The sequence below is a fragment of the Crinia signifera genome, chromosome 9, assembly GCF_055691185.1.
Source record: "Crinia signifera chromosome 9, ASM5569118v1, whole genome shotgun sequence".
NCBI lineage: Eukaryota > Metazoa > Chordata > Amphibia > Anura > Myobatrachidae > Crinia > Crinia signifera.
The window spans coordinates 145079203-145150501 of NC_139225.1; the positions used below are offsets into that span (position 1 = coordinate 145079203).

Sequence of the window (71299 nt, forward strand, 5' to 3'; positions counted from 1 at the left end):
GTTTCCCGCTCCGGCGTCTGACTGATGACGTCACAGCGCTGGTAGACGCTACGGGACGCGCGAAGGATCCCAGTGCACAAAGAGTTGCTTAGCAACTAGCATCAACAACATGGCCGCCGGCATCCCGGTGACCATAACACTGAATGAAACAAGAAAAAGAAACAACATTAATAGTGAAAAAAGGATAGATAACAATCTTACACATAAAAACACAGTCAATGCCTCCCTAATGTTGCGCTCAGGCACAATTATAATAAGACTAGCGACTTCCGTAACTTCCTGTACTATGTCGACTTTTCATGTAGACAGTAGCTGAAATGGATACTTGATTATTGGCAATATATTATAAACAGATTATATATTACATATCACAGACTGCTCATAAAGCACCAATTCATAAAAAACATGAAAGCCCTAAGTGCTCATTGAGCCCTTTTGGGCTCAAAGTATCCAGAATAAAGATCCATCAGCTCTCCATCTGGAGAAGCCGAAGGGATCTATCACCACCCCTTTTCAGGGGGGGAACATGGTCGATGATCTTGTAACGGAGCATCGCCATGTTGTGACGGGCTTCAACGAAGTGTCGGGCCACAGGCTGATCACTGTGGCCCGAATTAATGGCTGATTTAATCGCAGAGCGGTGGGCCGCCGCTCTTTCCTTGAATGACCTTTCGGTCTTACCCACATAGTGTTGCCCACAAGGACAACTGATAAGATATACCACGAACTTCGTTTGACAACTGACTCTGTGATGGATCTTATATTTCTTACCAGAGAAGGGGTGATAAAAAAATTCCCCTGGTGTCATGAATGAACATGTGGTACACCCACTACAACGAAAGCACCCTGTTTTGGCCTTACCCCAAAATGCTGTACTTTTCTGGGGGGGTGGAAAAGAGACTTCATTTTTGACCACATAGTCTCTGATACTTTTACCCTTCGTGTATGAGTGCATAAGTGACTTGTTACTCAATGAGTGTAATGAAGGATCTGAAGTTAGCAGCGGCCAGTGTTTTTTAGCTATTTTGCTCAATGCAGGGCTGGCTGGATGATAAGAATTAACCCATATCAATTTATCTGCTACTGTCCTAGTTGCACTTTTGGATTTTAATGCCTCCTCACGGGGAAGCTTAGTCACTTTCTCTCTGGTATTCATAAGCAATTCTTGATCGTATCCCCTGTTGCTGAATTTTGTGACCATGTTATTTAGACTGGTCTCCAACTCAGCTGGTTCACTGACAATCCTCCGAACCCGGAGCATTTGGGAAAAGGGAAGCCCTTTCTTAAGGGGTACTGGGTGGAAACTGGAACCTAACAAAATGTTGTTCCTGTCAGTTGGCTTGCTGTATAAAGCCGTCTCAATCTTCCCTTCCACAATTTTGATGTGAATATCTAAATAATGTATGGAATGAACATCCATGATGTAAGTGAACTTAATGGGGGAACAAGTAGCATTATGACTGTCAATCAAACCTCTTAGATTGTCACTGTCACCTACCCAGAACACCAGGAGATCGTCTATGTACCGTGTGTACAATAGCAACGACCCCCTGGTGACTGGGTTATTGGTAAACAGCGCCTGCTCAACAATAAACATATAGGAGTTTGCAAACGATGGGGCCACAGAGGACCCCATCGCGCATCCCCTCAATTGGAGGAAAAATTTGTTATTGAACATAAAATAATTACGCTTTAGCGTCAATTCTAAGAGTTGCAAAAAAAGACCGACCTCTGGACCCGTGTACAGGGGATTTTCAGTGATAAGTAATCTGACCGCTTCCAAGCCTGCAGCGTGTGGTATACACGTATACAGACTTGTTACGTCTATTGTACATAGAGTACAATCTGGAGGGACAGAATTAATCAAACTCAATTTCTTTAAAAGACACTGTAGATATATATATATATATCCTGATGAATGTAAACTCTCAGAACGTCATCAGGAAGTTACTGTGCAACAAATAAATAGTGTCTTCCCCTTGTGAGTCCTACCCGGCGTCTGTTGCTGCCCTCAGCCCCACCCCCTCCTTGGGCAGTCCCAGGATTCTGTTTCGGGCAGAAGTGACGTCAGCATAGCTGCAGCAACGCTATAAACAAACACAAACCGGAAGTGGAATCCTGCGACCGGCGATGGATGAAGTGGAGCTGCCGGCGATATGGCTGTGACAGACGCCTAGGAGACATCATATGGGTAAGACACTATTTATTTCACTTGCATTAGTTGCACAGTATCCTGATGAAGGGTGAACTCCCCGAACTGTTGATGTCACTTTAAATACATGTTTTTCACGAGTGTCACCTCTTTCCTTGAAGCCACAAATCCCCTTATCGCTGCTGTGGCTGACTCCCCCTCCTAGCAGGACCATAAATGTCACACTTTCTTTATTTTAAACATAATTTCCATAACATACATATATAAATATATGTATGCATGTATGTAAGGTCCTGTGTGTGTGTGTGGGGGGGGGGGCATCAATATTTATCTTGCCTCCGGGCAACTGGAACAAACTTACGCCACTGCCTTGATTCACTGCATCCCCCGCACCCCTCCCACAATTCACGGCACCCCTAAGCCCCTCTTTAGTCCCTCGTATACTCACACACCCCTATCACTACCCAGCTTCCTGCTCTCCTGAACCGTAACTTCCACCACTGGGGAGTCGCTGACGCTGTTTTGCCCACATACCCCTATCATGCCTCATAGCCCAGCCTCCTGCTCTCATGCATCCTAACTCCCACCCAGTAGGAGGAGACACTGACTAAGGGCCACCATCCTGTACTCCTGTACTGCCACGCTGGACCCTCACCCACTGCCAGAAGCTGCACAGTATCTCCCACCCTCCTCTTTAGTCCCCCTTATGCCCACACACCCCTATCACTACCCAGCCTCCTGTTTTCCTGTGTCGTGACCTCCACCAGTGGGGAGCCGCTGACTCAAAAACACCCTACTATACTATTGCACACACACACAACCCCCCCACACCCACAAATGTCACTGTACCCTCCACACTATCAATGTACATCTTACTCTGTATCCGCTTTTTAATTAAACAAAATAATACACACCCCCTTCCAAATCATATGTTCTCTATTTAACACATTTCACCTATAACTCAAGTTGCAATACAGGCCATCTTTCATACAATTCTAACCATCTTTCTCATATACAAATGTTCACAAATTAAGGGGGCGCAGCCCCTTACGACGGTGGGAAGAGCGCGCGATGAATCACCTAGTATATATATGTGTGTATGTATGTCTTCCATCTACATTATTTTTATGAATGTCCTTGCAACTTAACTGTGGTCCCTTCCCTTCTCCTTCTATAGTGAATATGGAGCAAAAATAATTATTTAGATGATCTGCACTTGCCTTGTCTCCCTCCTCCAAATTCTCAGTATCTGTCCGAAGTCTTATTATCCTCCATTTGATTTTCTCCTTTCACTTATATACCATATATACTCGAGTATAAGCCTAGTTTTTCAGAACATTTTTTATGCTGAAAAAGCCCCCCTCGGCTTATACTCGAGTGAGGGTCCCACTTGAGTCAATAAGTTTTCCCAGTTTTTTTGTTGTAAAATTAGGTGCCTCGGTTTATATTTGGGTCGACTTATACTCGAGTATATACAGTACTTAAAAAAAGTTTTGCTTCCTTTATCTTGTGACTGAGACACTTTCTCCTCAGCTTGTGCCTTGGCACGCCTGATCACTTTCTTAGCCTCCTTGCGTCTGGCAAGATACACTTCTTTGTCGTTATTATTTTGAGTCTGCTTTTATGTCCATCTTTTTTGCTTTTACACTAGTTGATACCTCTTTAGTAAACCACACTGGCTTCCTTTTCCTGGTACTTTTCTTAACCCTTTTGATACAAAGATCCGTTGCCTTTAGTATTGCACTTTTTAATTTTTTCCACCTCTCCTGCACTCCTTTTAAGTTCCTCCAATCCGCTAATGAGTCGCTTAAACATCTCCCCATTTTTGCAAAGTCAGCCTTCCTAAAATCCAACACCTTAGTTTTTGTGTGACTGGAGTTGGATTCTGCCTTGATACTAAACCATACTGCTTGATGATCACTGGATCCTATATTCTCACCCACATATATGTCTGATATCCTGTCACCATTTGTGAGTATTAAATCTAATATTGAGTCTTTGCGAGTAGGCTCCCTCACCAATTGCTTGAGAGATGCTCCCTGTAGGGAATTTAGAAATTTGCCACTTGTAGATGATCTTGCAAAAGACTCCTCCCAATTCACATCAGGTAGATTAAAGTCTCCCATGATTATGACCTCTCCCTTTAAAGGCATTTTAGTGACATCAAGCAATAGGCTCCTGTACAATAACTGCCCCTGGCCTGGTTGCCTATAGATTACCCCACTGCGAAAAGTGTCCTTCTCCCCATTTCTATGGTCACCCAAAGGGCCTCAGTTTTTTCTTCAATGTTTTGTATTAAAGTAGCATTTATGCTTTTCTTTACATACATTGCTACCCCTCCTCCGATTCTTCCCATTCTGTCCTTCCTAAATAAATTGCATCCTGGTATAGCTATGTCCCAGTCATGATTCTCAATACACCATGTCTCTGTAATAGCCACAATGTCTAGGTCATCGTATATATATATGTGTGTGTGTGTGCGAAAAAGGTGAGAAAGAGCGCCTCCTAGTGCAATAGGTTCTTTTCAGTTCAATGCCCTTCACCATGTGGGAAATAAGCACCCCAAAAAATTAAGGTGTACCATAATTGATGGTATCCTGCCACTGTAATATCAGCCCATGTTCAATATCCCAGGAGTGGCCAATGTGACCAGGTATCCTCAGATTTCCCTGTGTCGCTCGCTTTTAGGACTCCGATGATAGCCCATAACTGATATCATTGGAGTCCTAAAAGCGAGGGACACAGGGAAATCTGAGGATACCGTAGACCTAGACACTGTCAACCTAATGCTTGTGTCGACCTGTCGACCTAAACTCATGTCGACCTAGACCCATGTCGACCTAATGGTGTCGACCAACATACTGTGTAGACCAAAAGATCCCAACCCCAGAGATTAGCGAGCCCTTCTGAAATCATTCGCTGGTCAGCAACCATCAAATGATATCAGGCACCCACGCAAGGCTGCAATTGCTTGTATATGCAAATCATCCATTCGCCGCACTGTGGATAAAAGATGCGAATAGCGGGGGTGGGGGCAGACAGCACTAGAAGGCTCGCACAGCTGTGAAATCACAATGTTTTGCGAGCCTACCAGAATGAGGGCCAATGTGCTTTCTGTTCCTAGTCACTTGTGTGTATATTGGCAAGAAATGTACACGCCAAGTACACACTGTTCTTCTACTTGTGATCAGTATGAGAGTCGATGGTTTGTGCGCACCAATCAGATAATTATTATATTGTATGGATGTATAGCTCTGTAACCCCGCTGGTTAATATATAACTATACCTGAAGGTAAATGCATTGCAAGTCATTCCCAGTGAAAAACCTTTTGACCTCATTACGTTAATAATATAGGGAAAATTAGACAACATAAGAAGTCTTCCTGTAGAGATGACCATCGGCTGTGAGTGACAGTGTAGTTAATAATTGTCAGGAACAGAGAACAAGGGTCTATGAGTGGGAAATAAATAAACAAAGGGAGCAAGGTTCTGAGAGATAAAAGGTCAGGGAAATGCACAAGGAGACCAGAGAGCCATCAGCGGTAGAGACCGGAGAGCCACCCAGTGAGAGACCGGAGATCCACCAAGGTAGAGACCGGAGAGTCACCCACGGAGAGACCAGAAAGCCACCCAGGTAGAGACCAGCCGCCGTGGTAGAGCTGTCTGACAGAGACCATCACAGAAATGATCGGCAATGCTTGGCGTTACCTGCTGTATCTGTACGGCCTGGTCATCAACTCCCTTTCCACCTGTAACAGTGGTGATCATCTATCAGTAGCGCTCATCAACAGGACAGAGGTAAACTATATACACCTAGGAGTACATTTACTGAAGCTTCTAAGGGGAGTGTGTATCAAAACTTGAAGAGAGATAAAGTACCAGCCAATTAGCTTCTAGCTGTGGGAGAGCTGGATCAAATTTTGGAGACCTATGAAGTGGGGAGAAATCAAGCACCAATCAAACGGCTTGTAACTGCCATGCATAAAAAATTACAGGAGCTGATTGGTTGGTGCTCTAGTAAATAAACCCCCTAGTGCAAAAGTGAGATGGGTTGCCACCATTTTCTGGGAGTGCCGAGATTTCCTGGCCTCTTTGTAAGGGACTGCAACACTGACCGAAGGTGACGCAGGGGATCATGGGACGCAGCATGGATCACTAATACAAGCAGTAGGCATCTACTCTCAGATGCCTCCTCCTGCATTAACGACATTAGTGCAATGCCTCCTCCAACTCATCTGAACCAGGCCCAATTTGTAGGTGGTCAAGATCAGGTCAAGATGTAGTAATTGATGATGATAACATTGCCCTGAAATATTGAACCTCTTGTATTTCGCTTTTCGTGACTGCGCCACTTTTCAAACTAAATGTATTCCTTATAATGGATGCTGTTGTTGCGATAGAATAATTAAAAACATAGGTACAAATCAAACTAAAGACTATGGCACTGATCAACCGGGCACATCGACTACTGTCAACATCAGTGCATGCATATCAGTGGCCATAGAGGGACAATGGCCCTTATTCTGATTGAGTCGAATGGCTGCGTGTTCGGTCGGACGGCCGATGTATTGAGTTTGCGCATGTGCAGAGGCGTTTCTGCGCATGTGCGAACGCCGCGCACGTCCAAATACGGCGTGAATTCCGTACATAAAACGATCGGTTGGAACAATCCGAGCAGGGGGTGGAGAGGGGTGTGAAGGGCTGTTTGGGCTCATTACCATATGCGTACGCCCCGTGTTTCATGGGGGTTCTCATAAAAACGCTTGGCGTAGTATGGTAATCCAGCCGTGATGCACGTTTGGGGGGCGGACAGCTGACATAGCCGGATGCCAGCTACCCGCCCATATCCCTGCTTTCGCACTGAGAAATGTCCGAGTGATCTGGAGCACTCGGAGCTGTCTGACCGCTCGGTCCATCATTCGATGGTCGGTGGCCATCGGAGGATGGGGGAGGTTCCCACAGATGGGGTAGTAGTTCACATGAAACATCCACTCGCGGTCTGTTCGCTCGGTGTCTTACCGCATTCGGGCGGTGTGAGCGATCTGTACGGTAGGCGGGGCTAAGAACACTCTGTAGCCGTTCGAAAATACGCATCCATCAGAGTCAACTAGAATAAGGGCCAATATGAGGCCCTAGACATTTGAGAATGTGGGAGTCTGAAGGAACGGTAGAAGAACCTTATAACGACCCTGGAAATGAATGTACACACTGTTTCTTTATTTATATATACTGTATGCTAAAGTTGGTCTCTAGTATAGGCTGCATCTAACATTGAAATAATATAAATAAGTGATCATGAAAAGGCTAAACATACCATAAAAAATGAATATGCAAACATAATGAACAATAAGTACTAGTAGTAAACAGACCAGCACTAAACACACATTCTCCCACTTCATGGTAAGGCTCCTACCTCTTCTCCCTGGCACCTGCTCTCTGGTCCAATGCACTGATTGAGGACTCAGATGCACACACACACACATAGTAAACTTGTTAGAAGAAGTTGCTAACACTGGACATGTGTAGTAGCTCCCATGACGTGGAGGCAGCTGTAGTAATCATATTATATACCAGTGCTATTGTTGTCATAATTTGAGCCACTTGCTATGGGTGCCGGACGACTCACCGACAGTCGGGATTCCGTCAGTTATTACCCCGAAGTCGGAATCCCGACTGCTCCCTCGTGGGGGTCCAAGACCCCCATAGAGGGAAAATAAAATAGGTGGCGAGTGCAGCGAGCCACTGTGCCCGCAAGGGGCTTTGTTGCGCCCCCCCCCCCTCGCTGTGCAGTCGGGATTCCGACGTCGGGCTAATGACTGTTGGAATCCCGACTGTCGGTGTGTTATACCACACCCCTTACTATGGGGGGGAGGGGTTCCGGGCAACTACAAACTGTCCTTGCATTTGCCTATGTCCATGGTCCAATATTTCTAGGTCCTAGAGAGCTAATGGTGCTATACAGTGATATTTCATTGTTTGACATGAAGGCCTATGAAGATGTATGTACTAAAGTCCTGGCAGTTCCCTTTGCAGTACATGGGGAACTGGCATTTCTTGGCGGCTTCAGCAAAACCTGGAACAAACGCGCTGGAGATCTTCAAGGTGATGGATAATGCCCAGTTCACTGTCCAAGCGGGTCTGGAGGAGGAGAAGCTGGAGTTCAGAGCATCCATCAGAGTGTGAGGACGGCTGTATGTCTCTGTCTCCCGCTCACTGCTTTCTCTCTGCTCCTCACTATATGACTCCGAGGGGTGTATTTACTAAAGTGTGGGTTTACAAAAGTGGACATTTTGCCCATCTCGTCCAATCAGTTTCTACTTATCATTGGTCTAGCACAGGCATGTCCAACCAGCGGCCCTCCAGATGTTGTGAAACTACACATCCCAGCATGCCTTGCCATAGTATTGCTATTAGGGAATGCTAAAACTATTGCAAGGTATGCTGGTATGTGTAGTTTCACAACAGCTGGAGGGCTACAGGTTGGACATGCCTGGTCTAGCACCTTCCAGAAGATAAAAGCCAGAATCTGATTGGTTGCTTTAGGCACTTTGGTAAATATACCTGTGAGTCCCCAATCCTATGCGTACAGATGGAGCGCCTCTCAGCCAGCGTTGGGGCTCACCAGATTGCCCCCCCTCCCTGGCGAGATGGCGCTCCATCTGACTGCACACACGCACGTGCGTCCCAGTTTCTGGGCGATGGGGGATGCAAACCCTGCCCATCTCCACTTCTGGGAGACAGGCAGGGTTAGGGGGGGAGTGGGGAGGTGGGATCGGGCGGTGGGGACTGGCGGTGAAGTGGCTGGGACCGGTGGGGAGCTCCGTAGTAAGGGGACGCACGTGCGTCTCATGCGCACGCGTTCCCTTCCGGCAGCTGGTGATCTGACCACCAGCTACTGCAAGAATGAAGGGCGCTCCATCTGTACCTGGCAGACTGCATCACTTCTGTGTCCCTGCTCATCCTCTCACTCCCGTCCCATTCTTGTTGAATATGTCTCCATGCATTCCATTAGTGAAAATGTGTTTCCATTATTAGCCTAAACTTCCAGTAATTCCTTGCAATATCATGCAAACATGAATCTAGAGACCACTGTCACCAAGATGGATCAAGAAACTTTGTTGAAACCATTAGTGTTTTTTTAGGCCTATGGGTACAGCAAAAGGTGCCCCTTTCATGTTTAGGCATATTGGGTGAGATTTAATAGGATGAGAGATTCAGAAAGTGAGAGATTTGGTAAGAAATCTCCAGTTTTTTTAAAGCGGCAATCATTTACACTGCAAAATCAAATCTGGTTTTGCAGTGTAAATGATTTTCGCTTTAAAAAAACTGGAGATTTCTTACCAAATCTCTCACTTTCTGAATCTCTCATCCTATTAAATCTCACCCTTTGTATTTCCAGTGGTGTATGGATAATGGTTGTGTGTGGTGCACATGGGCCCCTGACTCCCAGGGGGACCCACACCACACCCATTTTGTTAATACTGACCCTCTAAAGTCCCGCACTGAAGGCAGCAGCGCTTCACATGTGCTGTACTGACTGAGCTCTCTAGTGATGCGACTCTATTGCACTGCAGCCAGCAGAGAGTAGGGCATCTGAACAGAGGAGGCTGCACGTTGGTCTCTTCCTCTCTTAAAGCGCCACAGTGTCTATTCCATGCAAGTCCTCCCATCATCAGTAGAAGATTTCAAAGTGGACTTCATTAAGGGGCCCATTTATTATTGTAAAATGTGATCCTAGCACTGGGATGTGTCATTAAATAAGCGCAGGGACAGGGCTCCAAACCGAGCCCATCCCTGCAATGCACTCAGCCGGAAGCCAGGGGGTCTGCACCGACCCCGCTGTCTGCACTGCCTGCAGCAGTGCGGTGTGTAACCCATAGACTACAATGGGCTATCGCCATCTCAGAATGGCGATAGCCCAGAGATGCGAATTGCTGGTGCCCGATATGAATACATCTGGCAGCTTCGCATCTCCCATAGAAACCAATGCAGCTGGCGGCGATGCAGGGGTCCCCCTTTGGTACATTCAGGGGATACTTAATATTTGCGCATAATTATACCCAAATATTGTTTGATAAATGCGGCCCTTTGTTTGCTCCTCTGTTCTAAGGCTCTCACTAGGAATAAAGCAAAACCAGACAGGGGTCTGGTAAGTACCCCCCTGCCCCCCCAACCCTAACCCTAACCCTTCCTTCCCACCACCTAACCCAAACTCTCCCCATTAATGCCTAACCTTCCTACCCCACACTCTAACCCTCCCTCCCTGTAGCCTAAACCTAACACCGCCCCATGCTCCCTAACACACCCTCCCCACCGGCTAACCATAACCTGCCCTTGCATACTTACCATTGGGATGCCAGCAATTGGGACTCCTGCGTCGACATCTTTAGCAATGTCGGTATTCTGGGACCACAAGTCGGGATTCCATCATCGGTATTTAGACTGCCGGGATACTGATTGCGTCCCTGCCTGCGTGTTGCGTACAGGGGCCGCTCTGTGATATGTGACTAGTGTACCACTGTATACCACTGTATACCTCCACTCTTACCACATCATCTACTGACTCTGCTTCCTCTCTACTTGCCTTCAGGAAAGACGGCTCTTGTGTTCCGCGGAAGTGGATTTACCTTCTGACTGAGGACAGCATGGAGCTGAGGACAGAGGGTGAGAGAGGGGAAATGTCTGGAGGGACACAAGTAGATCGTTCGAGGGGGTGACAAGGGGATACGGTCGACAATAATTAGGTTGTCAGTCTATAGGTTATCCACTATTGGTCGACAGTCCAAAAATCAACACATGAAACCGGTCAACATGCATTAGGTTGACATGATCAAAAGGTCGACACAAGCAATATGCCGACATGCAGGGCCGGTGCAAGGCACCGGAGCACCCCAGGAAAGTCGGGGTCGGGGTGCCCCGGTGCCGGGGGCGGTCAGGGGTGTCCGTGCGGCAGTGGTACCTGCGGTCAGGGGTGTCCGTGCGGCAGTCTAACCTGCGGTCAGGGGTGTCCTGCGCCGCCGCGCGCATAGCGCTAGTTATTTTCTATTCACTGCAGGGACCCCACCGGCCGCAGCCAGCTTTATACACATGACGGCGCCGCAGGTACCACTGCCGCACGGACACCCCTGACCGCAGGTACCACTGCCACACGGACACCCCTGACCGCAGGTACCACTGCCGCACGGACACCCCTGACCGCAGGTACCACTGCCACACGGACACCCCTGACCGCTCCAGCAAGTTTTTTCCACAGCTCGCTGGGGGTGAGGGGCGAACTGCCGCCCTCCAGGTGCCGGCGCCCTAGGCAAATGCCTAGAGCTGCCTAGTGGTGGCGCCGGCCCTGCCGACATGAGTTGTTGTTTTTTTATTCAAAAAAAGCTGTTTTTTTTTCACAATTTTCTATACAAGTGGGCATAGAGTTAGATTATAATAGTGTGCTGAGTGTGGCGTGGCATCGTGCCCGAAGCATGGCGAGCAAAGCTACTTATGTCAATATAGAGACCAAAAATAAAAAACTCATGTGGAACTTTTTCATGTCGGGTATGGGCCATTGGGTCGAACCTATTTAGGTCGACATGCATTGGGTTGACCACTGAGAGGAGTATTACGATTACTCCTCTCAGCTAAGTACAGCGTCACACTCACAATGGGCGGGATGCACTATCCTCCGCCGGCAGTTACTGCCCCGCTCTCTCCCTTACCCGGCTGCTGACTGCTGCTGCGGGTGGGCTCTGCCTCCTCCTCCGTGCACTGTACAACCTCTTTCGGGTGCAGGGAGGAGGAGGCGGAGCCCACCCGCAGCTGCAGCAGCCAGGAGGGAGGGGAAGCCTGCTGGGGACCCACTCATCCTCCGCCGGCTACTTCGCAACGGCCAGCTCTTATTGCAAGAGCTGGCCGTTGCTGTACTAATCCCATATGTTAGAGCATATGCGATTAGTTTTGTTGAAGTAGCCGGCAAGGGGGGCGTTAGTGCATCCCGTCCTGGTGAGTATGACCCTGTACTTAGCTGAGAGGAGGTCACTGGTCCGGGCAGCACAGCAATGCGCTGCCCGGACACGGGTGAATGGTGGTCGGTGCTGGGCGGCGTGGGTCCAAGCGGGGCGGCGGGGGTCTGTGTGGGGCAGCGCTGGGTCGCGTTAAGAAGCCCATAGGCATCTATGGGCTGGCAATACCCACCATAGCGAAAACCCAAGGTGCGGGTTTTTCTGTATATCAAAATGCGGTAAAACCCCGATAACAGGGTTTTGCGTGAGAGCATCCCCCCCAATATGTGCCCGGTTATCGTCTGAAAATGTCACAGGTAACAAGATCTGATGCATGAACTGTTTCATGTCCGCAGGACACCCAGACAGACTGACTGAGCTGTTCTCCTGCCGCTGCCCAGAGTGCGTTGTCCTGAAGGAGAGAGATAATAGCACCACCAGGCTCCTGTTGTACTGTAAGTACTGTATACGGGGAGACATCCTCCCTGTCCTCCCTGCTGTATTCATGCCTCTTCATTACATCGTGGCTGATCCACTGGGAAATAAAATATATAACCCAACGCAAGCGGCATCCAACATGCCAAACACAAGAAGACAAAAACCGGAGCGGATCGCCTCGGTCAGCTACACGCGCTGCGTTGGTTTCCACGGCAATGGAGTGTTCTCACTGCCAGAGCTGAGATCAGCCTCCAGCTGCTGAGCGTGAGGGCAGGTAGTCTGTGAGGCTGTAGGGCAGGCCTGGCCCACCTGTGGCTCTCCAGATGTTGGGAAACTACACATCCCAGCACGCTTTGCCACAGTTCTAGCATTCTATAATAGGAAAACTGTTGCAAGGTATGCTGGGACTTGTAGTTTCACAACAGATGGAGAGCCACATGTTGGCCAGGCCTGCTGTAGGGTATATTTACTAAAGTGCAGGCTTTCCAATGTGGAGCTGGCCTGTTGCCCATAGCAACCAGCCAGATTATGGCCTTTATCTTCTAGAAGGTGATAGGTAAATGATGCGTATAAGGTGGTTGAGAGTGTGTGAGCCCAGCGATATCGGTTATAATCCAAAAATATATATTTATAGCTTATATGTTAGTCAAATTATTTCTATAGTCCAAAGTCACCAGAAAATAATGTATAGGTCCATGCCTCCCAACTTTTGAGTTGTCCTAGTCGGGACTCCTGCGTGTGCTCATGGCGCGAGCCCAAAATCTGGGTATCTCGCATCCAAGAGGCCACACCCCATTTTGACTGCTATGGGGGCATGGCCAGCACCTCTGGAAGCTGCTGGCCACACCCCCAGCCCCTCTGTCCTTGGGAATAGATGCGGGCAGGTATGTATGGGAGTTGGGAGGTACAGTGTGTGTGTGTGTGTGTGTACATTTGCCTCTAATACTAGCCGGTGCCTCACCAGACTGTTACCCCACTACACCTCACTGAGTTGGCCAACATGCTAGGATGCTGGGTGAGAAGCAAAGAAGGGAATAACCAAAAGTCCTGGGGCCAGTACTAAGCTTGAAAAGTGATAAAATAGAGAGTGATAAATCACCAGCCAATCGGCTCCTAACTGGCACCGTACACGCTGTGTTAGAAAAATGACAGTTATGAGCTGATTGGTTGATGGTTTATCACTCTCCATTTTATCACTTTTTTAAGGCTTAGTACATCTCCCCCAGGTGAGGTTGGCACCAGAGTATGAGAGTTCATGTAAACTGTTGCTCGAAAACTGATGAATGGGTGAGAGTAATCTCTAATATCTCACACCCAAATTTACTTCCAGAGCTTTGCTCCCAGAATCTAGCGCCACCTAGGAGCCAGATCTCGGGCAAAATCAAGCAAAGTCATTACCATCCTGGATGGAGCTCACCAGACTCCACTATGGTTCATTGACACCCTTCCATAGCTGCTGGGGGGACTTTGATCACTGCCCCTCTCCTGTATAGGCTACCAAGACCTTAAAATGCTACCGCTCCCCCCTCTTATCACTGATTACCTGTTTTCTCTTTCCTCAGCGCGCTCACAGCAACTGGAAGTCGCGTGCATGAAGGAGTTCAAGCAGAAATCCAGCTGTGAAGGCTACAAGGATATTTTACAGATTCCCCAAAAGCTAGGTGAGTGTGTGTGTGTAAGGAACGGCGGCAAAGTGACATCATATGCATGGTGGTAGAGCAGGCATTGTGAGTAATAAATGATGCTGTGCATTGTGGGTGACCTACACATAATCTAAATAGCATTACGCAATCTGTGGTTCTATATCTATTGTGGAACTAGAAGTACGGACATACATTCCAAATGGAAGACTGTCCCTGTCCAAATGGGAAAAAGAATGGTAGGGGAAGGCAACCAGGTTGGCAGATCAGGGGGCATGGCAGGGGACAGGGGGCGTGATGGGGAAAAATTGATGTGATTCTGTGCGAATCCCGCACTAATGGTTGACAGGGCTTAGGCTGACACAAGCATTAGGTCTACAATGGGAAGGAAAGCAGTCTAAAGGTCAACATTTTCACATTTCTTTGTGCCGAGATAAGTCGACATGGATACCGTATCAGTGTACAGCATCCCCTCGCATGGCTCGTTGCGCTTGGCACACTATACTATTTTTCCTCCACGCCCTAGTGGATGGTAGGGTTCTTGAAATTTTTTTTAAAACTCTTGACCTTTTGACTGTCGACCTAATGCTGAAGTGTTGAACCTCCGACCTTGTCAACCTTTAGTGGTTGACCAAATGTACAGTATATTGTCCTTCAGAGTGTCCACCTAGCGACTGCATCCGGCTGTACATGTGTGTGTGTGTGTGTGTGCGTGCGTGGCTGTAGGCGGGATTAGGCCCCCTTGCACACGCTCCTATATTTGGAGTGCGGTGACACGTTCGGAGCACTGTGAAACCCTCACTACACACTATACAGTCAGCGCTGACGTCTAGGAATAGCCAGGAGCCCCTGACTCAGATTTCGCCCACTGTACAAGGATACATGCCACCGGGTGGTTTGCTGTTAATTGCGCATATTAAACTATGTTACTTGATAATTGTTTTTTTTTTTTATCCTTGACTTTAATTTTTTACTTTGATGCGTTTGATGTTTTTTTCCCCGCTGCCTTGAAAAACATACAATAGGTATTTAATGGTATACACCTAAAATATAAGTGACGCAATAGAGGAACACAAGGGTCAGGACACTGCACTGACAACGTGTTACATGAAATGTTTCCTAAGAACGGAACAAGTGATTGCTCCAAAAATAGTTCCCAGCACTCAGACAATCCGTCAGCGCAGTCTCAGCCGCCCCATAAACATATCTGCACAGTGTCAGCTGTAGTCTCAAGTGCTTCTGTTGTAGTTGCAGAAAGCTGGCACCACCTCACGCTTTATGTCAATGGAAAAATGTTCCTGCTGCACAAAGCGATGAAAACTCCCATGGCGCATGCGTTACGCAGAATGTTCTGACAAATGTGCAGCTGCGATCAGAGGCATCACTAGTCTCTCGGCAACTGGCACAGCGAAGGTGGGAAAAGAGGGTGTGGTCTTGTCAGGAGGGGTCATGACTTCGTCGGGAGGGGGCGTGGTCTGGCGGCCCGACTCCCATTACCGCTACTCCGAAGGGTCTGGGAGTTGCGGGCTGCCTCCCCCTGGAGAGTGCTGTGGCTGCAAGTGCTGGATCCTGCACAAGACAGGAGCCAGGTGCTGCACATTATATGACATTGCAGCACGTGGCACCTATCACTCGCAGTGTGTGCGAAGAAGCATTGGATGCTGGTTAGGGGGAGGGGGGTTTGCAAATTATTTGAAAGGATGTGCAATGAAGCCCATATGCTTTTATTGGGTGGCCAGGGGCATTCAGGAGTCTTGACCACCTTTACAGGGGGCCAGAAGGGGGACCCACATTTTCAGGTGCCTCCTGGCCATTCTGTGAGGGTAGGCAGGCACACATGCATAAGGTAAAAGGTAGAGAGCATTATGTCCTTCCATGTTGGGTAATGTTGGAAGGTATGGATTGTGTATATTAGATTGAAATGAGTATATTTGATTCCAACACATCGTTTAATAATGCCTGGGTAATATTATAGTTCCACCTAATTAAGAGACCATTATTTTATAAAGTTTTCTTGTTGTACTATAAAGACAACGTGAAGAACTGTAAAATACACATTGGAAAATAAATTCTACTGTATTATCTCTTGTCACATGTATACCTCCCATCTTCACAGACATGCTGTGCACACACGGTGAGATTTGACATTAGATTTTGACTACAGTATATAGTCAAAATCGTCTGCAGATCCACAGGTTTTTACCTTGCGATCCCGATGCGCGCTCCCGTAGATTCTATGAATTGTATGTAAAGTACAAGAGTTAGCAAAGATTGCATAGCACGGGAAACTCACTGTGTGTACACACCATTAGTTATGCGCCTGGAATTTTCGGGGGGGGGGGGGGTGATCTAATGAGAAGGACCATGGCCTACACTCCTGACCATACCTCCCAACTTTTGGTATTACAGGAGCGGGACACATGAAATGGGCGTGGCCTTGCAGGATGATGAGGCCTAAGGCCGCGCCCCCATTTTCCGTCACTTTGCAATGCTGAATAGATGCTGCGTCTATTCTCTACAGGCTGGGGGGGGGGGGGGCTCCCAACTGCCCACCCCACCGCGGGACATTGGCAGCCCCAGACGGGACACGGTAACATCCCCAAAAACCAGGACGTTCCCACGGTTAGCGCGACAGTTGGGAGGTATGCTTCTGATGCACCTGAGAGGCCACACCCCATTTTTGCCACTGTGGGGGTGTGCCCAGTGGCTCTGTGAGCTGCTGGCCATGCCCCCAGCCCCTCTGGCTGCAGCAATAGGTGCTGTGCGTCAGCATCCCCTGAAAATGCTGGCTCCCCCCAGAGATGGAACTAACTCCAATATATATATATATATATATATATATATATATATATATATGTCTGGGGGGGGGGGGGGGGGGCAGCACTCCAAGCAGGTGAATGGTACAGTGGTAAATATAATTAGGCAGTGCCCTCCATGTAGGCAGGCTGGCTGTCTTGATATGGATGTGGGGTAACAGTGGCACTCGCAAAAAAATAACCAACACCAGCATACCTCCCAACAGTCTTGAAAACCGTGGGAATGTCCCAGTTTTCGGGGACATTCTCGCATCCCTCCCGCGGCCGGCAGTGTCCCGCGGCGAGGGGGGGGGGGGGCTGTTGGGAGTCCCCTCTGTCGGTTGCTGAGCAGTGGTGAATAAACGCTGTGCGCATGCGTACAGCATCTATTCCCGCAGCCAGGGGGCTGGGGGCATGGCTAGAGGCTCACAGAGCCTCTGAGTCATGCCCCCATAGCGGCAAAACGGAGGAAAGTTGCAAGTATAGGCCACGCACCAAAAATTAGGCCACGGCCCCAACTTTTCAGTGCACCTACGGCGCGCAACACTCTGTCCCTCCTCCGTCTCCCTGAAAGTTGGGAGGTATGCACCAGGTATGTGTCAACCAACGTTTCAAGGTCCCGTGACCTCTTTATCAAGGATTCCATTGTTACACCTTGATAAAGAGGTCACGGGTCCTTGAAACGTTTGGTTGAAACATACCTGGTGTTGGTTATTTTTTTGCGAGTGCCGCTGTTACCCCACATATATATATATATATATATATATATATATATATATATATATATAGAGATATATCTATCTAACAACTATCTATCTATCTATCTATCTATCTATCTATATATATATATATATATATATATATATATATATACATATATATATATATACACACACACACATATACATACATTTATTGTAGTATATCGTTAAATATTAATTATGGGCATTGTGATTTGAGAGCTCTGCCGTCCTTTCAGGAATTTGGGAACAAACAGATCTTTTAAATTACAGCCCACATTGTTCTCAGCCAGACAAGATAATGTCTAACAACGTTTCCTTGCCACTGACATACATTAGTGAAAGGAATCCTGACAACAGGAAGCTACAGATCATGGAGAGTGCGCTACTCAAGGAGACGTAATGCCCAAAACAGCAGCTGTGCGTTATGAGGCAGGTTATCACTGAGTCACACATGCCACTGATAAGTAGGATGTTTATGAGTGGGGGAAGGATGGCATATTTACCAAGCTCGTCATCACCACTGGTTCCAGGAGTAGAATATTACCACTGTACTGTACCTGTATACATGACATGGTGTAGTAGTGTGTGAGGGAGACTGGCACTGCTGCTGTCTGTACTGTATCTGTGCTGTGTGTACATGACATGGTGTAGTAGTGTGTGAGGAGACTCGCACTGCTGCTGTCTGTACTGTACTGTACCTGTGCTATGTATACATGACATGGTGTAGTAGTGTGTCATGTATACACAGCACAGGTACAGTACAGACAGCGGCAGTGCCAGTCTCCTCCTCACACACTACTACACCATGTCATGTATACACAGCACAAGTACAGTACAGACAGCAGCAGTGCCAGTCTCCCATCACACTACTACACCATGTCATGTATACACAGCAGTGCCAGTCTCCTCTCACACACTACTACACCATGTCATGTATACACAGCACAGGTACAGTACAGACAGCAGCAGTGTCAGTCTCCTCACACACTACTACACCATGTCATGTATACACAGCACAGGTACAGTACAGACAGCAGCAGTGCCAGTCTCCTCACACACTACTACACCATGTCATGTATACACAGCACAGGTACAGTACAGACAGCAGCAGTGCCAGTCTCCTCACACACTACTACACCATGTCATGTACACACAGCACAGGTACAGTACAGACAGCGGCAGTGCCCGTCTCCTCACACACTACTACACCATGTCATGTATACACAGCACAGGTACAGTACAGGCAGCAGCAGTGCCAGTCTCCTCCTCACACACTACTACACCATGTCATGTATACACAGCACAGGTACAGTACAGACAGCGGCAGTGCCAGTCTCCTCCTCACACACTACTACACCATGACATGTATACACAGCACAGGTACAGTACGGACAGCAGCAGTGCCAGTCTCCTCCTCACACACTACTACACCATGACATGTATACACAGCACAGGTACAGTACAGACAGCAGCAGTGCCAGTCTCCTCCTCACACACTACTGCACCATGTCATGTATACACAGCACAGGTACAGTACAGACAGCAGCAGTGCCAGTCTCCCATCACACTACTACACCATGTCATGTATACACAGCAGTGCCAGTCTCCTCTCACACACTACTACACCATGTCATGTATACACAGCACAGGTACAGTACAGACAGCAGCAGTGTCAGTCTCCTCACACACTACTACACCATGTCATGTATACACAGCACAGGTACAGTACAGACAGCAGCAGTGCCAGTCTCCTCACACACTACTACACCATGTCATGTATACACAGCACAGGTACAGTACAGACAGCAGCAGTGCCAGTCTCCTCACACACTACTACACCATGTCATGTACAACAGCACAGGTACAGTACAGACAGCGGCAGTGCCCGTCTCCTCACACACTACTACACCATGTCATGTATACACAGCACAGGTACAGTACAGGCAGCAGCAGTGCCAGTCTCCTCCTCACACACTACTACACCATGTCATGTATACACAGCACAGGTACAGTACAGACAGCGGCAGTGCCAGTCTCCTCCTCACACACTACTACACCATGACATGTATACACAGCACAGGTACAGTTCGGACAGCAGCAGTGCCAGTCTCCTCCTCACACACTACTACACCATGACATGTATACACAGCACAGGTACAGTACAGACAGCAGCAGTGCCAGTCTCCTCCTCACACACTACTGCACCATGTCATGTATACACAGCACAGGTACAGTACAGACAGCAGCAGTGCCAGTCTCCTCACACACTACTACACCATGTCATGTATACACAGCACAGGTACAGTACAGACAGCAGTAGTGCCAGACTCCTCACACACTACTACACCATGTCATGTATACACAGCACAGGTACAGTACAGACCGCAGCAGTGACAGTCTCCCCTCACACACTACTACACCATGTCATGTATACACAGCACAGGTACAGTACAGACAGCAGCAGTGCCAGTCTCCTCCTCACAAACTACTACACCATGACATGTATACACAGCACAGGTACAGTATAGACAGCAGCAGTGCCAGTCTCCTCACACACTACTACACCATGGCCCTTATTCTAATCGGCACGGTACGGCCCGCGTGCGGCCGTACCGCCGATGTTTTTGGTCTGCACATGCGCAGAGGTCATTCTGCGCATGTGCAGCCCCCTTCGCCGCAGACGTCTTTCGTACGCCGCAAAGGGGGCGTATAGGGGCGTGAGAGGCATCATGCCCTCATTTCCCTATGTGTACGCCCCGCGTTTCATGGGCGTTCCCATGCAAACGCGGGGCGTATGCATGGTAATGAGGGCATGACGCCCTCATTACCATGACATGGGGGCGGAAAGCTGACGTCGCCGGATGTCAGCTTTCAGCCCCCATACAAGCTACCACACGGACGATTGTCCGTGTGGTCTTAGCTTGCGGGAGCTGCCGCGGCGTGCGGGCCTGCCTTCGATGGTCGACGACCATCGAATGCAGGGGGCAGCTCCCACCATGGTGGAGGCGTAGCCTCCACCATTTTAATGCGGATCGCCAGCCGTCCGTATACGGACGGCCGTGGCGATCCGTCTGGTGGGCGGCCCTTGGTTTGTGCGGTCGGAGCCCCGTGTGCGGCTCTGACCGCACCAACCAGAATAAGGGCCTAGGTCATGTATACACAGCACAGGTACAGTACAGACAGCAGCAGTGCCAGTCTCCTCACACACTACTACACCATGACATGTATACACAGCACAGGTACAGTACAGACAGCGGCAGTGCCAGTCTCCCCTCACACGTATTGAAGTAACTGGCAATGACCTTACCCATTACATTATCTATTTCTTTTACAGATATATGCCATCTGACATAATAATTGTGGTATCTCGAAAGAAGAAAGACAGAAATGAAATACCTAATAAAGAGAATGTATCGCTATATTGTGAGTGCACTGTTTCTTCATCACCATGGAGACCGCCATATTGTTGGATGAACCAAGAATCCCGAGAAGGCCACCTACCTATCCATTCAGCGGGAGCCAGGGCATTGCATAAGGAATAGTTTACCCAGAGTTTCCCCAACTTCACCATTACAGACCAAGAAGTAAGGATATCCATGTAAGAGCACAAGTTGTTAATTTGTACCTCAGTCAATTTGATTTAACCATCTGTACTCACAGGTGGATATCCTAAAACCCTGGACTATAATGGTAGAGTTAGGGAATATCTGGTTTAGCTCCTATATGGTTGCTTAGGTGCATTGATATAATATGTATTACTATTTGTTAACAGTGCGTGTGGCGGTGCAATTAAATCTTTAACAGAAGAAATGACATCCGAATATGGAGAAATGCGTCAGTTTGTGATTTCTGTGGTATCTATTGCTGGCAAATTCTCCACACACATTTGTTTGTATTCAGTGCTTGATACAGCTGCATGAATCTGCAGGGAAAGTAACATTTTTTTTTGCCTGATTGAGGCACAATGAAGTCTTAAAAGATAGAGCTTGGAGAAATGTTCCAAAGACTCTTCTCGCAAAATATACCATGTGACTGACTGCAGTTGTGTCTGATCACCTGCATCTTTCTCTTCTTTACTCTCCTACCCACCTCCCTGCTACCCTTTCACCCCTGCATCCCTCACACCCACTCTACACTTTAAAGTTGGCACCAGCTACCAGCCAATCCTGGCTGGTAGACCATCTGACACTCAAAAGAAAAGGTGGCTTTTTGAATCTGGAGCCTATGAGCCAATTGCAGAGCACTAGCCAATGAGAAGCTGGTACTTGGCAGCTTCTCATTGGCCGGTGGTGTGTGAGCCGTGGTTGGCTCCTCGGCACTAGATTTAGAATACCCCCCTTCTTTTGTTTGGCAGCTGGTCCACGAGCCGGTGTTGGCTGGCAGCTGGTGCCAACTTCAAACTGCAGTACAGCCAGGACCCTATACTTCTGATTGTTTCAGCGCTGAAATCCTATATTCGATCCCAGCTCTTTATAATGTGGCAAAAATAAAGTAGTGCAGTAGGTCACAATGCTGTATATTGCTCCACTGAGCATTGGTCTAGACTAGAGTTACAAATCTAATGTACTGATACTTTATGGCAGCGCTCGTGAGCCAGAACCACTGTGACCAGGATTTATGGCAGCGCATGTGAGCCAGGGCCTCTATGACCAGGATTTATGGCAGCGCACGTGATCCAGAGCCACAGTGACCAGGATTTATGGAAGTGCACGTGAGCCAGGGCCACTGTGACCAGGATTTATGGCAGCGCACGTGAGCCAGGGCCTCTATGACCAGGATTTATGGCAGCGCACGTGATCCAGAGCCAAAGTGACCAGGATTTATGACAGCGCACGTGATCCAGAGCCACAGTGACCAGGATTTATGGAAGTGCACGTGAGCCAGGGCCACTGTGACCAGGATTTATGGCAGTGCACGTGAGCCAGGGCCACTGTGACCAGGATTTATGGCAGCGCACGTGATCCAGAGCCACAGTGACCAGGATTTATGGAAGTGCACGTGAGCCAGGGCCACTGTGACCAGGATTTATGGCAGTGCACGTGAGCCAGGGCCACTGTGACCAGGATTTATGTCAGCGCACGTGAGCCAGAACCAATGTGACCAGGATTTATGTCAGCGCACGTGAGCCAGAACCACTGTGACCAGGGTTTATGGCAGCGCACGTGATCCACAACCACTGTGATCAGGATTTATGGCAGCGCACGTGATCCAGAACCACTGTGACCAGGATTTATGTCAGTGCTCATGAGCCAGGGCCACTGTGACCAGGATTTATGTCAGCGCACATGATCCAGGGTCACTGTGACCAGGGTTTATGGCAGCGCACGTGATCCAGAACCACTGTGACCAGGATTTATGTCAGCGCACGTGATCCAGAACCACTGTGACCAGGATTCATGTCAGCGCATGTGAGCCAGAGCCACTGTGACCAGGATTTATGGCAGCGCACGTGATCCAGAGCCACTGTGACCAGGATTTATGTCAGCGCATGTGAGCCAGGGTCACTGTGACCAGGATTTATGGCAGCGCACATGAGCCAGAACCACTGTGACTAGGATGTATGGCAGCGCATGTGAGCCAGAACCACTGTGACCAGGGTTTATGTCAGCGCACGTAATCCAGAACCACTGTGACCAGGATGTATGGCAGCGCACGTGAGCCAGAACCTCTGTGACCAGGGTTTATGGCAGCGCACGTGATCCAGAACCACTGTGACCAGGATTTATGTCAGCGCACGTGAGCCAGGGCCACTGTGACCAGGCTTTATGTCAGCGCACATGATCCAGAACCACTGTGACCAGGATGTAAGGCAGCGCATGTGAGCCAGAACCACTGTGACCAGGGTTTATGGCAGCGCACGTGATCCAGAACCACTGTGACCAGGATGTATGGTAGCGCACGTGAGCCAGAACCACTGTGACCAGGGTTTATGTCAGCGCACGTGATCCAGAACCACTGTGACCAGGATTTATGTCAGCGCACGTTAGCCTACAGTCACCCTACCCATCCTGCTATTCCTGTAGTAAAGCACCCAGACCTGTCTGCACCAGAGAAGGAATCCCTTGGAAATACGTGTACAACCTGTCCTCACATTACTCAGCTGTGACTCACAGATTCCTAATATAGAACTATCTCTATGGGCCTGATTCACACATGAACGCTGGGCTCTAAATGTCGCTGGGAATCGGTCCTATGGTTGGCTGTGCTCTCGGCTGGGCAGCATTTGCAGGCTCAGTAGGCAGCGAATATACGCAGCGAGCAGGTATGAATTACCCCCTAGTACATACCTCCTTATGTAAGAATGCAGGAAGTCTGCTACATGACAGGGAGCTCTCCTGTCTATATGTACCAGGCATAGAATGAAGGGTCAGATTTCAACAGCTGCAGGTTTCGTCACCCAATCAGCAGCACAGGGACAGCGCCGTCCCTGGCTTTATCGACTGCCAGCTCTGTGGTGCACGGGAGATCTCGCTTTTGTAGAGGAATGACTGTTAGTAAATCGGCATTTAGCAAATTTACCCATGATTCTCTTCACTGCCTGTTTGCACATTCAATCATTCTATCCTAGGTGCCTAGCGTATATAAAATTCTATACTTGCCGCCAATACATGTTACTTTATAATCACAGTTAAAAATGTCACTTTCTTTCTTTTCTTTTTAATGTCTAATTAAATAACAGAGCATAAAATGGCAAAACACACAATTTACACCGAAAATGAAAAGCAAACATTACAGACGTTTTACATTTACCATCACATGTAGGAAAATGGAAGGACATTGCGGTTAGTGATCGCTTTCTTGGCGAGGCCTGATTCAGAGATGTACGTTAATTCTCTCTCCCAATTTAATATCTGCCGCAACGCGGCCCCGGATCTGCACATTTGCATTGCGCAGTACCCCAAAAGCAGTAGCATGATTGACATACTGCTGGCATTTGGGGGCAGCAATGGGAAGCGTTCCAGGAATTGGGGGCATTTCTGCATCAGTTTCTGTCAGACACAGCATCGCTGGCAGGGTGATGTAATCAGACATCCATAGTAACTGGAGGGTTACTCAGATGTCCTGTGGTCACATGGCTGATCAGAGGCTGCGTCTTCAAACGCAGCAGCTGATACTGTAGCCGGCAGTGGGTGTCGCCTGTAAGATCTTTTGCATATTATCATGCAGCGGCTGTGTGAACGGGGTCCACCTCTGAATCAGTCCCATACTGTTAGCAAAGGAAAAGAGGTAGTCTGGAAACTCTGTCACTCAGTCGCCAATTCTGTACCTAAGTTTCTAATGCATATAATGAATATGGCTGGCTTTTAGGTTGCTATATCATAGTACACATGCAAAGGTTTTAGCGCTGGGTGTCCATTCACTTTCCCAGTGCCATACAGTAGAAGGAGGGTAAATCGTCCATCTTGAGGCCTATCAGAAAATGGCCGCTGCTGACCCGCAAGCGGTTACCTTGGTAACCAAAGCAACATGTGTTATCTAGTTGCACAACCCAAGCCCTATATAGCCCTGTGTGTCCCATATGGCAACTCATGTGAGGGGCCAGCTTGGAACCAATGCTGTGTGCTTAAGAGGTTATGCAGACCGAATTACATGGCTGCAAATTCACAGGGCATCCGATTATCGATAGATTGTGCAGGTGTACAGCTCGTAGTACGCATGCGCAACTCCACCCCGCAATAAAATCCTGCACATTCTTTTTTTGGTGTATATCTGGTCGCAGGGATCTGCACTTTAGCAGGCCTGCGATCAGGGCTGAATAACCCCTTTAGAACGAATGGCTGGCGTGTGGCTACCTTAGGCAGGAGCTGCTACCTATGAGGTAAGTAATAATTTATTAAGTACAGGCTATTCAGACCCATAAAGATATTAAGGGGGAGGGGGGGGGGGGGTGGCAAGTCGCCAGCATTTTCCCCACAGCCCCTGCTCCCCCCTTCCCTGCAGTATAAAACGACAAATTATGCGGGTCCACGGGGAGGGACCGGGGCTAAAATGATGCAATATGCGTCATTTCGCGTCATTTTAGCCCCTCCCCTCATCCAAGGACCCAAAATGGGGGGCGGGGCTTGGTGACGTCAGCCTAGCCCCGTCCCCAAAAAGAAGCCTCTTCCCACCCACCTTTCACCCCTATCTGGGCTCTACCCAGAGAGGAGTTTGCAAAAGTCGGCAAATATGGTGGCAAAGTTGCATTCCACATGCTCTGGAAAGGACATATGTGAGCACATGCACTACACGTTTAGGGGCAGAAGTTGCAATGCAAAAGGAGCAAATACATTTATATAGTTTCTGTGCATTGTAAATACTGGCTGCTTTTGCCTGTAGCCCACAGATGTTATACAACTTTATTTGTACACTGCAGTTTATATTTCAAGTTGAACACATGGCACCCAAGTCTCTCTGCACATGTTACATCTGTCTCACCTGCAGTGCTTATTTGTGCACTTTTGTGCTTTGCTAATAAAGTTGAATGAAGCCCTTTGTTCAATGTTGAGCTTGTGACCAGGAAGGGGCAACTGGGGTTATAATCGAAGACAAATACACATATTGGTTCCCTGCACGCCCAACTCTGCTTCAAGCTGTATCTGTCTGAATCATTCAGTAGATTGCCCTGTCTGTGTGAAAGTACCGTTTTAATTATTACCGCACATCTTTGTTTTTCAGTTTTCTAGAAATGTTCTTACAGGTCCCACTCTGTACTAGTGATGGCCGACTTGATTCCTCTCATAGAAAGCTATCGATGGTAGATGCTGCACATACGCAGGCATGCAACATTAGGCCGATACCGATGTTCCACGACATCGGACTGCCCCCACAAACACTTGCCACTAGCCGTAGACCAACAAAGATCGATGTCCATCCCTGTTAAGTACTCGGCTCTATTCTATGCTTCTTAGTCTTTCCTAGTCGCCCATTTGTCCATGTACAAAAACCATATTAAGCAACTGGCGCTAGATAGTGGGGCACTAGCTTCTGTGGTGCGCATTTGCTAATTTTGGGCGCATTTGCCAGAAACGCTTAGAGCAGTGTGAACCATACATAAATACAGCCCTGGTTATGAATACAGTTTTGGCTCAGAATAAACTTTGATCCCTGAAGTGGTTCTGGATTCCCAGCACCATCGCTGATCCATCTCCACCTGTCTCCATTTGCAGCGGCAAGGTCTTCGCATTCAGTAAATACTCCCGAAGACCCCGCCATCGGGTTTGCTGGTACTAAGTGGTCCCATCCCTCATGACATAGTTCTCTTCTTTCGCTTTGTGTTTGCAGTGCATTCTGGTCCATACAGTAGGATTACAAAAGTTTGGCTCAACAGTTTCAATCTCACTCCATAAGGTAAAAATATATAACATTTCGTTAATAATATAAATTATTGCCTACCAGTGTGATATCTCCTAAACACAGAGCCCCTCTAGTTAGGATGGTTCCCCTATATATCTCACGTACATATTGCTGTACATGAGTAAGCCCTATTATTATTTTTTCTCCCAGTCCGCTGTCCCGTCATATTGTGGTGTATCCCGTTAACACGACCATGATTTTGTCCTTTCCATCGCTCTTGGTTTTTTCCTTGGACTGTCTTCCAAAGACTGGATAACATGATGCCAAACTGATATCTCTCAAACCATGTCCTCCAAAGAGCCACATATAGGCTTCATGTTACCATGATCAATTTGGGGTGAACAAAGCTCTTTTCAAGTCTATTCAGGCATTCCCTACTACTTCTTCTCCCTCACTTTCCCACTCGTCATGGGAGTCTGCTTCATCCTCACTTCCACCAGCCCACCTGTCCTCTCCATACTCCATCTCGCCTTCAACCTCTTCTTCCTCCTCCTCCTCCTCCTCCTCCTTCTTCTCTAGCTCTTCAGTTGCACTGGCTTCTTCTTGCCCCCTCTCCTCTTCTCGCTCAGCCCTCAGGCTAACAATCAGCACCAACGTCTGTAAAATACCATAAAAGGAGGCCAACTGGAAAATATATTCTTGGGCCAGCCACAGAAGGAGGTACATGCCGTATGTTGTGGCCAAGAAAATAGCAAGTCCATGAATCCACAGCTTCAGAGCCCCTTGAAGGCCAAAGACATCCAACGTTATCTGAAACACAGGAGAAAAAAGCCACAGACATCCGGACGCGCAGAGGTCTATGATGTGATGGACCAAGTTGATGCAAATTTGAAAGTGTTCAATGTCGATGCTGGCGTAAGAAGATTTTTGGTTGTCATCTTTCTTTCGGGAGGGAAGGAACAAGCGCAGAGTGTGTAGACTTGGAAATGGGATTACAGGGAAATTCCACCGTTTTGGTTTTTGGGGAAAGTTTTCTGAAAGTGATGTCTCAGCTGGCGAGGAGCGGAAGAGCTTGGAAAAGAAGGCGGGGGGAGATGGCCACTTCATAGAACGTTGCAGGAACATCTACAGAGTGGAAAAAGAAGAGGTGTCATTCAGAAATTCAGTAACACATATCTATGCACACATGTGAAAACTGTGAGGCCCATTCATTAATGAGATTTACCTACTTAAAACATGTTGCTTATGATAAATGGTCCTCCAGACAATCGGCTCCCAACTTTCCTTTTTCAAGCACATGACAGTTGGAAGCTGATTGTTTGGAGCATCATTTATCATAGACAACAAGTTTTAAATAGCTAAAACAGATAACAGGACCCTATGTACGTACCAGTGAATTTCTTTAAAAAAAAATCTATTATATTATGTAAAAAGAACAGCCACCAACTTCTCAAAAAAAGCACTGCCCAATTATAGTCATTATCCCCATCTGCTCCTATCTCCAGCCTCTGTATTCACAGCTCCCTCTGTCTATATCCAGCAACTTTGAAACAGATCATTTTGCTTCCCTCTACCCTACATCTGATACAATCAATCTCCATGAAGAAGGCCCTAAGGGCCGACACGCGTTGGATGATACCTTACACTCGAGTCACTGTCTGCTTACAAACACCAAGTCTCATTCTCACAGAGGAGTTGAGCACATGGCAAAGGTTGCGGTTGTGGGCACACAGTGGCCCGGAGGCGCTGTGGGGACCCGGAAGCGCGGGTAGCGCACAACGCTGAGAGATGACAACGAGGGATGCAGGAAGACAGGTAAGCATGTGCCGCGAGCAGGACGGATGCGAGCCTCTCGCAACACGGTTACCTGATGCTGTAAGAGACTCAGTGACATTATCCCCCATTCAGCCGCACTGCCCCACCCCACTCTGCCCCCATACTCCCACTACCCCTTCCCTTATCAAGCATTTTGACTTTCGTTATTAGAGAATAAAGATCGTTCTACAAAACCACATATTATAGTTTATTTCACGTAACATAGGAACTACAAGCCTAGCATACCTACAATTGTTAAATATACCCACACAGCGAATATCATTATCAGAGCACAGGTCTCCACTGTCTTTTGTTCATTATTGTTTACTGGAGGGTGGCCTCCCTTCCTGGAGACCAGCAGCCACATACATATTGAGACACACTAAGTGAGCGCAGAACCCACCAACATTGCATTACTAGTTAAAAGCCCGTTAAAATGACGGCTTAGTCCCCATATGTCCAACCTCCAATCTCTGTCTTCACAGCTCCCTCCATATCCAGCAACTTTGAAACAGATCATTTTGCTTTCACTTTCTGTAATTGGTCCTTCAATTGGCCTCTAGTGGTCACAGGTGGTACTTCACCTCAGAGGTCAGTATTTATATAGTATATACTATAATATATATATATATATATATATATATATATATTTAATTTGACTGATTTATAATTAAAGCGCAACAGCTAAAGGCCAGATGCATCAGGCTTCAAAAGATTATTAAGTGGCAGGTGATAAACAACCAACCAATCAGCTCCTAACTGTCATATTACAGACTGGGTTTGAAAAATGGTAGTTAATAACTGATTGGCTGGTTGTTTATCACTTTCGACTTCATCACCTTTTGAAGCTTGATACATCCAGCCCAATGGCACAACACAAGGTCTGGCCGGGTCATGCTCCCAGGATTTAGATGGGTGCACCCAGATTTCTGCCAAAGCGCTTGGCTATACAGAGCAAGGGGTCAGGATTTGTGAACAGCACCAATGAGAGCTATGAGAGTGATAGACAGGTATGTAGGCGGGATACATGTATAGGTGTATCCTTTGCAGTACAGAGGTACAGAGGTGCTATACAAAAGTATACTATGAACTTTGCCCTCTCAGAGGATAAGTTATTTTCTAAGGGCATTTGCTGTATGTAAAATAAATATTGCACACTGCCAGTATGTCCCAAGATCAGTGTACATATCAGGGCGTGATTAAAGGTTCCAGGTGATAACACATGTAGCTCCCCTTTTAATGCTGCTAAACACGCATGTATAGGCGCTCAGGCACTCGCCAGTCATACTGCCCATGTACATGTAACGCAGGCTATACAACTGGCATGTAGGATCTAATGCAGGCATGTCCAACGTTGGCCCTCCAGATGTTGTGAAACTACACATCCCAGCATGCTTTGCCACAGTTTTGCTATTAGAGAATGCTAAAACTATTGCAAAGCATGCTGGGATGTGTAGTTTCAAAACATCTGGAGGGCCAACGTTGGACATGCCTGATCTAATGCTTGTGGGGTGTGAAGGAGACTTTGGCTTTAGGCTGCCAGGCTGGCCCTGTAGCACAATGTACATAAAGTAATGGTTCCATCAGTAAGTAGGGACAGCACATTGGTTCCATCCCCACCATAGCCCTAACTGTGTGGAGTTTGTATATTCTCCCTGTGCTTGCGTGGGTTTCCTCCAGTTTCCTCCCACAATCCAAAAATATACTGGTAGGTTAATTGGCTCAGAACAAAATTAAACCCTAGAATGTCTGTGTGCGCGTGTACATGTGGTAGGGAATATGGTACTTATGTAGTATCTGGGCTGCCGATTTTTTGATTGTATGCCTTAAGTTAAGGCATACAATCAGATGCGATGCAATGCGATATCGCATCGCATCGCATACGACCATGCGATGCGATGCGATGCGATGACCCGATTTTTCCATAGGATTCAATGTTAAAATGGACTGAGTCCATTTTAACATGGAATTCAATGGGAAAAAGGGGTCCTTTTCATACCCCTACTATCCAAGTGGGCATGGAGTTGGATATAAACCTGTGGCGAGCGTAGCGAGCCACCGAGCCCGAAGCGTGGCGAGCGAAGCGAGCCCCGCGAGGGGACGGTATTCTGTGTCCCCTCGCGGGGCTCGCTACGCTCGCCACGCTTCGGGCTCGGTGGCTCGCTACGCTCGCCACAGGTTTATATCCAACTCCATGCCCACTTGGATAGTAGGGGTATGAAAAGGACCCCTTTTCCCATTGAATTCTATGTTAAAATGGACAGAGTCCATTTTAACATTGAATCCTATGGAAAAATCGGGTCCATCGCATCGCATCGCATGCGATATGGTCGGGTGCGATGCGATGCGATGGACCCGATTTCAAAATCGGCAGCCCAGTTACTACATAAGTACCGGGAATATAGATTGTAAGCTCCACTGGGGCAGGGACTGATGTGAATGTTCAACTATTCTCTGTACAGCGCTGCGGAATATGTGTGCGCTATATAAATAACTGGTAATGATAATAAGTTACATTGGCACAGCCACCTGGCAGTCACCTTAAGAACCTTCCCCCCCACAGTACATCAGGACGGGTGACAGCAGCTAACAGGCATGGAATATATTAAGCCTTAATGTTATTCCTCGGCTGTCGGAGATCGCGGTGGCTGAACCGGTACTCACTGGAACACACTGATGTATAAAGTAATTATTACCAACCAGGAATTAATAACAGACCAGGTGACACTATTAGTTATATCCTGTACAACACACAGCCTATCACAAGTCACCATTTGCTGCAGAAATACTGTGCTGTATTTAAACAGTCACTTCTCTGCTGAAATGCCAGAGGCTTCTGTATGTAACAGAGAAGCCAGATCGAGCAGCACTGGCCGGCCAGCCTGTGTAATAGTAGTCTATGTCTGATGTATGCTCATATGCTGGGTGCACATATAGCGATTCCCAGCACAGCCTCTCTCCCCAGCCCAGCACATGCTGCTCACTGCAGTGTGCCGAGTTGCGGAGAGAGGCAGCGGCAGCCTGTCATCTATCTCCCTGATCGGGTGTGCAATCCCACCCGCACCCTACCACTGCCCCTGCTAAGCTTCTTTTTCCCCCAGGAGTGTGGCCATGCTCCCTCTATTTTATCAGTGCCTGGCAGAGCTGTCGGCGCCCCTACCGAAACGGTCCACGACTGTCAATCTGTTTGCGAGAATTCTCTAACCCCTGCTTCTGGGGGGGGATGCTCTTACATCCGCGCCCCCTTACCACCGCCGGCTACCGCAAACATAATTATCGCGTATGATATGCATAACATAACATATGCAATAATTATTGCAAAAGACAGCTCTTGCGTTGACCCGGTGATGAGCGGTGGGTCCAGTCGGCTCCCCCCTCCCTCTCTTACCCGGCCTGGAGCTGCTGCTGCAGGGGGGGCTGGCTCTCCTCCTCCCTGCACCTGGAAGATGATGTACAGTGCAGGGAGGAGGAGGTCACAGGTCCGGGCAGCTCTGTGCTGCCCGGACACAGGTGAGGGGGGGGGGTCATTGCGGGGCGGCGGTGGGTCGGTGCGGGGCGGCGAGGAGTCGCGTTAGAAGCCCATGGTAACCCGGCAGGGGGATGCTTAGACCATCCCAAAATGCGGTAAAAACCCTGATAACTGGGTTTTTACCGCATTTTTAGTTTAGAGAATCTCCCCCACAGTCTTATAGGTTTAAAAACATGAAGGCGCTAGTAGAACAGGTAACGCAATCTAGTACAAGAGCCACCTAGGCAATATAAAGATGCACTATAGTACTTCAGCTGCTATGTAGGCTGGCACGGTAGTATAGTGTGCCCAAATGTAATAGCCCTCTATTTGCCACACACACAAAGTAAGGTGCATTTTAAGCTCGAAGGTAACTCAATCCACCCCAGAACAGACTGCGGCACATCACGGACCTCGCTGAAAGCACGTCTCAGAAGAGAAGGGAGATAACGGGATTATCAGGTTTTCTTTTTGCAGTGCAGGTGAAGGGTGACCATATACACAGGCCGAATCTAGTCACCATCCAATCACCAATCTGAGACTGCGTCTGCTACAGCGGTGTAACTATAGCACCGCAGCCCCCGCCACTGCGGGGGGGCGCTGTGCATGTGGGGGCACGGGGTCTGCGGTGCTATAGTTACACCCCCCCTCCAGACTTACCTATCTCGATGGTCCCGGCAGCTCCGTTCTTCTGCTGAGGACCACCACAAAATGGCCGCCCCCATATAGCACACTGCCCCCATATATGAAACTGTCTGCTGTATGGGGGCGGCCATTTTGTGGTGGTCCTCAGCAGAAGAACGGAGCCACCGGGATCAGCGCGATAGGTAAGGCTGCAGGGGATTGGGGTTTGCATGGGTGGCGGGGGATTGGGGGTGCTTGGCGGGGCGGCGGTGCCCCCCCCTAACGGCGGGGGGGGGGGGGGGCGCCCAAAACTTAGTTACGCCACTGGTCTGCTAATAACGGGTGCCTGAGAGGTGGCCCAGTGCTGTAGATTAATTTATCTGCTTTGTGCAGAACATACAGAAACAAATGTCATACCAGCCGCCCTAGTATTGTTTTACAACTATTTGTCAAAGACACCACTGGCGTATTTATAATGGGGCAGTATGTAGGGTACAACACAAGCCGCTACGGTCCGGGGGGCCCCCACAGCACCCATTTTATTGAATACTCACACCTCAGGAGTCCCATGACGACAGCAGCAGTGCTGTGTGAATCGCCAGAAAAGTGGCCATTTTAACGGAGATCTGTGTGAAATGGTCAATCTGGGTCGTAAATCCCAGGTCTCCAAACTTGGAGTTTACAAGGGTGGAGGACTTGAGATATACAACCCGGGTTGACCCTTTGACACAGAAGAAATACCTGTTATTCAGTAAATTACTGGGTTGAATTTTTTAACCCGGTAATTTGCTGTTCAGTGTGCAAGGGGGTTAGGCTGCCCCTGGCAAAATGACCCGCCATTTAATTGCTGGGTCGTATGTCTGAAAAGGGTATTACTTGGACAGCTTGAATAAATTTGACCTATACTTCATTTGATCTACAAAGTCTGGTGAGTGCCATTTCTTCCCCTCATTGGGGAGGGTTGGGTAATCAGCAGAACCTGTGATCTTCTGATTCCAGTGCAAATGCTCTTGGATTAGCTGCCCAAGGGAAAGGTCGGGGTGGGCGCTATGGTAGAGACCACTTGAGCATTTGCAAGAGTCTGTTATATTATTATTTCATTTTATTAACAGTTTCTTATATAGCGCATACATATTACGCAGCGCTTTACAGAGTATAGACTGTGTTTGGGTAAATTTTACCCTTTGTTAGGCACCCCACTGATGTGGCATATAAAGTGAGAGTGCGGTCTTCAAACTGGAATATATATATATTTTACTCCTTTCAATGGCACAGTATCCTCTGCCACCCTAATAATTACTACAGTGTCCTGTCCTCTGATGCAACTCTGGTTACCATGTACTTATTGTCTTGTACGTCATTGTTTGTGCTCATTTATGTATTATGTCTGTCAGATAATGCGGGGGTTGGAAATGATCCAATAGAGGTCCCAGCTTGTTACTATGAATTACCCTCCTGGCGTGACATTAGGATGGACAGAGCCTGCGTTATCCCAGCCCTGGGAGGTGCAGCCTCCTGACCCTTACATACTGGGAGAGGTCAGCTGTACACATAAATAGCCTTCTCTTTGCAGCAGGGCAGATTATGTAACGGAGAAATATGCTGCAGGGTGCAGGAAGGCACGCGGGTACACGGCAAGGCGGGCGCGCCAGGGAGAACATTCTGCTCATGTGGATTAATACAAGGAATTACACGCAAACACAATCAATGACAGCTCTCTGGGATTAGCTTCTGGCTCACCAGCTGTCACAGAGCTACAAGTCCCAGCAAGCCCAGACTGGCAGGATGCTGAGTAGCCTTAAGTACTACACTTCCGATCGTCCCAGCTGAGTCGGGTTGATGCTTGTAGTATGATCACTTGTGTACGTATCTGTGTGGAGTCTGTATATTCTCAACATGCTTTTGTGGGTTTCCTCCCACAGTCCAAAACATATTTATAAATATTAATTTTATTTATACAACACTCTTTCTCCAATAGGACTCAAGGCTCTTAGCAGGTAGAAAGTACATGGTGCAGTGATTTACATTCTGAAAGTAGGAGTACAAAAGGAGAGCAATGAAGGGAACTGGGTATTCCAGTGCCCCCCCTGATGCCCGCTGTGAGTCACTCACCTTTCCTTGTGATCCCCGAAGCTGCGGGGATAGATGTAATGCTTTCTCCCAGGTGTCTGGGGTCTCAAGAGAAAAGTCACCCTTTCCCCAGATGTAATCCTTCTTTCACTTTCTGCGTATCGTAGCCGTCTTTCACTTCTGCGTATCGTCAGACTACGCGTTATCCTCTTCTCCGTTCCATCTACTAATGTGAAAACTGTCTCTCTCGTCTTTGCCTGCTCTCCATCCGATCCTTGGTCTCCGAGCTCCAGGCAGAGGTGTCTGTTTCTCTAGGAGCTCTCACAGTTCCGTCACTTTCATTTCACTTACGTGGCGTCCGTTGGCTTTCGTCGCCTCTCATCCTGCCGTTCCCAGCTCTGCGGAGTTCTGATGCCTTGGCTTACATGTTCCCTCGCTCGTTCTCTCTCCAATACCTTGTTCTGCAAGTGGGAGGGAGCTCAGGAAGGTGCTTTTCAAACAAGATAGGTGCAGTCTCTGCCTCCCTCCTCTTCCTAGTTCCTCTGCCTCATAGCCCCGGAATTCCAATAAGGGTGCAGCTGCTACGGAAAGCCTTGTGGGACAGCCTCCAGACAATAGGGTTTTTGTGTGATCTCCACCCACCGCTGACCATTCCTGGATGTTCCAGTTTTACAGCTCTCCCAAAAAAAACAACAACACAAGAGGGAGGAGCGGACTCAGCCAGGGAGACTGACCTCAATCCAAATTTGGAAATCCAGGATGCAGGGTTTGTAACCTCCAGTCATTATAAGGTTAAATAAAGGGGCAGACTCGGTGGGCCGAGTTATTCTTATCTGCCGGAAAAGTCTGTGATTGTCCAAACACTGGGTTTCTAAAGGGCATATACTAATGACAGGGTTTCTAGACACAACTGCAAACGGTCACCCGTATTCACGGCAACAAATCGCCCAGAAAGATCATTAGCTGCCTGCAGGGACAACAGCTCCGAAAGTTATGTAACTAAAGCATAAAAGAGCATTTTAAATCCAAATTCTTGATGTTTGTTTTATTTGAGCACTTTGGAAGAGACCTGCGGTTGTTTGTTGGGATTTGGAGTGCGACCCATTTACTGCGGTACAATGAATGTCACACAGGATCCACTAGGAGGCCGATAATCAAACTTTAACCCCTTAAGCTCAGAGGTTCTCAGATGACCCGCAAAGCACCAGAACAGTCCTGGTTTAAGGCGCTGTGTGACCTAATTAGTATCTCAGTGAATACGATTTAGCAATCTGTGCTCACCAAAAGATCCTTAAACCCTGGACCACTTCCACCTGGGTTTGTCCTGATATTTGGAACATCGTTCCAAAACCGGTTCACACCCGTAACTGACCCTTTCCACCACAGCACCAACCCAGAGTATTCCCAGGTCGGAGTAGGGATGGCCATCGAACATCCATGATTAAAAATCATCGATGGTTTATGGCCGATGTTGAATAGTTTTGACATGGATGGGGGAGAACCAGATGGTTTCCCACCATCAATGTCGAGCTTAAATGAAGTTTCGTTTTTGCTATTTTTACCCAAACGGGCCAGGAGATGGAGCATAGCCCCATCCCCATATATTGATTGGCCCACAGGCCAATCAATCAAAGAAAATGGATAACCATCCATATGTAAAATCAACGATGGTCATCCATTGAATAGTTATGCACTATCGATGCTCAGTTGCACTTTTGCCATGGATGGTTTATGACCGATGTTGAGTACTTTTGCCATCAGTGGGGAGAACCACATGGTTTCCCCCCCAAAAAATATACATTTTTTTGTGATGTTACAGTGCTGGTATAACGCTTAGCTCCACCCCTGACAGTCCCATGAAGCTCCACCACCAGTCTACATCAGTGTAAAGCAGGAGTGACCATTGGTGGGTAAAACCACTGATTGTTCCCTGAAAACTCACCTCTTCAGGCAGGCCTATCATGTTTATATACCACATGCATAACCCTCTGAGGCACTTATGTATTCTATAGCTTCCCTTCTGGACTTGTAACTTGGTGGGACTGCTATGCTATTACTGCTGCCTGTCCTTGTGTTTCCCTCCTATGTCCCTATAGATTGTAAGCGTGCACCAGGGCCCTCCTACCTCCAAGGAGTTCATCCTATTAACCCCGAAGGGCACGAGTTGCTGTTCAGGTACCGTTTTAACGCTGAAAACAGCACCCAAATGAACCCTAACTCGTCTGTCTATTGATACCATTTGTTTTATCAGTCTACAATTGTAAAGCGCAACAGACTCTGATGCGCTATATAAGAAGCTGTAAATAAATACATTTGCATCTGGTTTCACACCATTGAGTTTGGAGCTTAAAGCTCCAATCGGGAGCGTTAGCGCCATTACAGTGGGTCCCCTGCAATCTTGTGCACCCCTTGTGGACGGGACCAGAAATGAGCTTCCAAGCAGCTGCAAACTTACCTGTCCGCACAGTGAGATTAGATAGATATATATAGTTTCTTATATAGCGCAGCAGATTCCTTTGCACTTTACAATTGTCTGTAGCTCCACACTGCAGGCCAGCAACATCACACTACACATATTGTACCCTTTACAAGAGACGTGCAGGTCACTACTGCCTGGAGGAAACCGCTCTAGTACCCGAACTTGCTATGTCCATGTGATGCAAGAACAATAATATTGCTTCTTTACACCTATATAGAAAGTATTGGCACTCTTATGTTTTATTAAGTAGATACCTGTAGGATTGTGTCTTGAAGAGGGTCAAACCCCAAAAGGTTGACTATGCGACACAATGTTTGTGTATTTATCATTGCCTCTGGAGGGCCATTGATTTTTTTTATATATAAGAAATCACACGCATAAACCCGCTTGAAGCAAATGCTTCCAAAGCTAGTCTGCTTCCTTGTGCTTGCCTGTATGAAAAATATGTAGTTTCACTCGCTGCCAACAGATGGCAGTGTTTGAGACATTAAACATACCATATATAAATAAAAAAAAAATGTAACTATTTGCTCTGATGTGTTACTTTGCCATGTTAGATCTTCAATCATTTAGAAACAGTCATTGCCAAATTATTATTTTATTAATGCTTGGAATGAATCCTGCATAGAATGTAATCTTCTATGTGACTTGGTCCATGATCTTCTGTACCAGCATCTGACCATGGCAGCAGCCCCCAGTCAGCTTTCAGACCATCACTGCACAAGTGCAGTCAGGCAAACCCAAAGACACTGAGAACATTGCAGGGATTGGCTCCTGAGAGACCCTGTCTGAATGTGCGCTTCCTGATACCTCCAGGTGAAGTGATCACACATCACAATGCAATCCTGGGCACTAGGTTCACATGGCATTGATAAATGGGCCCCTGATGGGATGTGGAAAGATTTGGCAGTGATTAACTCTACAGTTGCTGATCGAAAGGACACAGCCAGTTCTAAATGTAACCAGACAAGGACCATTGGAAAGTCCTGCTACTCTTACCATACTACCATGTAGGTGATACAACCCACTTAAACATCCATCATTTTGTCCACGATGTAGATTCACACGATTGGATTAGCTGAAGTATGCCTCACCACATACAATTTACACACCATATACCCACACTGTAGCAATGAATGGGTGTTTGCATAGAACTTGTCCTGCTTACAAGTCAGTGTATATATTTCATAGGTCCTTATTAAAGTAAGGTATGCTAGCTCGTATCAGAACACTTCATGTTATTGTAAGGAATGCGGTTAAGCGAACAATTCCCCATTGGGTCAGTAGAAAAAGCCATCTGCTTTACAGCACTCCTGCTCAGTGGGCTACAAACCCTCAGCTCACCATTCCCCCTGGGGAGTAATTACTGCAGGCCCAGGTCACCCCAGACCGTGGCAAACACAAAGTAGAGGAAGTGTTACCACGTGAGCAGAAGCACCAGCTCCTGAATAGTAGTATGGGCACATGTATTAGCAAGCCGATTAGACAGTTGCCAAACCAGTTCCATTGTGCAGGTTTCTGCCCTCATGTAGTACATTTGCCCTTGGTAACATCAGTCACTTACAAAACAGCACTGTGCAATGAAAACAGGACACCAAGCAACGCTTCATTTCTTTATTGCAAAATATTTGTACATCTGTGGAAGCTCTTTAAAACATTAGATACACAGATATTGTTATGTATTAATGACTGTCAAAGCCCACGCTACTTTACAAAGAATCTGGACATAAGCTCTGAAGTACCCCAACCCTCTTTTGGGGCCTAAACCAGGGGTTCCCAAACTTTATATAGAGGCACAGCACCCCTGAGTATCAGTTTTTCATGGCACCCCCAGACCAAAAGTTTTGTTAAAGTAATTTTTTTTTTTTTTTTACACTAAATGTGTTTATAGCACATCCTTAGGGTCAGTTACGTGGTAATCAGGATTCATCTATGTCAGTCCACAATTTGGCCATAAACAACTTCAATTTTATCATGGACAACCAATCCAGGGCACCCCTGCAAGTCCCCCAGTTTGGGAACCACTGACCTAAACCCTAACCCCCTGCTTCCTAGACCCTCTTGTAAGGGCCTAAACCAGTAACTTATCCCCCTACCCCTTTACACCCCCCCCCCCCCCATTAGAGCCTTAACCCAACACTCCCTTCCACAGGCATAAGCTATTGCCCCCGCATACTTACTGAGTCGGGTGCCAGCATTCCAGTCTCCTCAAACACTCTGGCATCGGTCTTTGGTTCGGATGCCGGTGTCTTTATACTGAACACCAGCATCCTGACCTGAGCACAATAACTCCTAGATCCCAAGCTGTATGCCCATTCTCCACCAGCAGGAGGCACTGTGGACCTGTGTAAAGACAACTATATTAATGAAGGCACTTTTCATCAATCCATTAAAGCAAACAAGAAAATGAATTTGCTTTGCTAGTTATAAAGATAATTTATTGCTGACTATAAAATGATAAAACTAAAGTGGTTGGCTGCCAGACTTTGGATCTCAGTTAGGCAAAATCTAGTTAGCAGGAAGCTGAGCGTGTCAGAGCGTTTACTAAAGCATCAAAGGTAATCAGAGACTCTAGTCATGTGTCATCAGCCACGCTCAGCTCTGTGGAGCTCGTCATTTATCTCCTCTAAAAAAAAAACAAATTAGTTACCTCATTCAGCTTGCACCTTGACACAGAAGCCATCAGACTATGGAGCCACGCAGGGACCAGTGTGGGTCACAGCTGGAGCAGAGTTACCACAACACACATGAGGGGACATCTGCCAGGACCAGGCAACGCCATAACTTTACTCAGGCAGTAATAGATCATAGACCGCTGAAGCCTATAGGGAAAATATAAGAAGCCATGTTAAAGGCATTTCCAAACTATGGACTCCAAGCTGTTCTAAAACTACAAGTCCCATCATGCTTTGCCACAGTTTTGCCATTAAGGAATGCCAAAAGCTGGCAAGGCATGCTGGGATATGTAGTTTAACAGCTGGAGTGCCACAGTTTGCCGTAAGTGCTAAACATAAAATAAATATTGCTGAACACTAGAGGGGAGATGTACCAAGCCTTGGAGAGAAAGTGAAGCTAGCCTAGGTAACCATTTATCTAGCAGCCTCTGCAATTACAGTCGCTCAGCTGGAACCTTTCCAAGGACTGACACATCTCCCCTTATGCACATTAAAGCCACAATCAGTCATGAATATCCCACTGTAGTAAGAGCGTATCAGAGCGTTTACTTAACTTCACAAGTTATCAGAGACTCTAGTCAAGGTGTCATCATACACGCTCATTACCCAAGTGCCCTACAGCCACTGCTTAGCAAACCTGGAGGACACAGACAACATACAGCCCACCCCAGCAGCTGCCTCTATCAGACCCCATTGTCCCCAGCAGCTGCCTCTATCAGACCCCATTGTAGCAGTGATGCAGGGCCAGCATTACTTATGTCGGTCCTGTCGCAGTTAAGCACTTACCTTCATATCTGCACCAGACGCCCACGGCCCAGGCATCTATTACAAGAACAGAATAGGTTAAGCTCTTTTAGAGAGAAAGCTGCGGAGTTCCAGTAGGGAGGATGGTCCATCAGAACGCTGCGGAGATGGCATCACAGTATCGATCAGTGATAGGTGAGATCATCATTTGCAGACCACATTGAGATCACACTGCAGAGTAAGTGAGATGGAGAATGAGCCTAAGACCATGCTAAACAGAACATTCACACGCATGCTTATATTTATCATACTGTCCCTTTAAAGTCAGGACACTCATTCATTACATAGGTTCTGTGGCTGGGGTTATTCGCATCGGCATTTCAATCAGCCACAGAACCTATAAAATTCATGTTTTATTATTAAATAGCGTTAATTTTAACTATCAGTGTCCATAAAAGGTTGTAGAAGATGATCACACATACACATAATGATTGCTATATGGAGATGATAAAGTACAGGACTACAGAAATGATAACCCCTCGTCCATAATGCCTGCCAGAGGCCCAACCACTCGGTCACAGAGCGCTTACCTGCAGCGACAGCAGCCACGATGGCGGAGACATCCCGCAGGCCACGCCATGCCTCGCACCCAACAGAGCCCTACTCCGGCCGCACCCACACAGACCAGCGACAGACGAAGAGAGAGGAGGCTTTAGCCGCAGTGCTGGCCTTATATACCCGCCTGCGCCGGAGGACCCCGCCCGGCCGCCCGCAATTGTGCCGGCTGCCGCAGTGAATGTGGCTTAATTGTACGATGTGATGATTTCAGTGAAAAATACAGCAGCCGCAGCACACGCCTGCGCCTTGCTCTCATTGTTCCGTGGTATTATTACATAATGGTTTCTCAGTGTCGGAGCAGGCATCATGAGGGGCAGCCTTGGTTGGCAGCTGCAGATCCTCATTTGCCAACCAGGCCCCACCCGGCGTCACCGGAAGTGGAATCCTAACGCTTGGCGCTCTCGTTCCTCCGCCCTCTCCGATCTGATCCTACGCGCCGCAGAAGGAAGCCGTGCTCAGGTAAGGGGCCCGGGGAAGGATCTGTATACACGACTCGGGGCCACTCTCCACAAGCAACCGGACGGGGGGCTGCACCCGTTCATTGCTGCCTATTTGGAGCCAGAAAGGGAAAGGGGGGGGGGGACACAAGATGGAGGCACGTGCCCACCCAGTGTTCCAATTCCACTGGGGAGGGCGGGAGCTACTGCTGCCGTGGAATTAAGGGTGTCAGGATAACCTGCCATCCCCAGACTGGCTGAGATTTGTAGTTCCCCCAACAGTTGAATATTGACAGATGGCCTGTAAAATGGAATCAGAGGGAAGAGGTGCCAGTCCAGATGTGGGCGGGGCCATCTCAATATCTTCTTTCCTGTTCTTTCCTAGGGATGGCTGTGCATTTGTGGTGGCATGGCCTTGCTGTGGCATGGTAGCCATTGGGCAGTTATGTGGGGTGTATGCACCTTGATCGCTGGGGATTGTTTATGTGCAATGGAGTGCTGCTGCAGACTGTAGCACAGAGGATGTCAGCAGCAGTCAGAGCTCCGGTATTGAATGCAAAAAGCATTTGTATTGGATCAGGAATGTTAGTCGTTACCAACCATTGGCTTCCGATAGCCGTCCCTGCACGTTCTTTTCCTGCTCAGTGTACGCTGGTGAACTGTGCATAGAGAGTACATAATGCAGCATATAGGCTGGTACTCGCATCAGTCAGCCTAGGTGGTTTCCTAATCCCTCAGGTGGCAGCTGTAATACCATAGCAAATTAATGAGATGTAACCTGTCTCGTAGTGCTGGACTGCGATGTCGCACTCCCAGACTGAGAAGCAGGGGATGCTGCTCCTGCCTGTCAAAGTAAGAATTGGGTGCTACGCTGCCTCTGTACCCCCAGGGCTTGCACCAACTCTTATAGTATATGGTGGTCTAGTTCTGATATGTGGTACAGTAATGCGGTTGTAACCTATCCCCATGGAGAGAAGACCGTAGAGTGCACCCTGACGTCTCACAGAGGGTTATGCAGAAGCTAAAAGTGAGTGACGAACGGATCTCTGCCTGTGCAAACCAACATCTTCTCTCCATAGCAATCAGTTCTGCTTTCCCCAGGGTCTGCAGTGATTAATTTATGATCTCCGTCTGGTTCCTGTAATATGAGCAATATAAATTTGCACTAGGGGCACGGTTGATATAGTTCACTATGTTGGCGGTGCCGCTTTTCAAAAGAACTTGTGTGTACACACTGAATGATATCGGTAAACTATATATTTCGTTGACGTCACCGGGACCTGCTGAACATGCAGGTCTTTGGCGTTCTCTTTAAATTTCTTACATGGGGCTTACGGCTAATACACGTGGTTGATGTATATGTTTACCCCTACTTATAACCAGGGGAGGCTCCAGAGGTGGGGCTGCAGCACAGTTCAAAATTTAAATAGGGGAGCCACCCCAACTGCCATTCCAAACTGGCGCGTCTCCACTATTTGAATTGTGAACAGTGCTGCAGCTCCCCCTCTGGAGCTGTCACTGCTTATAACTGATCACCTGACGTATTACGTCCATGCCTATACAGTATAACAACGCTATTCTATTTGGTGCTTGGTTGTTATCCCACAGAAGGCTTTAATGCTTTCTCTTGGTTATTTTAGTTTTGCCTTCTCCATTATGTACTCGTATTTCATTAGAATGTCAGGAGTTAGTAGACTTGAGAGACTATTTACTTTTATTGGTTATTAGAGTCACTTCCGTTGTGAACTTTACGTTTGGCCATGACATTAAATGTTCTCCAAGCGCATGCTGATCCCTGTGTAAATATTTGCGCTGTCACCAGTCACAATGATGCTGAATAAAATGTCTCTACGTCTCATGCTTCCCCTCCCCCCTCTTTCCTAGATTCCCCCTCAGACCACAACACTTGCATTTCTACGATGGCAGAAACAGACGTGGACAACGAGCTGTTGGACTACGAAGATGATGAGGTTGACAACCAGGCCGGGGCGGATGCAACGGACATCGCCCCCAAGAAGGAAATGAAGGGATCGTACGTTTCCATTCACAGCTCTGGCTTCAGAGATTTTCTTCTTAAACCAGAGTTGCTTCGCGCCATCGTGGACTGTGGTTTTGAGCATCCGTCAGAAGGTGAGAAAAGTGGGGTCCGTAAGAAAATATAGACTGGACGTAAAGGTTTCAGAAAGGGATTACATTGGGGTGTGGAACGGGGCTATTGCAGGCGTCCTACACAGGACAAAGGCGAGTACTTCTAGGTAGTTGGGGAAGAAAGTGTACAACTTTGCCCACAATTCTCTATGAGCTTCCTTAGCTATGGCCCTACAGTTACTAGCGGATTGTGTTCTCATATAGAAACCGTTGGCTGTGTGTACTTTATGAATATACTCCAAGAGGGATATGCCAGCAATTTCAATGTCCATTTATATTGAAAAACTTCTGTAGTGATCAGACTAGGATGTGGGCAGGTGTTACATTTGTGTGTTATTTTGTTTCTATGCAGGGTAAATACTGGCTGCTTTATTTTTACACTGCAATATAGATATCAGTTTGAAGCACAAACCCCACCCAAATGTAACTATCTGCACATGTTACATCTGCCCCCCTGCATTGCACAAAGTTTTGTCCATTAAAGAATTTGTTTTTACAAGTGAACCAGAATCAGGTCTCCAATACGCGCGACATCTATTCACACGACGGCGTAAATGGGAAGACTGCTGTGCCTAATCAGGCTCTATAGTATAGATGCTGTCCCAAGAAACCATCCTTGTTTTGGAACCTTCTGTTACGTCCCTTTATCTTTTCCATGCATATAACATGGTGCAACCTGCATATTGTGTTAATCTTGCCGTATTTGGCCTTCATCAGTTCAGCACGAGTGTATCCCGCAAGCCATCCTGGGCATGGATATTCTGTGTCAGGCCAAGTCTGGAATGGGGAAAACTGCCGTGTTTGTCTTGGCCACGTTGCAGCAGCTGGAGCCTATTACAGGACAGGTGAGGACTGCTGAATCTCGCAGGAACAGTCCAAGAATCTCTCACATATGTGACGTGTCATAGTAAGAACATTTGTGATGTTTTACAGGTCTCTGTATTGGTCATGTGTCACACTAGAGAACTGGCTTTCCAGATCAGCAAAGAGTACGAGCGATTCTCCAAATATATGCCATCTGTTAAGGTAAGGGAGAGAGGACCCTTCCTAATACGACTCCTCTTTACACCAGAGACACATCATGCTGTACCATGGATTTCCATGCCTTTGTGTCCTCGCTTCATTTCATCACTTTGATGCTTTTACCAGGTGGCAGTATTTTTCGGCGGCCTTGCCATCAAGAAGGATGAGGAGATGTTGAAGAAGAGCTGCCCCCACATTGTGGTGGGGACCCCCGGACGTACTTTGGCCCTGGCAAGAAACAAGAATCTAAACCTGAAGCACATCAAGCACTTCATCTTGGACGAATGTGACAAGATGTTAGAGCAGCTAGGTGAGAGGATGTGGGAGCAGGCCGGGCAGCGGTGGGAAGGTGAAGATTTAGTTGCGGCTTATTGGACAATGTGTGGGGAATGGGTTTGGGAACAAAAGTGTTGTTCATGGCTAATTGGGGTAAATGGATTTTGGAGTTGGTTCCTGATTGTATCATTTACACGCTGATAAATGTTTTATTTTGTAGACATGCGCAGAGATGTTCAAGAAATTTTCCGTATGACCCCTCATGAGAAGCAGGTCATGATGTTCAGCGCTACCCTGAGCAAGGAAATCCGCCCGGTCTGCAGGAAGTTCATGCAAGATGTAATAACCATCTCCTCCCATCTCTCCTCCTCCTGCACCGTTCCTCCGGTTGTACCTGCCTGATACTGCAACCTAAGGGATGCTTGTGAACCACAACTGCAAGCTAGAAATCGATGGGTCTCCTCCCTCCCTGTGTGACCCTGAACAAGTCAAACGGTCTGCCGCTAACTTCATGCAGGCCTTATTAGGACTGTCCTCTTCCCATCCGTGGCAAAATCACCACCAGTGTCACGAGAGTTATTACCCACTTCAGTGTCACGAATTCTGGTGTGTCGCAGGAATCGAGTTACAAGTGTTTTGTGATACAGAATCACAAGTGTCCACTTAGTATCAAAAATCATTTTTGATACTATGCGTACAATGTCATAGTAGTCTCACCAGCACATGTATCACGCTAGCAAATCCTATTAATTCTCCAGTCCATGTGTGATACAACCGCAAACGTGTCGCACTAGCAAATTTCAGATCACTTATCAAGTCCCGGTGTGATACACCAGCACACGTGTCTCGCTAGCAAAAACTTCAGATCAGTTATCCAGTCCCGGTGTGACACACCAGCACACGTGTCGCACTAGCAAACATTTCAGATCACTTATCAAGTCCCGGTGTGATACACCAGCACACGTGTTTCACTAGCAAAAACTACAGATCAGTTATCCAGTCCAGTTGTTATACACCAGCACACGTGTCGCACTAGCAAAAAATTCAGATCCGTTATCCAGTCCCGGTGTGATGCACCAGCACATGCGTTACACTAGCAAATACTGGAATCCTGCGTGATACACCAGACCAAATGAAAATCTCGTGTGATACATCAATACGTCACACTAGCAAATATTAAGATCTCAGGTGACACACAAGCACGTGTGTCATCGTAGCAAGTCTAATCCCATGTGAAACACCAGCACAAGTATCACACTAAAACTTTTTAATATCCAGTCCTTGTGATACACCAGTTCAAGTGTCACAATAGCAAAAATGAAAATCCTGTGATACACTAGCACACGTGTCACCACTACCTAGTTAATGTATGGCACACCACAACCGAACTAGGAAATCTACACAGCTATGTATACATCCTCATGAGAAACACAAACGTCACCCAGGATGTGACACCAGCGGCCCGTCCTCGTGTGTGTCACCAGCACAAGTGTTGTGCTTACTTAGTAAGTCTTTTTTCCCCCCTTTTTTCACATCACAAATCAAGTACCATCGCTGCTCTGTAATACACTGGGCATATTTAAAGCTCACTACCACAGTAGTGCCCCTCACCTATATCGCCCTCTTGTGCCATTGTTTGACAATGCTGCACATCTTAATACACGCTGTTTTCAGCATACGTTTTTAATGAGATGCAAAAAGCACAACAATTTTTTTTTGCGACACGTGCAAGTGTTTTTTACGTTCTTTCAATAGGTTTCCTGCGGCACCTTTTTTGCAATCCCTACCTGTTTTTTGTTTTTTTTTTCCTGTTGTGACTTTTTTTAATACCAAGTTCACATGCTCTCGTATTAAACCAGAGCAAAGTCGCACTTTTTATTTTTCATGTTTTTTCCCCCCATGTGACATTTTGTCACTTTTTTTTTTTATTTTATTTTTTTGTTTCCTCTAAAATCATTCCGCACTGTTAGTGGCAGTGACGGGGTATGGGTGTGCTTGCTGGGAAGATGAGGTCTAGCTGGAGGCGCAGAGCGTAAGGGACATTAAGCAGCGGGACAGACATGCGTATTAGCTAGTATTGCCTGTCAGGCAGTAAGAGTTGATTTGTGGCAGCAGAACTAGCACAGACCGCTCTAAGTTAACTTGTACTGAGTTTTCAACTCAACTGTAAGGGATCTTAGATCAAGGAAGAATGCACTATAGTGTGTATTTCGGACCCAATCGTTTAAGTTATGAAAAAAAAAAAAGAAATGATTTGCTTTAAGCAGAACATAGTGCAAAATGAGGGATCGGATGCCCAAATTTGATCCCTTAGACGTAATCCATGGGTGACAGCTTGGAATAAAAGGGATGCTAATGCAGGGGCCCCCATACACTCCCGTTTTCGCCTCTTTTTCACCCGATTCCGACGGATCAGGCTGAGAAAAGCGGCTAAATTTGAGGTGTTTGACATCCGCTCCAATGTGCTGTACTGTGTGCATCGGAATTGGAGGTCAGACCGGCTGCACCTCCAGTCTCCAACTCTGCCCCTCCTCCCGGCAGCGGGAACGGAATCGCATACGATCTAAGGTGTGCAGAAGGGACCGTGTACGATATATTAAGGGGCATCCTATTGGGCTTCTCACCTCTGAGAAGTTGCATAATGTAGGGCGACTAGTTACGTAGGAGGCACCTGTTGGGGTAGAAGATTGGGGCTCCCATGATTAGTGCAGAAGGTGGCCATTGATAGAGACTACCTATAGTTAGTTTGTATTGGAACAGAAGGTGGTTCCCGATAGATACTACCTATCAGTGAAGGACCCATCGTAAGTGTAGAATAGGGCCCACCGTTAGATAGGGACACCCCTTTTCCTACTGTCTGTCTCTCCTTTATTCAGAAGTGTGTATTATCTGCATATTTGTGTGGGTTACTGTGATACCTATTTGTATAGAACTATGCATAAACGACACTTTCTCCCTTGTTTTTGTGTGTAAATCTAGTCCACGCATATTGATATGATATGTCCACGCATATTGATACGATATGTCCGCGCATATTTCTATACATATATGTATGTAAAGGTGTACATTTTGCCATGTTTGCCTTAAGGGTGTGCAGGCTAATTACAGCGTGGTCATGCTGATTTTATCATGCATTTCTAGGGACTCTAAACAGAAAATACAAGCTCGTCCGGCTGCATTAGGTGTCAGTCCACCAGTACACGTGAATGGTCACACAGTAGTACTGGCGTTTCCTGCTCTTCACACTCGGGAGCTGGAAAAGCTGTCGCTTAGTAAATGTCCCCCCACAATCTAATTCTTTGGGTGGGGGGTTCTGCTGACACACGGCTACTGTATGCCTCGCAGCTTGTATTTCAGGTTTAGAGGGACTTTAACAGCAGTTTTTGATGCATTGCTGTTTTAAGATCCACGAGTTCGGATTAATGTATAGATTTACTTACCTACGTGGCTTCCTGTTCTCTGTGTGTTGCACAAGTGTGAAAGGCTGCGCATGTTCCGGTCGCTGTTATCCATGAAGAGGCTGTTAGTGATATATGGGTTAATGTATCAAGCAATGTAAGACGTTACCCATAGTAACCAGCCATTGTCTTAACTTTTTATGGTACTTATGTAGTAACTGGGCTGCCGATTTAAAAATCGGGTCCATCGCATGCGACCAAAATCGCATGCGATGCGATGGACCCGATTTTTCCATAGGATTCAATGTTAAAATGGACTGACTCCATTTTAACATGGAATTCAATGGGGAAAAAGGGGTCCTATTCATACCCCTACTATCCAAGTGGGCATGGAGTTGGATATTAACCTGTGGCGAGCGTAGCGAGCCACCGAGCCCGAAGCGTGGCGAGCGGACACAGAATACCGTCCCCTCGCGGGGCTCGCCACGCTTCGGGCTCGGTGGCTCGCTACGCTCGCCACAGGTTAATATCCAACTCCATGCCCACTTGAATAGTAGGGGTATGAAAAGGACCCCTTTTTCCCATTGAATTCCATGTTAAAATGGAGTCAGTCCATTTTAACATTGAATTCTATGGAAAAATTGGGTCGATCGCATCGCATGCGATTTTGATCGCATGCGATGGACCCGATTTCAAAATCGGCAGCCCAGATACTACATAAGTACCCTTTTTATAGACTGAGCTTGAAAAATGCTACCTCCAAGCTGGTTGCTATGGGCATGAAACAACGTAAGGGGGTGTCAGCCAGGGTAATGTGCAGGATGTACAAGTGGGTGTAAGCCAATATAGTCAGGCCCTTATGTACGTAGCTGATTCTGTATCTGATTCCTTGGCCATATTAATTATTGCACTAATTGCAGTTCTCCTGTTTGTTCGGTATGTGGAACGTAAACCGCTTGTGTAACATTTGTTCACTTCTGACCAATCACATCTCTGCTTTACATCCCACATACAGTACACATTCACAGCAGTTGTTGTCTGCGATTAATGTTGGGGACATATAGTATGTCATTTAAACACTGCACGTTGGGCCTGATCGGATAAGGTTGGGCGGGTGCATCATCGCTGCTGCTTACGTGGAAGATCTGGTAATGCAGCAGGAGGCGCCTGTAAAAGTAGACCCCTTCTGCATGTATTTGTGATCCAATGCTGAGATCATCTGCGATACCATTGGCTGCTCAAGCAACCCTTGAGATCACACAAGCGGTTTGACGGATGACGGCCCGACTGTTAGGATCCTAACTATCCGTATACTGACATCGGCGTATACCGACATCGGAATCCCAACTGTTCAAATGCCAACAGTCAGGATCCCAACTGAAAGGGGCTATTCTCCCCTGTTGGAGTACAAGCGGTTGGGATTCTGATGTCGGTATGCTGACCGTTGGAATCCCGACTGTTGGGCTTTCATACTGCAGCTCCTGCTATGATAAATTGTTAACCACCAAGCTCCCATGGTTGCTTTGTAGAGTTGTTTAATAGCAGATCATACAAGTTTATTTGGAATTTCCACTACCTCACGGGGGATATGTATTTTAAAGGGCATAAACCCCTTGGTGTTGTAACCCACCTTACAGAGTATGGAGTGACATGAGCTGCTGACCTACATCCTCTTTTATAATGGTGGAATTTTCACTTTAGAAGAGCTATGTAGACGGCAGTGCGGAATATTGACCTGTGCTGTGAATGCGTATTTAAAGCTGCTCTACCACATGGATAATTTGTTTCCTACTGTGCCCGTTACCTCTTGCCAGACCCCGGAGAGTGCTCCATGCAGCCATTTTTTCTGAGACTTTTTATTTAGTCGCAACCACAGGGTTGTAGGGTGTGTGGGGTGCGACTGCCAATCACAAGGGACTGTGGCTTGTGATTGGCCCTCCAGCTCACACCCCCTTCTTTGTAGGTCCAATGTTTCAGAAGCGGCAGAGTTCCATTGAAATTAGCTGCATGTATTATCTGTCTGGGTCGTCTGTAAGAGGTTGGGTAATCCTGAAGGGTAGTGCGCTTTAAAGAAAAAAAAAAATGTACACCTTGAGCGAGTGGTTGGTCGTCTTTTATGTAATGTGCTTGGAAAATGATGTTGTCTGTGCTCTGCCTTTCTTAGGGATAAGATGGTATCTCGCATGACCAGTTTGCTTTTGTGATTATTTGCCAGTGCAAAATGTGCATGGATGACAGCTGAACCATCTTACAAACAGTGCTTGTTTTTGGGCAATTTGGGCACTTGGCACATTCTGTATGCTGGGAGGCACTGTTTTTAAGCCCCACACACACACACACTACCCGTCCTGGGGGCGGCATTGGCAAGTGCATTATTAATGTTGTGGAGTGTTGTAGACAATATTTTATAAACCACACCGCTCAGAAAGCCTAGTCCGTATGGGGCTTTAGGGCCTAATTCACACTTGAAGGCAGGTGGGGCAGATGTAACATGTGCAGAGAGAGTTAGATTTTGGTGGGGTGTGTTCAAACTGAAATGTAAGTTGCAGTGTAAACATAAAGCGGCAAGTATTTACCCTGCACAGAAACAATTTACTCACCCAAATCTGACTGTCTGCACCTGCAGTGCACATGGTTTGGCCCGTTTTAAGAACAAATTTGTCCTGAATTAGGCCCTTAAGAACAAGCACTTCGCCTAATATGACCGATGTTTGAGTTCGAGGGGCCACAGTTTTGTTGGCTGAAAAGTCTCCTATTAAAAATTTACTCATCATAATTTGGCCAGTTTTCCATGTGGATGACCAATCACTGAAAAATAGTACTAGTTCCTCGCTAAATAAGGATTCCAAAAATGATTGAGAAATTGTGTGTGTGGGGAAAGGGGTTAACCCTTGGTGTCCGATTCTCTGGCTTCTTGGTCTGTGCGAGATTCCCATCTTAGCCCAGGAAAGTTTTCATCATAGGAATCCACTTTGATCCAGTGCTCAACCCTGTACTAGGACTTCTGAAAGGTATGCCCGGAAAGCGACCACTCCCCTTACTGTTTAACCCTTAATTTCCCACCCCCCTCCTCCAGCCGATGGAAATCTTTGTGGATGATGAGACCAAGCTGACCCTCCATGGCCTGCAGCAATATTACGTCAAACTCAAGGACAATGAGAAAAACCGCAAACTTTTTGACCTCCTGGACCTGTTGGAATTCAACCAGGTGAAAATGGTTTATGGTTAAAGGGTAGCTGTTGCCTGTTCACTGTGGAAGCAGCCAGATGTCCACCTTCACGGGCCTCTGTTGTCCAGGCAGATGATTTGTTTGAACATCACGTAGGATCAGGTCTGTGTATTGGGCTCTGTTGTACCTACACTGCTGGTCTCAGGGCAGTAGACGTAATATGCCCGGACAATAGATTTATGTGAAGGTGGGACCCGCTCCAGTCATTACTGAGCCACTTGGGAGATGATATACAGCATACGGTATTCATGGTGTGGCTCTGTCTATAAACAAGCTGCTTGCACAGTGTTGGGTGACTGGTTCTTGTTAACTTGTGGTTAATTGAAAATAGAACTCAAATTTATTGTCAATTGTCATTTTGGTACTTGTGTATTATCACGGCGCCCCCGATATTAAGTCGCACGATTTTTCATTGCATCGCATGCCATACAACCGATGCACTGCGATGCGAGCCGCCTATACGATGTTAAATTGTATATGCACCCTAATGGGTGCTTACAATGTTAAATGCACCCCCACGCCACCCCCTACAGTATGAACGTGAGCCCGTGAGGGGCGGCGGTTTGCGTCCTCCGACCTTTTCATACCCCCACTATCCACATCGGCGTGGAGTTGATTTTATATAGTGTGGCGAGTGCAGCGAGCCCGAAGCGTGGTGAGCCCCGCGAGGGGATGCGTATACTTGTGAAGTTATGCGCGTCCGCTCGCCACACTATATAATATCAACTCCACGCTGACGTGGATAGTGGGGTATGAAAAGGTCGTAGGACGCGTACCGCCGCCGCTCGCCACGCTTCGGGTTCACGTTCATACTGGGGGTGGCGTGGCCGTGCATTTAACATTGTAAATTAGGGTGCTTATACAATTTATAATCACATCGCATTGTATACCATATACAATTCCATACAATTTTAACATTGTATGACATTGGGGAACATCGCAGGACATCGCATCACATGCCTTATGGTCTGTGATGCGCCGTGATAATACACAAGTACCGTCATTTTTATATTCTCTTATCTCATAAGTTTTGGTGATGAAAATATATTTATAGTTCTTATGTTCTTGTGCTTTAAAGCAACAATCTTATGAAAAAATAGAGCGGAAAAAAGTAGACTGTTATTAATGATTTAACATTTTACAGAGTAACATGGCAATCTGAGTCCCCTAGAACATGCTGTAGTAAGCAGAGAGGCTTTGGAACCCATCTCTGAGCTCTACCGAATAAAAAAATTTGATCCTTTACAATGGTAGAAGATACGACACTGAGTAAAAAGATAGTCGAAAAGTCGTCATGACAACGTCATGGTCAACAAGGTTTTTTTTTTTAAATCCACTCTTTCTTCATTTAACCGCTACGTGGATTAAGATTGGGTCTAGAAACCTATTTTGAGTGCAGCGTGGCTCATATATGGTGAAACATACAAAATGACAACTTGTGTCAACCTTTTGTACCTGTCGACCATTTCACCTGTCGACCATTTGGGGTCAACCCTTTGACTGTCTTTTTACTGTAGCACTATTGAACCACCCCTTTTCTAACTATTGTGATTCTAACTGTAATGATTGTAAAATGAATTCCGTAGCGAGGGTTGTTATACCAGCACCAGTTATTCCAGTAATATAGGGCTTCTTACGGATGCATTTGTGAGATCCATTTGCTGTCAAACAGGTTATGACTAAATGCATTCTGCTTAGCTCGATTAGTGAGTGCTGACACTCTGGAGGCATCTTTGCCTCGGGTGACCCTAGAAACAATCTACAGATGTGTCCTCGTACAATTTTGCCACAGTTGTGTCAAACTAGCTTTCCTGATGCCAGACCCGTGAGACTCTGCTTTTGCCAAGCATCTTTTACACACAAATTTGCTTACTAATCACAATACGATGCAATATAACCACTTCACAAGGCTACGTTGATTATTTTGCTTTGACACTTGTACGTTGATGTGTGACTGAGCCTTGTGTATGTGTATTTGAAGTGCTTTGATCATTTCAAATGAACCAGTGCATTATAATGAAACCGGTTTGTCGCATTGTGACTAAGGGGGGTGGTCAATCTGATGACTTTTTTTTTCTCGCATTCGATCTATTCAATTCAAGTGTCGATTTTTCAACTGTTAGGGAGGGGGGGGGTGAGAAACAGCACGGTTGGTAAACAAGTGGATCAGTTAATGACTCGCCAATCAACGTGTTGCATCCATTTTCAACTATTCCTTCGCCCATTTTTGCCGATGCAGATTCGGCTTCTTAAAGTGAAACTGCATCGGCAGAAAAACCGTCTGAAAACGGAAGCATTGAATAGGTATGTGCAGATTTTTTTGGCTAACCGAAAAATCCAGACATGATTGAATACCCGGTGGCAAATTTGGGCAAAAAAAAGATTCTTGGTGCAAATAGCATGGGACTTGGCAGCCCACACTACATGGCATATTAAGGCTAAGGTGTATAAGGACACTTCTGTAGGTGGTACAATTGGTGCTATCCACACCTTAAACTAGTCAGATACATCTGCAAAGTGCGCAGCAGAAACCATCTGCAAAGTAACCAGTTGGATGAAAAGCGGATGTCTGTAGAGGAAGATATAGGATGGATTTTAATAGCATTTACTTCTGTGGAAATTTCATAAAACAGGTCTTTAAGTCTGGATTTCCGACAAAACCACAAATGTGAGATTTAACCCTTTGAGTGCCTAGAGATGCTTAAAATATCAGCTATAAATGCCAGCGTCTCACATTTGTTATATAAATTCAAATAATTGTGTAAAAAAAAAAAAAGATATTTCCTTTTTATAAGGTAACATTACAGGTCATTATGATGAATTAAAATGTTTGCTTGGCAATTTTCACACCAATTTTGACAAATTAATTTGCACTCGAAGGGTTAATTGGTGGAACTTCCCTTGATGTACTTTAGAAATATGTGATTTTTTTTTTTTTTTATTGTGAGAAATGGTTCTATGCACCCACTGGTTTGGCCTTTTTCGCTACCTCCTCTCCTTTTCATTTCCATGCATTTCCTACAATAAGGCTTGCTTATTTGTTTAACACTGTCCAATTCAGGTGGTCATTTTTGTCAAGTCCGTTCAGCGATGCATCGCCCTGGCTCAGCTGTTGGTGGAGCAGAACTTCCCGGCTATTGCTATCCACCGTGGGATGCCACAGGAGGAGAGGTGGGCACTGGGAGCTGTGCTAGGAGGGTTGGGATCGGGCGACAGAATGCTCTATAATTGTAAGAGGACAGGAGGTAGTAGACGGGCTTAGGTGTGGTATTATTGGGGTGAGATGAGAAATAGAGACAGAGATATGGGTCTGGGGAGATATGGTCTGGGGGCTTCATCTTCGTGTCAGGATGGGCCAGGACTACAGGTGAAAACTAAGTTGGTGTGCATTATTGGACTAGCATGACAGGCGCAACTAGGATACGGACCTGGATATGACTGAGTGAGGGGCTGTGTTAGGCTAAAAGGGGAGGACTGAGAAACATCAGGGTTCATTCTTGCTACTGACCCTTGTCCCTCAATAACAGGCTCTCCCGGTATCAGCAATTCAAAGATTTCCAGCGCAGAATCCTGGTGGCCACTAATCTGTTTGGTCGTGGGATGGACATTGAAAGAGTCAACATTGCCTTCAATTATGACATGCCAGAGGATTCCGATACTTATTTGCACAGGGTCTGTATAAATTGATGATCTTCACTTCCTTGAGAATGTTACATAGAAACGTAGACTTTGACGGCAGATAAGAACCACTTGGCCCTTATCTGCCGTCAAATTCTATGTTTCTATGTGGTCTTTGGCCCATTCTCCTTTTCTTCTAAGTCATTTTCTCTTCCTTCCTTTGCAAATGCTTCCTCTTACATTCCCCTTCTCACACCAGGTGGCACGTGCCGGCAGGTTTGGCACCAAGGGTCTAGCCATCACATTCGTTTCCGATGAGGGTGATGCAAAAATCCTAAACGAGGTTCAAGATCGCTTCGAGGTCAACATCAGCGAGCTGCCCGACGAGATCGATATCTCCTCCTACAGTGAGTTTGTTTTCATGTCCATTCCTGTTTTCTTGTCAGCTTTTCTCAGCCTACATCTCCTTCCCACATTATGGCATTTACTGCCCATTCTGATTTTCGTCTATTCTTTCTCTCAGTTGAACAGACGCGATGAGACCAGATTCCTGCTTCAATGTCTCCTAAGTTGCTGCCGAATGCTGTGCTCACCGTTGTCCCTCCTTGAACCAGACCGAGGAAGGCAGTCACCGGCTAACCTGTTTAACAATGAGCATGGCTGGTTTTTAATCTGGATCCACTTTCATGTTTTTATGAGCAGAAGTTTGCTTTATGAATTCTCCGTTCACCTCTGATGCATAGAGGGTAATGGCTTCAGAGGGTGTGCGGTATTAATTTAATATGTATTGCAAAACTGGCAGTCAGGCGGCCAGTGTTTTGAAAAGTGCAGGTTGCTACTGCACAATTTTTTTTTTTTTACCCAATTAATAGATGTCAGTCTAGCGTCATTTTGAGTGCCACATCTGTGATCAATCATTTTTCAGAAAAAAAGCCCTGGCGTTGTGCAGTATTTGGTTCTAGGTTTATACATTGAGGAATGTTTTTTTTGTTCAGTGGATAAGTGACCAGTGGTGTCACTGTCTTGTATATTGTTACCTCTTACGCCATGTCATAAATAAAAAAAATAAAAAAAGTGTGCTTTTATTTAGTGACCAGGTATGCCAGTATGTGTGTGATCGACCCCGGTTATTCGGTGTGGTGTGCACACATTGCACCTTGTCCCAGGTTGACCCGTCACCAACCCGGGTCTGGCCTGGTTTATTTTTTTGCGATGTTAAACGGGTATGATTTGGGCAAGTGCATTTAGGACCCATCTAAATAAAATGATGGCGTATGTAGGAAGCTGACTTTGATTTTCCTGGTGTTGACATTAAAATGTGCTGGCTCATCGCAGGAAAAGGGGAAATGGACTCTGGGAAGATACGTCTGGTTGGGAGGGGGGATTCCCTCCCCAGATCAGGAATAGATCTATTTATTGATGCAGTCCATCAAACTTTACGTTACAGGACGATAATACCACAGTTAACAGTTCAGCTTCATTTTAAAACTTAAGATACCAGTATCAGTTTTTTTCAGAATCCTCCCATTTTGCAGAGGTTTTAAAAGAGGCCTGGCTGAAACCTGACACCAAGGGCCTGATTCAGACGCGCTCGCTAGGCAGCGTATATTTGAAGATTATAGCAAATATATAAAAGACAAAAAATTAGCAATAGGTATCTTCAGTGGCCAATTCCAGGAGTATAGCGGTCATTGATGATATAGGGCCTGATTCAGGGTGTCGTTAATGATATGAGGGTTATTCAAACCTGTTCCCTTCTCGGCTAAATTGCAGAGCCCTGTGATCTAATAGCCACCGCCTCACCAGTGTGAAATACGGCCCTGTGCAAGGCTGCGAAAATATCGCAGATTGGAGGTTAGCTGTAAATCCATTTGCAACTCACTCACAAACAAATGATTTTTCGGTACTTATGTAATATCTGGGCTCCCGTTTTTCTTATGAGACCGCGTCCACTCGCCACGCTTCGGGCACGGTGGCTCGCTGCGCTCGCCACACTATATAAAATCAACTCCATGCGTAGTTGGATAGTAGGGGCATGAAAAAATGGGGTGCATTTAACATGGGAGCCCAGATAATACATAAGTACCGATTTTTCTAGCGTGTGCAGTCTGTGCGTAACCCAGGACCTATTCGGCTGGTGCGATAGAAACAGGTTGATCACCTTCCCTGAAAATGCTTAGGGCAGCCTGCATTTTCCCTGACACTCCCAGAAAATAGACTGTTACACCCCATCCCCCCAAACGCCGGCTTCCTATTAATGCAGAATGGCCACACGCATGCATGCTACAATCCCCACACGTCTATCGATAATCGTCTAGCCTGTGAATTTTCTGCCCAGCGTTCAGGTCCGAATACCCCCTCCCATAGTGCATACACACTAGACCAGGGGTTTCCTCTGGGCCTCGATCAAACAATAAAACTTATTACAGGACCGCAGAGTGGCTGTCACGTGTGTGGTCAGCAGACTCGATATGAATGGCCGCGTTGTGAAGGCACAAAACAGAAGTGAATTGATGCAATTACTTAATTTCTTACACAATAACAGAGACCAGCTCCTTATGAAGTCCTGCTTTGGGGGTAGCTGGGAGGCAGTGTGTAAAAGAGGGCGATGGGGAGGCTGAGTGGCAGAAAGATGCAGTGGTTGGGAGAGGTAGAGTGTGACTGGGAAGGCAGAGAGAGGGAGTCAGAGGGTGGCTAGGGAGAGGCAGTGGTTGAAGTTATCAGCCTGATGGTCAGCAACATAGCATTGTGACTGCATGCTGCGATGCTCCTATAAATAGATCAGCTAGGGCTACAAGCCTTTTCTCTTAAAGATCCATTTTTTTTCCCTCTGGGAGCTCCTTGTGACCTATTTTGGCTAGTGGCTGGGTGATTAAGGCTGTTGAATCCTGGATGGCTCAGTTGGTTGTGGGAGTCCAGTCATGGGACTCTTCTGCAGCTAACTCCTCCACTGAGCATATTACTGACACTTCGGCTTATGTGGGAGGTGCCATATTAGATAGCTTTCAAGTGTAGCCCCATATTTCGGCCTTGGAGGTTTACGCCAGAGAGGTTTTTGTGGCTTCAATCATGGAATGTGGATTCTGTGGTAAATTTACTAAAGCTTCTAAAAATGGAGAGGTGATGTTGCCCATAGCCAGATTCTGTCTATCTTTTCTCTATTGCATACTAGAATATTACAGACAGAAATCGGTTGCTATGGGCAACATCACCTCTTAATTTTTTGAATCCATAGTAAATGTATCCCTCGGAGTTTAAACATATTTAAGGCAGTGCCTTTTTAAAGTAGAGTTTTTTCCAATTCGACCCTCCCTAGCTTGGTGGCTCAACACTAAGAACCTCCTACAATGGAAGAAATTTGGGATTTGACTCCTCACCAGAGACGTCAGCCTCCAAGGTTGGGGAGTGGCCACGTTGGGATGCCAGTTCCGGTGCCAGTGGAGTCCACAGGAGGCACTTCTCCCAATATACATCCTCGAACAATGCGTGATCTATAATGAGTTGCTGGAGGCAACAGGTATTTTCCTGGGAAGATCCATCAGAGCACAATTCGACAATGTCACGGTTGTGGTGTACATAAAAAAAAAAAAAAAAGGTAAGGCGGGCAGCCGTGCCGCGATGAAGGTCAGTCGGATTCTACTCTAGGCCCAGGATCTCGTCGAGGTTATCTCAGCAGTATTCATTCCCGGTGTAGACAACTGGGAAGCCAATTATCTCAGTCGGCACAACATGCATCAGGGGGAATGGAGACTTCATCCTCAAGTCTCCCAAATACACTTGATGGTATCTCGCCACAACAATCAGTTGCCCCTGTATTGTTCACGGACATGGGATCCTGCAGCGGTGGGGGTAGATGCACTCACGTTCCTAGTTTGTTTACCTCTTCCTTCCATTTCCAATGTTCCTATGAGTTCTACAGTGCATTCGCAGAGAGACTCCTAGCACCAGACTGGCCACGCCGGTCTAACGTCTCTTTTCATGGATGAACCATGGCCTCTGCAAGACTACTTGCGGTCACAAGGCGCCTTCAACCATCCGGGCTTAGGGAGGCTTCATTTAACGGCTTGGCTACTGGAAAGGTCTATTCTCAGGAGTGCGGGGTTTCCCTCAGTGGTAATTCCCACCATCTTGTGTACCAGAAAAGAGGTGACTTCTCTGGTCACTGATGAAAAGGAGACACTGAGCAATATATCTCCCCCGTGTGTACAGGGCTTTACTCCTGACTTTAGCTTCTGCAGGGTATCGGACTTAAGTGCACTGTCCTGGCTTCCATTGTTCTTAATTTTCCATGACAATAGGGCGGAATTTCAGACACAGTCGTCCTTCCTTCTGAAGGTTGTGCACTCCTTTCAACCGATTGTTGTACCTGCTTTTCCAAACAATTCCGACTCTGGGTCTCTGAATGTGGTGTGTGCCGTCAAGATCTTAGTCTCCAGGACAGCTTCCATATGAAAGTCTGATGCTTTGTTTATTACTATATGATTCAATGAAACCTGGTTTTGCTAGGTGATTTCTCCTTACTATTCGGCAGGCATATGTGGCGGCTTTACAAGTGGCTTCCTCTCTTACAGTGCATTCAGCGTGTTTGGTTGGTCCCTCATGGGCGGCTGCACGAGGGGTTTCTGCTCAAAAACTCTGTAGGGCCGCTACTTAGTCAGGTCAGAGAACCTTTACTGTTTTACTGTTTTGACGCTTTTGCGGGCCAGGCGTCTTAGTTTAGCAGCTCGTGTTGGGAGGATCTCAACGCTGTTCCGCGTGTGATGTGAGCTCTGGGATGTTCCCACTGTGAACTCCAGTGTCACCTAGTGGATGAAGGAGAAAACAGGATTTTGTACTTACCGTTAAATCCTTTTCTCCCAGCGCTGCTCTTCTGTGCATTCAGGCAACCTTCCTCTTAGTTTTTCTGTTGGAATGCCCTTGTCATTGTGGTTATTCTGTTTAAAATTTCTAATCTCACTGTTCCTGTTCTTTCTTGTATGTTAGGATGTGTGCAGTTTAACCTCCTCTTTGGAAGTGCTTTTCATCCAGCTCCCTCCGGGCACAATTACTTAGACTGGCTGGGAAGGGGAAGTAAATGGGGAGGAGTTAGCCACACTTCTTTAATTTCTTAAAGTTACTCGTCCTTCTATTCCTCACAGTGAACTCCAATGTCACCTGTGGGTTTGGAGAAAAGGATTTAACGGTAAGTACAAAATCCCATTTTTGTTTGGTTCAGAACATACAATAATTGTTTCCTACAATACGGGAGAAGTAACTAACATTTTGGCATTGAGGGTGATTCTTTTGGCATGGGTAAAGGTCCAATCCTTTTTATAGAATTTACCTGTCTGGATTCAGATGGACAATGCTATGGCAGTGGCTTATATGAACAAGCAAGGTGACACAAGGAGCTAACTGACTTTGGATTCCATGGGTGGACAATTGGGAAGTTGGTTTTCTAAGTCACAACACAATACATCCCAGAGAATAGAAATTACACCAGGAGACGTATCTGGAGGTTGTATCCAGACAGGAGATAGCAGACATCATGGCCTCACACCTGGACAAGAAGCTTCCGGTTTCTGGGCTCGGTCAAAGAATCCAAGGGCAATTCTAGTGGATGCTATGACAGGTCTCCTGACCTTTTTGCGGGGATGCATCTTTCTCTGTTCAAGATTTCTCGGGTGATTTCAACAAATTCATCGGGAACCAGTTCTTTTGGGACATGGTGGCCGAGGATCCGATCTGTCTTGCATTACACCCAGATTTTTGTTAAGAGCCATATATTTGCCCCAATTTGAATCTGTTGGCTTTGACGACTTGGCTCTTGAATCCAAAATTCTGAGAGCTAAATGGATTTCCTGTAAGTGAATTGAAACCAGGACTTGGACCACAAAGCCAGTGACCTCAGGGATTTATCATTGTGTATGGAAAAAAAATATATATATATTTCCTGGTTGAATTGTCATAATGGAAGTCAGAGGTTTTCGTGTTTCGTTTATTTTGTTTTCTCCTGTTGGTGCAGTTATCAGTCTTTTCAATCCTTTTTTTTTGAGGAAGGCTGGCTTACTTTCCTCCCGTTACATATTCAACCTCCTTATGGTCCTCCAGTTACTTATATTTAGTCTTCGATGCTTTACAGAAGGCTCAATTGGGTCTCTTGAGTGAGTGGAATTACGTTACCTGACATTAAAGTTGTTCTTTCTTTGGCTATTTCCTCAGCCAGTAGAGTTTTAGTTGGTCTATCTTTCTGGTAAACCTTTACTGATTATTTTCCAATGTAATAGGGTAGTTCTGCACACAAAACCTTATTTTCTTCTGAAGGTAGTATCCAAACTTCACATGAACCAGTACATTGTCCTCCCAGCATTTAAGCAGGCCTCAATATCTCAGAGACATGGTCCAGGCATCACTTGTTTATTTGGACTTTACGGCATCGATTCGCCGTACGAATTCCTTGTAGATGCTGCAAATTGTGAATGGCCAGTCCGTAAGGCGTCTATTACTAGACGAGTCATTTCAGCCATTGGTGAGGTGTATGTGTCATACAATGTGATGATACCTGACCCCACTTGATCTACATTTTGACATCAAGAAGTTGTAGCTGAAATGTGATTCAGAATATAGGTGTATAACATTTAAATAAACAATTAAGGGCAGGACAGAAAGCAGGCTCTTTGCATAAAGTCTAAATGACATTCCCCATTGTAGAGTGTTCAGTTTTGTTTTTTGTTTTTTGGGGGGGGGGGTTAGAAGTCACCTGATCCCTGTCCTAATCATTGATTTTTCACAAATATTTCAGGGTAATATAGACATCTTGCCCTGTTTTTTCTGTACTTTCCTGAATATTTAACAAGGATCACTTACAATTTCCTTTAAGATTAAATGTTTAAAATCTCATCTGGTCCATTCAGTGTCAATTGAGCAGACTACAGTATTGGTATTAGGGTAACATGTAAGTTGACCCGGTAGGACACAAGGAACTTTTTTTCTCTCTCCTTTAATAATCCACGTCAAAACATAAAATGGAAAACTCAAATTACAATAGGTAGCTTTAAAAGTAAAATACCAATCTGCTACCTCTTTTTATTGCTTAGCCTGGAGTTATTCAGTTAGACCAGATAATCCAGGGTGTGCGGCTGGGATTTGTTTCACCTAACCTCAGGCAGGCAAATCCAAATCCTTGAATACCACACAAAAATGTGGCTGCACTGGCCAAAACCTCACTGGTTACACTGAACCAAATCATCTACGGAGATTTTTTTTTTTGGGTGACCAAATATTAAAAAAAAAAAAAAAAAAAAAAAGAGAAAGAAATGTAAGTAATTAGATTTACTGCCCCCATGTAGTAATTTTAGAAAGTACTCACATAAAAAGGCTTATTTATCAAAAATATTTGTGATTTTTTTTTTTTACACATTTATGCATATATAGTGGGATGAAATGCACAGTTTGATCGCAAACAGTAGACCTACAGAATCAGTATACATTAGAGTGATTTGGACATATTCACTGGAACAAGGCAGCCAAACATGTTCACATACACTTCTTCAGGTGGAGGAGTTTGAGCTTCATCTATACTGCCCTCTAGTGATGACTAATACCAACCAGGGAGCACATCTTACATGTACTGCAGTTCCTGCTCGCTCTGGAAAGTAGAAACTGAATTTTACACAACACATGAATATTCTCGTTTTTGCAAAAAGTTAAGAGTATATGTAAATCTACTGCAATGCCAGCACTAATGTTAACGCAAAACTTTAGTACAACAGGCTATACATATTTTAGTTGTAACAGTAAAATGAAAGAAATCAATACTTTAGCAAACAGCTTACACACCCAATTACATTAAATTAAAACGGTTACAAAAGTGTATTGAATGCTCCAGTTTATGCATCCTTTAAAAAACGAGGACCAGCCCCTGGTTCATCTTTCACACGGATAACTAATACGTCCTCCATCACCGGAGAACAAAGTGTAAGTTTTATCCCAAGCTTCTACGCAGGAGACGTTACACTTGAGGCACCAGCTCTCACAAATCCACGATGGTTCATGTTTCGGACGGGAGCCTGGTTCGGTGACTTTATGCCTTGCAGAATTCTAATTACTTCCCCTTCAACAACGATTCAGCAGTCCCGGATCACTGTGTTAAGGCCTGGACATACCAGTCAGGCAGAATAAGGTAGTCTGGATCGGTTTCAACAGTGAAGGTGATATCTGCACCTACTTCCCAGGAAAACACGTAGACCACCCTAGGACGAGAAAAATATCTGTGACAACAGTGGCAGTGCCCATCCTTTACAACTGCTCTTAATACAAAGATCTCACCTCGGGTCATCAGTGCTCACCACTTTCTTGATGTGAGATAGAAAAGCGTTGCAGAAATTCATGCACGTGGCAGGATCCCAGCCCTGCTGGTCACCCTACAAAAGCATTAATGGGTTATTTATGGAATCTGGGCTGTAGGTCGACATGTGTTTTGCACAATTTTGTTTTGCTAACTCTCCAAACATTGCCAGGTGGACTAGGATTTGGAACTGTAATCTGCCTAAAGCATGGTGAGCCACTTTCATCTTCCAACAGGAACCTACGAGAGACTTCGACTTGAGATCACGGAACAATATGTCAGAGTAGGGATAGAGTAAGGAGAACATAATGTAGTTCTTCCTGTGTCACTAATGCCCCATATACACTTGCCAATCAACGGCCGCTGGGACCCGGCTGATTGCCAGGATAGGTGCACACCCGCTTGATAATGCCAGCACGACATTCTGCAGCATGCCCTCATTAATGATGTTCTCCCTCATCTACACATGTACAGGGGGGGGGGTAGGATTTGTTGTTAACGATCTGCAGGAGTGTGCATTGTTCATATCATACACTCTGGGCGATAATATGAACAATATCACTCGGAAGGCCCAAAATGAGCGATATCGTTCATTATATCGCACCAGAAAGAGCTGGGTTCAATTGGCCTGAACTGCATCACTTGGGAATAGGAAAACCGAAAACACTGCTTCAATGTCTAAATTACCCGAACCAGATGAGGGATTTCTGACGTTGGATACTTCTGCAGAGACACTATTTTCCCTTGTGGATTCCGGAAGCCTGCAACGATGAGTGGAATCCCCAGGAGGAACGACTGGCACCACCACTTCAGGAGCTTGAACCTGGTGGGAAGTGGCACATATCTATGAGATGCCACACAGGGTCATATACTGGTAAGCACAGTGATGGATTATATACTACACCATATTTGTGCCTGTTAAATGGTGCCTATTAATGCTGCATTTTGCCATGATATAGCAATCACTACAAATATTGGTAATTCATAGAATATACTTTAAATGGTAATTTACATACATTACACCCGCTGCAGGCTCTACATAAAACTGCAACGAAACACAGATTTACATACAGTCTTATGGCGTGACTGTCATGGTGACCGTAGTACCTGTTGAAGCTGCGCTGTTGGTGCGGGTTTCGGATCTCAGCACTCGACTTCAGCTCCACGTAGCAGGATGGAGGAGATGCGTTAGCACTGGATGGATCGGAGCAGTCCACCTCTCCGGACAGGAGGAGTGAGTGTGACTTTAGCCGCCCCAGCAAGACGCTGCAATAGGCCTCATTCGTGTTGATCACTTCGGTGGGGCAGGGAGCGGCGTCAGGGGAATCTGAAAAAGGAGAGAACCGGTCAAAGAATCTACCAAGAAGATAAATTAAAATATGTTCTATTTATATATGCATAAAGTAGAATGACGATAAATGGACACAAACTAATATTTTTCTTAAACAAAAGCATTTTGTGTGTTTAGCCAGAATCAGGATCCAATCCACACAGAGATGTGCAGTAGCCTGCACTGGCTCCAGCAATGCCAGACCTTGCAGCACAAGTGGGAGGATGGCACAGGGGGAACACACCAGCACAGAGGTAGCTTTCAAACTTGTAGCCGGAGTACATGAGTTTCTCTTGCTCCTGGGTCCGCTCTTTCCTCTTCTTGCAGGCAGCCGCGGTCTCTCTCTCACTGATGTAAAGGGTGCCCTTGAACAAGGTCACTGCCAGAATCCAGCCTTCTTGATTTTCATATGGGGTGCACAGGATCTTAGTGAGGTGACCGCGCCAGGTGACAAAGTCTCGGTCCACTGGTCTGGAGAACAGAAATACTTTACTGAAATAATGCATTTATTTTTTTTAGAGCAGGCATGTTCAAACTATGGTCCTCCAACTGTTGTGAAACTACAAGTCCCATCATGCCTTGGCGCAGTTTTGCAATAAGAGAATGCTAAAACTATGGCAAGGCATCCTGGGATGTGTAGTTTCACAGCAGCTGGAGGTCCACAGTTTGGACATGCCTGGTTATAAATATACCAGTATGACACTTAATTGCACAGGTAGAAAGACATACAGTAAAATATTACCCCCATTGTACTGTAATCACCATATATAGTGTTTATTTTAGCACCCTGCACCTTTCAAAACCTGTGCAGTTCCTCTCCAAGGGGTTTCGCTGTCTGCTGTGGTGTTTCTATAATAGTGTGGTGTACATCTAAATACAGACCAGACTGTAGTACAGTGGTTCCCAAACTTTTTCAGTCCAAGGCACCCTTTGGGTCTCCATGATTTTTTCAAGGCACCCTTAAGCCAGAATAATTACTGAGCTGTCACTTTTTTAAAGTAGTTAAACTGCCCGACACGTCGGCTTTGCAAAAGCAGCCACTCTGCTTCCTGCAATCAGGGGTAGATCTAGCCTTTTCTTCTGGGTGGGCAGTTTACTGTTTAATCTTGACCCTCCCCCCTTCAGTCTCTCCTCATCACCTTCCATGTCCCAACTTGGACTCATCACACAAATAGTGTTTCACTACAATTCCCAGCATATGAATCAATGCAACATTTTAAACATTCTAAACTTTTTTAAACTATAAGTGCTCAAGTGCTCCATTAGACTTATATCCTGGGACTTGCAGTGGAACTAATTATGGGGGTTAGTGCTTTGTCCATACCCTACAGCTGGACCCTATGCACCTGTTCTACTACTACTACTACTACCCCCATCCTACCATGTCCTGTAGCCAGCTCTCCCAGCTTCCTCTCTATCACCCCCCGGCATGTTGGTAGTACTTACCGCAGACGGTCAGGTTGTGCATGGCCCTGGGTAGCACCAGCACATGAAACAACTACTGGGATAGACCGGGGCAGGTCAGCCTTCTTCCCCCGTCTGTAGACCAGGGTGGCAGTGTCAGCCCCACTGTGTGATGTAGCCCACCTGGTCTGGGCCCTGGAGAATGACCAGTGGCCAGTCTTAGCAGTGGCAGCAGCAGGAGTGGGCTCTGGATGGGGGAGGATGGCAGGGCAGCAGGCTGAGGAGACTTCATGCACTGGCCAGCAGCATGGCCGGGCTCCCCCCCAGATAGCGGCTCTATCTCCGATATCTGTTTCTGCTCCCCCCAGCTCAGTCCTGCTGCTGCTGCCGCCCGGTCATCCTGCTGCCGGGACATGTGTCACAGGAGACCAGAGGCGGATCTAGACCTCTGTATCAGTTCCTGCACTGACCCCTCCGGCGCCTGCTAGCCGGTTTACCGGCATACACACTGCCCGGCCCGCTGACTCGGCACAGGCAGCCGCTCTGCTCCATGCACTACCCCAGGCTCCATACACGCTGCCCAGCAGCTCACATAATAAAGAAAAAAAAAAAGACAGCGGTAGCACCACTGTGACATCGCTGCGGCACCCCAGGGAGCCGCGGCGCACAGTTTGGGAACCACTGCTGTAGTAGAAGCACCAAAGCAGACAGCGACACCTCAGGCAGGAAAGAGGAACTGCACTGGTTTTGTAAATGCGTTCGAATGAACAATAATATGATTGGGTCTTGATTCTGTTTATTCGTGCATTACCAATCACTACCTCACTCCATGTGTTTCTTCCATACGGCATCTCTATTGTGCACTCCTGTCCTGGTCTTTGCAAAACCAACATCTATTCAGCGCACAACAATCTGTTCACTCCTCTCATACAAACAAACTGGCAATTAGTATCCCAGCACCCAATTCCACCCGTATCTTTGCACCTCTTGCTGTCACCACGGGTGGTTGCTTCCAGAAGTCCTCTATTCTCTTTAAGCCATGTAAGAATATGCAGAAGACCCTCTTTCTCATCTTCATTCCTACGCACATAGCGATGGTCAAATCCCTCCATCACGTCCCATGAAAGTGAAGCTCCATTCCAGTCTGCACCAGGAGGGGGTCGAAAATAGCGCCTGCGCCTGGCATCATTATGGTAGCAACGCTTCTCGTCCAGTGAAAAAGAACCAACTTCAGAGGGCAGCCTGAAGAATGGGAAGGGACCCTGGTAGAGGGAGTGGTGTGTCCTTAAAGACTGAGTGGAAACGTGAGGACACTTGGTCTGTGGGGCAGCTTGGGGATCCTGATCAAGGCTTCTCTTACGGGGGTTCTCTGAAAGAAAGAATGTTCATAAAGGTTAAACACAATCGCGATGCTCCTTGCTAACCCAGGAGAATATCTTAAGCTGGGTACACACATGAACAATGGTGCAATGTCATGGCCACATGGCAACACCACGTATGAATACACCGCATCGGCTGTGGAATAGTCCCATTGGAAGTTATGTACATCTGATTGGACGGGTGTGGTATATTAGCCCGACAGTCGGGATTCTGACAGTCATTAGTCAGACGTCGGAATCCTGCCTGCACAGCGTGCGGAGCGCAATGAAGCTCGCCACCTATTTTATTCTCCCTCTATGGGGGTCCAGGACCCCCACGAGGGAGCAGTCGGGATTCCGACGTCGGAGGAATGACTGTCGGAATCCCGACTGTCGGAGAGCCGTCCGGCACCTGATTGGACAATTCAGCGAATGACAGCAGTGAACATGGTTTTGGATATACACTCTGGGGATCATTCTGGTTGGCAACTGCACCGATGGCGGTCACATTGGGGGGTGGTGTGTGGATAAATTGCAAGTGGTCTCTGCTGGCAATCACAGTCTCTGAATGCTAAGAAATAATAATCATATCCTGACAGGGCAAGCCAGTAATTATTTCTAATAATAAATTAGAAATACTTTATAGACAATTATTTAAATTGCCCAATTTGGCAATAAATACCAATCCTTACAACCACGAAGCCTTAAGTCACAAATAATTGTTAAACCATGGACACACACATATATACATATATACATTGCTGGTCATTGTCACAATACGCCAGGCTAATACAATACAGTTAATGAACCCCCCACAATGGCCTAGGGGCGCGTCCTCACCTGCACTGCCCCTCACTGTCTGTGTATCTGCCTCCATATCTCCTCTATACCCCTTTAAGTGATGCACAAAGTCCCCGGATGTACTACCACCGTCCCACTCACACACCGCTCCTTTCCGCCTCATACATTTACTTCCTACACTAGAGGGAACACGTTCTCTAACTTTATGTCCTCGGTTTCGGCAGCCCGTCATAGGTTTAATCGTATCGAGACTTGGTCTTCGGGAAAATGGCCGCTCGCTGAGCCCTGAGTGTGCGGTGGCGGAGACATGATTCTGTAGGCTGCTGTGTTTGCGGCAGTGGCAACCTGTCTGTGCGGGAGTGCGGAGGAGATATCGGAGTTGGGTGCAATGTAGAATTTCTGGGTCATGGGGGTAATTGTGAGAGCTCGAACTGTTGGGGAACTGAAAGTACCAGCATATCTGTGTTACTAGGCGGGGGATGGGGGACTTACATTCTTATACCAGCTGGTGAGCTGCAATACTTGAATCACACTCATCTATCCTTACTCAAGTCCCTCCGAACTTTCCCGATTTTTTTTAGACTTTTTCTGTACTTAAATATTGCAATGTATACAACAATACAATACCGTTGAGATATTGCTTTATTGTCACTTTATTTTTATATATCCTATACATTGTGTGTGTGCGCGCACACACACACACACACACACACACACACACACACACACACACACACACACACACACACACACACACACACACACACACACACACACACACACACACACACACACACACACACACACACACACACACACACACACACACACATCTAGATGGCTCGGTGGAGGGCCGTGCGTTTGGCGGGGCGGCTGATAACTGCTCGCCAGGCAGTGAACAGGTCTGAATCGGGACCATAGGTTGCACTCACTGACTTTTATATACATGATACCGAGGCCCCATTATATTGTATTTCAGCAGTTTGACTTTGGTCAATGTACCCCGTAGAAGTGTGTACCACCTACGTTTGTGCATGTATTTTTCTTAAGGAGGGCACCGGGTGCTTGGAATGGAAAATTATGCTGTAGCACGCTACCTTCGTATATATGTGTATGTATATAGCAGGTTTTTGCAGGTTAGGCACTCCTAAATGTTCAAGAAATAACGGAGCTGGTGCAGGGCACATAGATACATGAACAAAAGCACTTACCCCCTCTGTGTAGAACGAATTGAAGCCAGCACTCAGCGATGTAAGTGAAAAAACAAAATAGCTTTTATTGCAAACACATCATTGCAAAAAATGACAGCTGTAGAGACCTGACAGCCGTTTCAACTGCTCCTGATGAAAACTGCCTGGGAGCAGTTGCCTACCTGACTCTTTCCATGAGGGAGAAAATGCTCTGTTCCTGGACTTTCCTTGTAATGTATGATTACTAGAGACAGGATTATATGCAACATGAAAAGTGTTAAAATATGCTACATAAAATAATAAAAAAGTAATTTTAACTTATTTAAAAATCAGCATACAATTAGTAACAAGTAGAATAACATTTGATAATTAACAATTATTTAACATTTTGTTACTCCTGAAAATGTAAACAATCAGGTACTGTTCCAAATGTTCGGTAGTAAGATTTTGTAAACTACACAGACCCTCTAATGTCAGCATAGCATGTGAGGGCGGCGCGGTGGAAGGCTTCCTCCCTGCGCCACATACTCACTGTGACCCGGCGTTTCCACCTTGCTCTGCTGCAGAAGTCTCTCTCTTGGCGCAAAGTCTCAGGCCAGGGGCAGGCAAGGTTTCAGGAGCTTTATGACAGCATCCGCCCCGACTGACTTTTAGTAAAATTGATTGGCACCCTAGAGCAGTGTCAGACGTAGCGTACATCCAAGGTCCCCCACACTGCGCACATATTGGCCTGGCCTGCACACTCTACCTGGCCAGCAGCAGCAGGGCAAAGCAGTGCCATGATTCACGGGGGGAAAGGGGGTGGGGCCCTAATACGTGAAGTGCCCCCCTTTGGAAAAATATGCACCATCACTAGATTTTAGGTAAAATATGCGCTAACCAGTGAGAATGGGCAAAATATGCAAATACATATGCAAAGCATATAATCCTGTCTCCAATGATTGCCATCACCTGCGGGGAGCTAGGTAATTGATAAGAAAGGTGTTTCACCGCAGGTGCTGGCAATCCTACATTACCAGGGAAGTCCAGGAACAGAGCATTTTCTCCCTGAAGGAGAGGGCCAGGTAGGCAAGTACTGTATGATATATACATACACACACACACACAGACTTACAGTCGTCCGGGTTTCTGATAATTATAGGGACATACTCTATTTATAGCTATAAGTAGCGATGTCTCATCGTGGTACATAATTATGGAA

The 71299-nt window shown here is 46.6% G+C and overlaps 5 protein-coding genes and 1 long non-coding RNA gene across 10 annotated transcripts in view; 3 read left to right on the plus strand and 3 right to left on the minus strand.

Annotated features, from left to right (window-relative positions):
• Positions 1 to 5633: 5633 nt before the first annotated feature.
• APOM (apolipoprotein M) lies at positions 5634 to 21572 on the plus strand. Of its 2 annotated transcripts, none has more exons than XM_083160092.1 (6): positions 5634 to 5950; positions 8186 to 8331; positions 10743 to 10816; positions 12492 to 12590; positions 14136 to 14234; positions 21086 to 21572. In XM_083160092.1, exons 1-6 carry the CDS (start codon positions 5837 to 5839, stop codon positions 21103 to 21105), a joined length of 552 nt encoding a protein of 183 aa, XP_083016218.1. In that variant the 5' UTR covers positions 5634 to 5836; the 3' UTR covers positions 21106 to 21572. The 2 variants fall into 2 exon arrangements, with proteins under 2 accessions (XP_083016218.1, XP_083016217.1); XM_083160091.1 differs by having other exon boundaries at positions 5639 to 5950; positions 8174 to 8331.
• A 2816-nt stretch (positions 21573 to 24388) lies between these two features.
• On the minus strand, positions 24389 to 35793 carry C9H6orf47 (chromosome 9 C6orf47 homolog). Its single transcript, XM_083160093.1, has 2 exons — positions 35087 to 35793; positions 24389 to 28152 (listed from the first exon to the last, which is right to left on the minus strand). The coding sequence occupies exon 2, from the start codon at positions 28150 to 28152 to the stop codon at positions 27451 to 27453; it is 702 nt and encodes a 233-aa protein (XP_083016219.1). The 5' UTR covers positions 35087 to 35793; the 3' UTR covers positions 24389 to 27450.
• A 3330-nt stretch (positions 35794 to 39123) lies between these two features.
• On the minus strand, positions 39124 to 41661 carry LOC146036225 (uncharacterized). Its single transcript, XR_014460791.1, has 4 exons — positions 41533 to 41661; positions 40985 to 41173; positions 40174 to 40345; positions 39124 to 39866 (listed from the first exon to the last, which is right to left on the minus strand). It is a non-coding gene; the product is annotated as an uncharacterized LOC146036225 (long non-coding RNA).
• A 210-nt stretch (positions 41662 to 41871) lies between these two features.
• On the plus strand, positions 41872 to 56763 carry DDX39B (DExD-box helicase 39B). The gene is made up of 11 exons (XM_083160094.1): positions 41872 to 42019; positions 43882 to 44127; positions 44863 to 44990; positions 45079 to 45171; positions 45295 to 45478; positions 45665 to 45783; positions 51919 to 52050; positions 55133 to 55242; positions 55599 to 55743; positions 55949 to 56096; positions 56213 to 56763. Exons 2-11 carry the CDS (start codon positions 43917 to 43919, stop codon positions 56227 to 56229), a joined length of 1287 nt encoding a protein of 428 aa, XP_083016220.1. The 5' UTR covers positions 41872 to 42019; positions 43882 to 43916; the 3' UTR covers positions 56230 to 56763.
• A 6284-nt stretch (positions 56764 to 63047) lies between these two features.
• On the minus strand, positions 63048 to 69096 carry DXO (decapping exoribonuclease). Its single transcript, XM_083160095.1, has 7 exons — positions 68948 to 69096; positions 67734 to 68118; positions 65590 to 65816; positions 65123 to 65342; positions 64703 to 64838; positions 63997 to 64091; positions 63048 to 63920 (listed from the first exon to the last, which is right to left on the minus strand). Exons 1-7 carry the CDS (start codon positions 69069 to 69071, stop codon positions 63809 to 63811), a joined length of 1299 nt encoding a protein of 432 aa, XP_083016221.1. The 5' UTR covers positions 69072 to 69096; the 3' UTR covers positions 63048 to 63808.
• A 41-nt stretch (positions 69097 to 69137) lies between these two features.
• Positions 69138 to 71299, plus strand: part of WHR1 (winged helix repair factor 1) — a 6954-nt gene continuing 4792 nt past the window's right edge. Inside the window, exon 1 of one of the 4 annotated variants that reach the window (XM_083160098.1) lies at positions 69138 to 69286. Coding sequence is in view for 2 of the 4 variants with exons in the window: in XM_083160096.1 (XP_083016222.1) it covers positions 69388 to 69416 (29 nt within the window). In the remaining 2 variants the exon portion in view is untranslated. Of the gene's footprint in view, positions 69321 to 69372; positions 69417 to 69722; positions 70160 to 71299 lie in introns of those variants that run through there. The other 3 variants (XM_083160099.1, XM_083160096.1, XM_083160097.1) reach the window with 3 other exon arrangements.

Coding starts and splice junctions, on each gene's coding strand:
- APOM (XM_083160091.1), top strand. CDS start 5,837: ATGATCGGCAATGCTTGGCGTTACCTGCTGTATCTGTACGGCCTGGTC. Junction 12,591..14,135: donor CACCAGGCTCCTGTTGTACT/GTAAGTACTGTA, acceptor CTCTTTCCTCAG/CGCGCTCACAGCAACTGGAA. Junction 14,235..21,085: donor ACAGATTCCCCAAAAGCTAG/GTGAGTGTGTGT, acceptor TTTCTTTTACAG/ATATATGCCATCTGACATAA.
- C9H6orf47 (XM_083160093.1), bottom strand. CDS start 28,152: ATGTTCCTGCAACGTTCTATGAAGTGGCCATCTCCCCCCGCCTTCTTT.
- DDX39B (XM_083160094.1), top strand. CDS start 43,917: ATGGCAGAAACAGACGTGGACAACGAGCTGTTGGACTACGAAGATGAT. Junction 44,128..44,862: donor TTTTGAGCATCCGTCAGAAG/GTGAGAAAAGTG, acceptor GGCCTTCATCAG/TTCAGCACGAGTGTATCCCG. Junction 45,479..45,664: donor CAAGATGTTAGAGCAGCTAG/GTGAGAGGATGT, acceptor TTTATTTTGTAG/ACATGCGCAGAGATGTTCAA.
- DXO (XM_083160095.1), bottom strand. CDS start 69,071: ATGAGGCGGAAAGGAGCGGTGTGTGAGTGGGACGGTGGTAGTACATCC. Junction 64,839..65,122: donor CAACAGCGCAGCTTCAACAG/GTACTACGGTCA, acceptor ACTTCCCACCAG/GTTCAAGCTCCTGAAGTGGT. Junction 64,092..64,702: donor AAATCCCTCATCTGGTTCGG/GTAATTTAGACA, acceptor ATGCTTTTGTAG/GGTGACCAGCAGGGCTGGGA.